This window comes from Pristiophorus japonicus, chromosome 4 (genome assembly GCF_044704955.1).
Source record: "Pristiophorus japonicus isolate sPriJap1 chromosome 4, sPriJap1.hap1, whole genome shotgun sequence".
In the NCBI taxonomy this organism is placed as follows: Eukaryota; Metazoa; Chordata; class Chondrichthyes; family Pristiophoridae; genus Pristiophorus; species Pristiophorus japonicus.
The window spans coordinates 2358270-2430358 of NC_091980.1; the positions used below are offsets into that span (position 1 = coordinate 2358270).

The window sequence follows — 72089 nt, forward strand, 5'->3', positions numbered from 1 at the left end:
ATCCGTACGAATCTGTGGGGATTACAAATCTACCATAAACAGAGTCTCCCTACAGGACCAGTACCCGCTGCCCAGAGCGGAGGACCTGTTTGCCACATTGGCTGGAGGGAAGCTTTTCTCAAAACTAGATCTCACATCTGCGTATATGACGCAAGAACTGACCGAAGAGTCTAAGCTACTCACCACCATCAACACACATCGAGGCCTTTTCATGTACAATCGATGCCCATTCGGCATCAGGTCGGCAGCTGCTATATTCCAGCGCAACATGGAGAGTCTGCTCAAGTCCATCCTGGGGACGGTTGTATTTCAAGACGACATACTTATCATGGGCAGGGACACCGACTCCCATCTCCGTAATTTGGAGGAAGTACTAAAGCGGTTGGATCGGGTAGGCCGAAGAGTTAAGAAATCCAAGTGTCTGTTTCTCGCGCCCGAGGTTGAATTTTTGGGCAGAAGGATTGCCGCTGATGGAATCTGCCCAACAGAGTCCACAACAGAAGCAATTCGCCTGGCACCCAGGCCCCGGAATGTCTCAGAACTACGCGCCTTTCTCGGGCTACTCAATTATTTTGGGAACTTTATGCAGAACTTAAGCACGCTGCTGGAGCCTCTCCACGTGCTACTCAGAAAGGGGTGCGATTGGTTTTGGGGGGACGCCCAGGAACGCGCCTTCAATAAGGCACGCAACCTTCTATGTTCCAACAGTGTTTTGGCTTTCTTTGATCCAGGCAAAAAGCTAGTTCTTACATGTGATGCGTCAGCGTACGGGGTCGGGTGTGTTTTACAACATGTCAATAGTGTGGGTAAATTACAACCCATAGCTTATGCCTCCAGGTCACTTTCGCGGGCAGAGTGCGGGTACGAAATGGTGGAGAAGGAGGCGCTCGCGTGCGTGTACGGTGTCAAAAAGATGCACCAATACCTTTTCGGGGCCAAGTTCGCGTTAGAAACCAACCACAAGCCCCTCACGTCCCTACTATCCAAGAGCAAGACAATAAACGCCAACGCCTCGGCGCGCATTCAACGGTGGGCACTCATGCTGGCCTCTTAAGATTACACAATAAGGCACAGACCAGGCACAGACAACTGTGCCGACGCGCTCAGCAGGCTACCCCTGGCGACCACAGAAGGGTCCGACGAACAGGACTGTGAGATAGTCATGGCAACCAATGCCTTTGAGTCCACAGGTTCGCCCATAACGGCTCGCCAAATCAGAGCCTGGACGACCAGCGATCCCACGTTATCCCTAGTAAAAAGATGTGTTTTAACCGGTGACTGGGCAGAGGCTCGCGATGCCTGCCCCGAGGAGATCAAGCCTTTCCATAGGTGCATGCATGAGCTGTCACTACAAGCAGACTGCCTGATGTGGGGCAGCCGAGTAGTTATGATCTTACGAGGCAGAGAGGCATTTGTCCGGGAGCTCCACCGCGAGCACCCGGGGATCGTTCTTATGAAGGCCATAGCCAGATCCCACGTCTGGTGGCCTGGCATTGACGCGGACTTGGAGCTCTGCGTCCGAAGGTGCACCATTTGTGCCCAACTCAGTAATGCCCCCAGGGAGGCCCCCCTGAGCCCCTGGCCCACCAAACCATGGTCGCGGGTGCACATAGACTACGTGGGCCCATTCATGGGCAAAATGTTCTCGTAGTTGTAGATGCATTTTCAAAGTGGATCAAATGCACCATTTTAAACTCGAGCACCACCTCCACCACTGTGGAGAGCCTTGGAACCATGTTCGCAACGCACGGCATTCCTGACATATTGGTCAGTGATAATGGTCCGTGCTTCACCAGTGCAGAATTCCAAGATTTTATGAGTGACCACGGCATAACTCACGTTAGGACGGCACCGTTCAAGCCGGCCTCCAACTGCCAGGCGGAGCAAGCAGTGCAGATCATTAAACAAGGCATGCTCAGAATCCAAGGTCCCACGCTGCAGGGCCGCCTGTCGCAACTGCTGCTGGCATACAGATCTCATCCGCATTCATTGACTGGAATTCCCCCCGCGGAACTATTGATGAAACGGACCTTAAAGACAAGGTTCTCATTAATCCTCCCAGACATGCATGAAATCGTTGAGGCAAAGCACCGTAAGCTAACCGAGTACCATGACCGAAATTCAAGGGGGAGGTGGAATGAGATAGGGGACAAAGTGTTTGTACTAAACTATGGCAGGGGTCCCAAATGGCTTGCAGGGACAGTAATAGGCAAGGAAGGAAACAGGCTACTGGTTGTACAAATGGACAATGGCCAAACCTGCTGGAGGCATGTAGACCAAGTAAAAAGTACATTTACCAACAACACTGCAGAACCAGAGGCAGACTACAATGTGGAACTCACACCACACCTGGTGGACAGACAGATGGAACAACCTGAGGAAAGGGCAATCCCAACAGACAGCCCAGGCGAGACACCAACAATCATACTCAACGAAACAGACAGTCACACCGAAAGAAAAACAGGCACCAAGGCAAACAACTGAACCACAACTAAGACGCTCCACGCGAGAGCGTAGACCACCTGAGAGACTGAACCTATAAAGACAATAAGACCTTGGGGGAGGGTGATGTCATGTATCTCACACTACTGTACATAACTGTATCTTACCATGCTATACATGACTGTAACTAGAGATGACCTGTAACCACAAGCTTACCTTACCACCAGGGGTGCACTAGCAGGAGACACTGGATACCTGTCACAGACAGGTATATAAAGACAGGTCTCAGGCAAATGTGGCATTCGAGAGCTGTGTAATAAAGGTGGGGCCTGAGTGACCTTGACTTCAGCATGTGCCTTGTGTGAGTCTGTACTGCAGGGTCAGGACTTTACAATAATGAAGAAGAAAGCTGCGGACTGCAGGAAGATATCAATGAACTGGTCAGGTGGGCAGAGCAGTGGCAAATAGAATTCAATCCGGATAAGTGTGAGGTAATGCATTTGGGGACGGCTAACAAACCTTGAATAGTATGACACTGAGAAGTGTAGCGAAACAAAGGGACTGGGAGTGCAGGTCCACAGATCCCTGAAGGTAGCAGGCCAGGTAGATAAGGTGGTTAAGAAGGCATATGGAATACTTGCCTTTATTAGCTGAGGCATAGAATACAAGAGCAGGGAGGTTACACTTGAACTGTATAAAACACTGGTTAGGCCACAGCTGGAGTACTGCGTGCAGTTCTGGTCACCACATTACAGGAAAGATGTGATTGCACTGGAGAGGGTGCAGAGGAGATTTACGAGGATGTTGCCTGGACTGGAGAATTTTGGCTGTGAGGAAAGATTGGATAGGCTGGGGTTGTTTTCTTTGGAACAGAGGAGGCTGAGGGGAGACCTGATTGAGGTGTATAAAATTATGAGGGGCCTGGATAGAGTGGATAGGAAGGACCTGTTTCCCTTGGCAGAGGGGTCAACAACCAGGGGGCATAAATTTAAAGTAATTGGGGGAGGTTTAGAGGAGATTTGAGGGGAAATTTCTTCACACAGAGGGTAGTGGGGGTCTGGAACTCACTGCCTGAAAGGGTGGTAGAGGCAGAAACCCTCATCACATTTAAACAGTACTTGGATGTGCACCTGAAGTGCCGTAACCTACAGGGCTACGGACCAAGAGCGGGAAAGTGGGATTAGGCTGGGTAGCTCTTGGTTGGCCGGCACAGACACGATCGGCCGAATGGCCTCTTCCCGTGCTGTAAATGTTTATGATTCTATAAAGCACCTCAGAGAGCAGACGGGTCCTCAGTTTAACATCTGAATGGAAAGACGGCACCTCCGACAGTGCGGCACTCCCTCAGTACTGCCCCTCCGACAGTGCGGTGCTCCCTCAGTACAGCCCCTCCGAGAGTGCGGCACTCCCTCAGTACTGCCCCTCCGACAGTGCGGTGCTCCCTCAGTACTGCCCCTCCGAGAGTGCGGCACTCCCTCAGTACTGCCCCTCCGACAGTGCAGCGCTCTCTCAGTACTGCCCCTCTGACAGTGCAGCGCTCCCTCAGTACTGCCCCTCCGATAGTGCAGCACTCCCTCAGTACTGCCCCTCCGACAGTGCGGCGCTCCCTCAGTACTGCCCCTCCGACAGTGCAGCACTCCCTCAGTATTGCCCCTCCGACAGTGCGGCGCTCCCTCAGTACTGCCCCTCCGACAGTGCAGCACCCTGGCACTGTGGAAGATGGGGACAAAGATAAGGATTAGGAGTAAGCAAGCAGTAAACAGAGTTTTTTCAGTATTGACAACGTGCAGAAGATGTGAGTAGATCTTCCCTGACCCTGTTTTGTGTGGTGTTTATTTTACAGCTCTGACTTCTGGATTGGGACAGCTCGCTGCACTTCGCATTTCCTGCTTCCTGCTCGTCTTTTTCTTCCTCCTTGCCGGTTACGGTGGATACCAGAGCTGCAAGAGTGAGTGCTCTTCATTATGGACGCTTGTTCTTTGCGATTTTTCGCAATGGCATTGCAGCCTTACTCTCCCACCATTATAAAGCAAATCTGCCAAATGTTCACTTGGGAACTCTCCATAGCTCAGCGAACAGGCTCAGTACCCAGTGTGGTATAAGAACATAAGAAATAGGAGCAGGCATAGGCCATGTTGCTCCTGGAGCCTGCTCCGCCATTCAATAAGATCAGCTGTGGGTCAGTGTGTACACTCTCGCCTCTAAGTCAGAGATCATGGGTTCAAGTCCCATTCCAGACACTGGCGCCCAAAAATCTCAACTAACACTCCAGTACAGTACTGAGGGTGGTGTCGCCTTTAGGATGAGCCATTAAACCGAGGCCCCGTCTGCTCTCTCAGGTGGACGTAAAAGATCCCACGGCCGCTATTTTGAAGATGAGCAGGGGAGTTATTCCCGGTGTCCTGACCAATATTTATCCTTCAACCAACATCACTAAAATCAGATTAATTGGCTGTTTATCCCATTGCTGTGAACGGAATCAGCTCTTTCCAATCTGGCTGCCACGCTTCCTACTTTATAAAAGTGACAACATGGAGTACTTACCAAACAAGCTTAGTTGGAGAAAAGATATTTCAAGTTATAGTTCAAGCTGAATCTTCCTGGGTCGTATCCACATTTGCCTGGGTTTAAATACCTTAACCATTAATCGTTCATCTAAATGCCCTTATAAAGAATTCAACTTTACATCACTAAACTACAAATTATACGTGTGAGCAATGTGTGAAGTTATACTATTGATTGACATGGGTTAAGGTCACCTCACTTTCCTTCAGCGTCTTGGCTCTCCTTCCTGAGATCACCAATCAAATTTACTGAAGACTCAATGGGCTGGGGTCATATCTGTGGCCTCTCCTACGGTCCATGCCATGAAGAAAGACTTGCATTTATATGGCGCCTTTCACAACGTCAGGACATTCCAAAGCGCCTCACAGCCCATGAAGTGGAGTCACTGTTGCAGTGTTGGAAACATGGCTGCCAATTTGCACACAGCAAGCTCCCACAAAAATGCCATGATAAAGATGCAGGTGTTTATCTCAAATGAGTCCCGGCTCTCTCTGAGAACCTTGATGCACTCTGTGCTAACATTAGTGCTCTACATTTAACCCCTCATTCCCATGTCTCCAAGGAGCAATATAATCAGCCTTGCCACCCCTTGGCTTAGGGGGGGTTAGGAAGGGAAATCATCCAATGTGCCCCTCCTGCCCAGGGATGCTGGTGTTTGAACGGTGAGATGATTAAGCTCAGCCTCTCCCACAATCTGATCACCTGTCGACACTCACAGTCTGGCTGAACACTGTTAGTGGACGGTTACTAACAGCCCTGGAACTGGTGCCTCAGCCAGAGGCAGGAGGCAACATTAAAGGGAGCAGGGGTAGATGCATAACCATAGGGCTCTGTAACATCTCTTCTTTTCTTCACTTAGGGTCGAGAGGACAAGCGACTCCGTGTATCCAGTTCGAAGCTTTCGTGAGAAGACACAGTTTGCTAAGAGAGGAGTTAGAATCATAGAATGATACAGCGCATTGGGCCCATTGTGCCTGTACCGGCTCTGTGACAGAGCGATCCAATCAGTCCCACTCCCTGCTCTTTCCCCACAGCCCCGCAAAATTCTCCTTTTTAAATGTTTATCCAATTTCCTTTTGAAAGTTACAATTGAATCTGCTGCCATGAAGATTTCCATTTTCAGGCAGCGCATTCCAGATCACAACAACTCGCTGCATAAAAAATATTCTCACCTTCCCTCTTTGATTCTTTGGCCAATCACCTTAAATCTGTGTCCCTCTGGTTACCAACCTCCTGCCACTGGAAACTGTTTCTTCTTATTTACTCTGTCAAACCCTTCATTATAAGTTACAGCATCACAAAACCCATAAAACATCCACTTTGGATTTGGAGAAGGGCCTTCGTGCCTTTGGGTCTGTACAGTTTTTGAATCTCCCAGGATGTTTCTTGTGTCTTAAGATGATTATTTGTTCCAGTTACTCTGCCTCTCCTGAAGGCTCTCACCAAGGGAACACAGGAACAGGAGACCACCATTCAGCCCCTCGAGCCTGTTCCACATTCAATGAGATCACGGCTGATCTGCGACCTAACTCCATCCACCCATAACCCTTAGTACCTTTGGTTAACAAAAATCTATCAACCTCAGATTTAAAATGAACAACTGACCCAGCATCTATTGCCGTTTGCAGAAGAGAGTTGCAAACGTCTACCACGCTTTGTGTATGGAAGTGTTTCCTAATTTCACTTCTGAAAGGTCGGGCTCTAATTTTTAGTTCCTAGTTCTAGACTCCTCAACCAACGGCAATAGTTTCTCTCTATCCACCCCGTTTCCCTTAATATCTTGAACACTTCGATCAGATCACTCTGTAACCATCTAAATTCTAGGGAATACAACCCTAGATGATCTTGTAACTTAACCCATGAAGTTCGGGTAACATTCTGGTAAACCCACACTGCACTCCGTCCAAGGCCGATATATCCTCCCTAAGGTGTGGTGCCCGGAACTGCTCACAGTGCTCCAGGTGTGGTCTAACCAGGGCTTTGTACAGCTGCAGCATAACTTCCACCCCCTTGTACTAGTCCTCTGGATATAAACACCAGCATTCCATTAATCTTTTTGATTATTTTCTGGGCCTGTTCTTGACATGTTAATGGTCTATGTACCTGGCAATGTCCCCTTTAAGCTCTGCAGTGCTCTGCAGCTCCCTCGCAGCCAGCACACCGACTATTAAATAGGAAAAACCGCGCACGCGCAGTATTTTGAATGGGCCAAGTGGCCCCTTAAAGAGGCTATGTCCCCCCAAAAAATTAAAGGGAACATTGGTACATGGACCGCTAAGTCCCTTTGGACCACTACCTCCAGCTTTTCACCATTTAGAAAGTAGTCACATTTACCTATATTGAAATCCATGTGTCATAGTTTTGCCCATTCGCTTAATCTATCAATATATCTTTGTAATGTTATTCTTCCATCTACACTGCTTACAGTGCTGCCTATCATTGAGTCATTGGCTTACTACCACCTAGGGCAAGGGCAGCAGGTGCATGGGAACACCACCACCTCCACGTTCCCCTCCCAGTCACACACCATCCTGACTGGGAAATATATCGGCCGTTCCTTCATCGTCGCTGGGTCACAATCCTGGAACTCCCTCCCTAACAGCACTGTGGGAGCACCTTCACCACACGGACTGCAGCGGTTCAAGGCGGCGGCTCACCACCACCTTCTCAAGGGGCAATTAGGGATGGGCAATAAATGCTAGCCTTGCCAGCGACGCCCACATCACAGGAATGAATTTTAAAAATCTTAGATGTGCTCTCTATCCCATCATCTCATAGAACGATAGAAATTTACAGCACGGAAGGAGGCCATTTCAGCTCAGCGTGTCCGCGCCGGCCGACCAAGAGCTACCCAGCCTAATTCCACTTTCCAGCTCTTTGTCGGTAGACCAACAGATTACAGCACTTCAAGTGCGCATCCAAATACTGTTTAAATGTGGTGAGGGTTTCTGCCTCTACCACCCTTTCAGGCAGTGAGTTCCAGACCCCCACCACCCTCTGAGTGAAGAAATTCCCCTCAAATTCCCTACCAACTACTTTAAATCTATGCCCCTGGTTGTTGACCCCTCTGCTAAGGGAAATAGGTCCTTCCTATCCACTCTATCCAGGCCCCTCATAATTTTATACACCTCAATCAGGTCTCCCCTCAGCCTCCTCTATTCCAAAAAAAACAGACCCAGCCTATCCAATCTTTCCTCATCACTAAAATTCTCCAGTCCAGGCAACATCCTCATAAATCTCCTCTGTACCCTCTCTAGTCTCTCCCCGACCCAAGGTTCCACAGACATCAGCGGCTCTTTGGTGCCTCACTCAAGTGTCCGTTCTTCACACGAGGCAGGGCAGTGCGTCTGTGGGATATTCGACCATGGACGAGGCACCAGTCGAGATCGATTCCGGCCTTGGCTGATGTCCACATACTTCACTAGCCAGGCAGCAGAAGCAGGAATGTACCACATCTCTTTCTCTTCCTGCCTCGAGAGCAAAGATTAAGTGTTTCCCTGATTGAGATCGGCGATGACAGGAGCAACAACTGCATTTAAATTTGGCTCTTTTTGCAATAGGAATTAAGCGATAAACTCATTTTAATCAGAATCTGAGCAAGAAAAGAATTGGAACAAAGCCACCCCCACCCCCCCACACACAAAGACAATTGTAAATTATTTTCATAAACAGGATGCTCAAAGCAGAAACCCTACAGTGAATCTGTGCAACATTTGCTGTAACACACCTCGCTTTATGCACGGACTGTCCTAGGCCATTGAGCTGCTGCTCGGATGAGACGTAAAGCTGAGGCCCTGTCTGCCCCCTCAGGTGGACATAAAAGATCCCATGGCACTATGTCAAAGAGGAGCAGGGGAATTATCCCCGGTGTCCTGGGGCCAATATTTATCCCTCAACCAAAATCACGAAAACACATTATCTGGTCATTATCACATCACCGTTTGTGGGAGCTTGTTGTTAGTTTCCTACATTACAACAGTGACTACACTTCAAAAAGTACTTCACAGGCTGTAAAGTGTTTGGGTTGCCCTGAGGTGGTGACAGATGCTATAGAAATGCACTCCCTGTGGCAGCGAGTTCCACATTCTCACCACTCTCTGGGTAAAGAAGTTTCTCCTGAATTCCCCATTGGGTTTATTACTGACTGTCTGATATTGGTGGTCCCCAGTTCTGGTCTCCCCCACACTTCCCCAAGTTTACCCTATCAAACTCCTTCATCATTTTAAAGACCTCGATCAAGTTACCTCTTGGTCTTCCCTTTAGAGAAAGAAATCCCCAGCCTAGCATGCCTTTCCTGATCGTTGTACCCGCTCAGTGCTGGTATCATCCTTGTAAATCTTCTTTGCACGCTAATGCTTTTTTTAAAATAAATGTGGACAACAGAACTGTTCACAGCACTCAATGAGGCCTAACCAAGATTCAATACAATGTGAACATAACTTCTCTGCTTTGGAATACAATTCCTTCATCTATTTGAATAATTAAATGAGCTACTTCTCACCAATGTTGCACATTGTCGGTTTGAAAGAAAAAGCAGAGACTGGTCTGTAGAAGTTTTATTAATAAATTCTCTACTTCATGGAATGTGAAAAGTATCATTCCTTCAAGTTGTACATTTGCGAGGTTGCAATTACTTGTTCACAAGTGCAGTTTGCAGACACAGAGGGAGTGAGAGAGAGAGAGACAGAGACAGACAGAGAGACAGACCCCCACAGATGTTTGTTACAACTACAGTGAATGGCTGAGCAGGTTCACAATGTGTAATCACAATGTCTTCACTGCTGAAGTTACAGAGACAGAGACAGAGACACCGGAGCTGAGCCAGTCAAACTGTTCTGTGCTACACACCGACTGCTGCCCTGTGGAACATGGTTTTATTTGATGAATGATGCTCTAGCTCCAGCATTCTCTGCTGTATGCGAGTGTGTGCACGTGGGCGGGAGGACCTTGGCCCGGCGATAAGGATTGGGCTCAGATGTTGATTAGGCTGGCAGCACACGCGAGGAATGAGCACTTAGAAGAGATACCAGAGGTGTGTCTGGACACGGAGAACTGCATCGCGGCGAGTGAACAGTTTCGGGACGGCAGACTGGTTCAGGAATTCAAAATGCCCAACTACAGTGTAGCGTGAAACTAGGATTGCTCAGTGCTTGCGTATTTAGAGCAGAGAATGTTGGGATCGACATCCTTCACATCTATTCTGTACATCTGGGGAGTCGCACACACAGAAAAAGGAAAGCTTTAGGCAGATCCAAAGCCAAGGGTTATGGGGAGCGGGCAGGGAAGTGGAGTTGAGGCCAAGATCAGATCAGCCATGATCTCACTGAGTGGCGGAGCAGGCTCGAGGGGCCGAATGGCCAACGCCTGCTCCCATTTCTTATGTTATGCTGGCTCACCTCCATCCAGACACAAACAGTGACAGTGTCAGCAATGTGCACCGACCGAGCAACACAACAAACCACATCACAATCATTCTCCACAGAACAGCACCCACACCGAGCGGCATCCAGAGAGAACGGTGAGCAAAAGATCCCGAGAAAATCGGAAAATACAAGCGGGGAAAGCTGTCAGTGCAGAGATGTGAGACTCAGTGAGATGTGCGACTATCAATCAGACATTGGGAGTTATCCTGACATTCCCAATCAGCTGCACTAACTGGCAAGGGCTGTAATTCACCTCCCAGTGACACAGACGGCAACTGGGGAGGGGGTTGGGGGCAAAGGGGGCACCTTCCCCATAGGGAGGTCCGCCCTGCCCACTACTAATCACAAGAGGGAATCGGGGGGGGAAATGGGAAATCCTGATGGGCTATCCCACATAGGCTGTGTGGGATTCAATCACTACAGAGCGGCCTGTTTATTTACAAACCAGGCGTTACTGCACCAGAACTCGGAAATTTCTAGCTCAATTTTTCTGCTCCTGAAGATAAAGGATGTTGGTGCTAGGGAAGGGGTCATCATTTCAAGCATTCCATGGCAGAAATGAGTATACAGAGTAAAGCTCCCTCTACACTGTCCCATCAAACACTCCCAGGGCAGGTACAGGGGTTTAGATACAGAGTAAAGCTTCCTCTACACTGTCCCATCAAACAGTCCCAGGGCAGGTACAGCACGGGGTTAGATACAGAGTAAAGCTCCCTCTACACTGTCCCATCAAACACTTCCAGGGCAGGTACAGGGGGTTAGATACAGAGTAAAGCTCCCTCTACACTGTCCCATCAAACACTCCCAGGACAGGTACAGGGGGTTAGATAGAGAGTGAAGCTCCCTCTACACTGTCCCATCAAACACTCCCAGGGCAGGTACAGGGGGTTAGATACAGAGTAAAGCTCCCTCTACACTGTCCCATCAAACACTCCCAGGGCAGGTAAAGCACGGGGTTAGATACAGAGTAAAGTCCTGACAGCACCCAGGACATCATGGAGGGGGGGGGGGGGGGGGGGTGGGGGGAAGAGAGAGGAATTGTGTGTCAGCATGACAGAGAGAACATTAGGTTTTCACCACATGAGCTGTGCAGTCAGCTGTTGCTGCTGGCAATGGATGGGTCTGGAGCGGAATTGGAAGATATTTTAACAGAGATTGTAACTTTTCTCTTCCCATCGCTCTGTTAATATCAGACGGTAAAATCAAGGGCCATCCAGGCACTGTGTCCACGGGACACGTCTTGCATGAGCTACCTTTCCACTGCTAAGCTTCCAAAAGGAACCTTTGTATCGAGGGGAGCACGAGGTATGAACCAAACAAACAGACAGAAAGCAAGGCAGGAGCAGACTCTCCTTTAACCTACGGAAAGTTCGAGATAAGAACCCGTGACCTCATGCAGCAATATTACAGTGTCCGCAAATATTAAACAATTGGAAAGTCCGCAGGGAACCAAGATCTGAAGCCTTGCAACCAGGAACACGGTTTACAAATGAAAACAAACCCGTTTCATCCTGAACAAAAATTGTGCCCAACAGTTTCCTCACCCGAGACTCGAGTTTGAAGGTGCGGCTCCAATATCGCGGTTAGTTTCAAAACTTCGACAAATAATTGGAACAATGAAACCGCAATTCCTCAACTCACATTGGCAACTCGAAGTTCACTGCCGACCTTAAAACAAGCTCTGCTCGCGAAACCCTTTCCTTCCGCCCGCCCCCCCCCCCAATGTGGATTCGTCTCATCCTCAGTCGTCCTGCGGACATCAAGAGTCAACCACGTGGTGTGGGACTGGAGTCACGTGTAGGCCCAGACCGGGTAAGGACGGCAGGATTCTTTCCCTGAAGGGCATCAGTGAACCAATTGGGTTTTTAGAATGGCAATCCGGCAGCTTCAACGTCACTGCCCACCCACAAACCACCAGATTTAGTGAATTTAATTCACAACTTGTCTTGGTGGGGTCTGAACTCATGACCTGCAGGCCATCTGTTCTGTGCTAGAACCACTAGGCTACCCTACCCATTGGACGGTATGAGGATGGGAGCCAAAATTGGCTCCATTGCATCTGCAGGGGGGTGGGGGCAGAGAGGGAAGAAAGAGTTGACAATCAGCCAGGGTCCCTGCTCCTGCTCACTATCCAATGACTGCTGATGGCAGATGCGCCAGCAGGGACAGGATCGGCCTCAGCCATGAGGCCCTCCACAGTCAAACCTCCTGCGTCATCTCACGGCTAGGCCTGCATGTGAGGAGCAGCTACTTGGGTAGTGGCAACGATCTGCACCCCTGCGAGAGACCGACAGGGCCTTGGGAGGGAACGCACCATCACTCTGATTCCTTCTCGGTTTGAGAGAGACCGAGCAAGCGAGAGAGAGAGAGAGAGAGAGAGAGAGAGACCGAGCGAGAGAGAGAGAGAGAGAGACCGAGCAAGAGAGAGAGAGAGAGAGAGAGACCGAGCGAGAGAGAGAGACCGAGCGAGAGAGAGAGAGAGAGAGAGAGACCGAGCGAGAGAGAGAGAGAGACCGAGCGAGAGAGAGAGAGAGAGAGAGACCGAGCGAGCGAGAGAGAGAGAGAGAGAGAGAGAGACCGAGCGAGAGAGAGACCGAGCGAGCGAGCGAGAGAGAGAGAGAGACCGAGCGAGCGAGAGAGAGAGAGAGACCGAGCGAGCGAGAGAGAGAGAGAGCGAGCGAGCGAGACCGAGCGAGCGAGACCGAGCGAGCGAGAGAGACCGAGCGAGCGAGAGAGAGAGACCGAGCGAGCGAGCGAGAGAGAGAGACCGAGCGAGCGAGAGAGAGAGAGAGAGAGAGACCGAGCGAGCGAGAGAGAGAGAGAGAGAGAGACCGAGCGAGCGAGAGAGAGAGAGAGAGAGAGACCGAGCGAGCGAGAGAGAGAGAGAGAGAGAGACCGAGCGAGCGAGAGAGAGAGAGAGAGAGAGACCGAGCGAGCGAGCGAGCGAGAGAGACCGAGCGAGCGAGAGAGAGAGACCGAGCGAGCGAGAGAGAGAGACCGAGCGAGCGAGCGAGAGAGAGAGACCGAGCGAGCGAGAGAGAGAGACCGAGCGAGCGAGAGAGAGAGAGAGACCGAGCGAGAGAGAGAGAGAGACCGAGCGAGAGAGAGAGAGAGAGAGACCGAGCGAGCGAGAGAGACCGAGCGAGCGAGAGAGACCGAGCGAGCGAGAGAGAGACCGAGCGAGCGAGCGAGAGACCGAGAGAGAGAGAGAGATAGACAGAGACAGAGACAGAGAGAGAGAGATAGACAGAGACAGAGACAGAGACAGAGACAGAGACAGAGAGAGAGAGAGACCGAGAGAAGGAGGACAAGCAACGGGACAACTTACAGCGAGCGGTCTTCTACTCAACAGGAAACTGAGTCGACCATTGCTGAAACCATTCAATTCCTGTCTCAGTCGCTGGGTGCACAATGTGAAGTGGGGGCTGGGGAGGATGCGTGAAGCACTGGCAAATTCCAGCATCTCCTGTCACCAGGCTGAATAAGATAGCTAGCAGTCTCGTCTCCTCAATTGGAATGTGTCCAAACAAGTTAAAAGAACACACTCCCGTGCACGAGCAGACGACATTATGAAGCAAAGCAGAAAGGGCACAGTTCAAAGAGTGCATACGTTTTACCCAGACAGATGGGCACGAGGACCGAGTACACCGGTGATGTGCAAGGACGCGCGAAAGCAGAGCGCTTCGATAGACGATCTCCCAATAACCTCCTCGGGGATGGAGAGGAGAGGAGCGGAGCGGTATGTCAAACTCTCTGACCCTCCCCTTGTGCTTTTATTTTGAATCTCAGTTCCTGCCGCTGCCCCTCCCCACACCGACCTCGTGCACTGTGTTCAGGGTCTCAGTGGAACACCGTCTGCCGCCACTGCTTGTCACAGAGGAAGGGCCAGAGGCAGCGCTGCAATCCCAGGCGGAACGGGGTTCTCTGTCCTATCCCCAGCTGCTCGAGACGCGAGCAGTCGAGCTGGGCATCCCGGGGTCGAAGGGCACCGGCAGCAGGACCATCTGTGACCTGGAAGGAGCGGAGAACAAGGAGTGACCATTCAACTCAAACTGCACAAAGGGACTCCACAACCTGTGTTTAGACAGCATGTTTCACCGAGTGTCCCACCTCCTGACTCCCCAAAGCCTTCCCACCATCTACAAGGCACAAGTCAGGAGTGTGATGGAACACTCTCCACTTGCCTGGATGGTGCAGCTCCAACAACACTCGAGAAGCTCGACACCATCCAGGACAAAGCAGCCGCTTGATTGGCCCCCCCATCCACCACCTTCAACACTCACTCCCTCCACCACCGGCGCCCCCTGGCTGCAGTGTGCACCATCTACAAGATGCACTGCAGCAACTCGCCAAGGCTTCTCCGGCAGCACCTCCCAAACCCGCGACCTCTACCCCCTAGAAGGACAAGGGCAGCAGGCGCATGGGAACACCACCACCTCCACGTTCCCCTCCCAGTCACACACCATCCTGACTGGGAAATATATCGGCCGTTCCTTCATCGTCGCTGGGTCACAATCCTGGAACTCCCTCCCTAACAGCACTGTGGGAGCACCTTCACCACACGGACTGCAACGGTTCAAGAAGGCGGCTCACCACCACCTTCTCAAGGGGCAGTTAGGAATGGGCAATAAATGCCGGCCTTGCCAGCGACGCCCACATCCCAGGAACTAATAAATAAAAAGTCACGTTTGTCGTGGAGACGGTTTCACCAAAGTGGAAGGGGAAGGGAGAGCAGAGCATCTTACAGATAAAGAGATGGTTTAGCTCACGTGTTGCTGGGGCCCCTTGGCCCCCGTGGCTAGACCTAGTAGTCCCGGATCTGGAGGGGCTGAGGGATTAGTGATGTGCACTGTAGCCTCCTGACCAAAATGCCTGCCTGTATATTGCGGGGAGAGCACAACCAGAATGTGTATCGCATTACACCATTGCAGAGTGCATCACCCGTAACAGTTCCCCATGCTGGGTGGGATGGAGCTGGTGAAACATCTGCAGGATGAAAGTGAGGGATGCCTGAACGTGTTATCTTGTGCAAGTCATTGCAACCACCACCTGCTGGAGCGTGTGCAAAGATCCACCTTCGCCCAGCAGACTAGCTCGCAGAGTTACCTCTTCACACTTCCTATGTTGTCACTGCCCCCTCGCTGGTTACCCATCGCTGTACCCACCCCTCGCTGGTTACCCATCGCTGTACCCACCCCTCACTCACTGCCCCCTCGCTGGTTACCCATCGCTGTACCCACCCCTCGCTCACTGCCCCCTCGCTGGTTACCCATCCCTGTACCCACCCCTCGCTGTACCCACCCCTCGCTCACTGCCCCCTCGCTAGTTACCCATCGCTGTACCCACCCCTCACTCACTGCCCCCTCGCTGGTTACCCATCCCTGTACCCACCCCTCGCTCACTGCCCCCTCGCTGGTTACCCATCGCTGGTTACCCATCCCGGTACCCACCCCTCGCTCACTGCCCCCTCGCTAGTTACCCATCGCTGTACCCACCCCTCGCTCACTGCCCCCTCGCTGGTTACCCATCCCGGTACCCACCCCTCGCTCACTGCCCCCTCGCTGGTTACCCATCGCTGTACCCACCCCTCGCTCACTGCCCCCTCGCTGGTTACCCATCCCTGTACCCACCCCTCGCTCACTGCCCCCTCGCTGGTTACCCATCCCTGTACCCACCCCTCGCTGGTTACCCATCGCTGTACCCACCCCTCGCTCACTGCCCCCTCGCTGGTTACCCATCCCTGTACCCACCCCTCGCTGGTTACCCATCGCTGTACCCACCCCTCGCTCACTGCCCCCTCGCTGGTTACCCATCGCTGTACCCACCCCTCGCTCACTGCCCCCTCGCTGGTTATCCATCGCTGTACCCACTCCTCGCTCCCTCACTGCCCCCTCGCTGGTTACCCATCCCTGTACCCACCCCTCGCTCACTGCCCCCTCGCTGGTTACCCATCGCTGTACCCACCCCTTGCTGGTTACCCATCCCTGTACCCACCCCTCGCTCACTGCCCCCTCGCTGGTTACCCATCCCTGTACCCACCCCTCGCTCACTGCCCCATCCCTCTACCCACCGCCCCCTCCCTCTCTCACTGCACCCTCGCTGTACCCACCCCTCGCTCCCTCACTGCCCCCTCGCTGGTTACCCATCGCTGTACCCCACCCCTCGCTGGTTACCCATCGCTGTACCCACCCCTCGCTCACTGCCCCTTCGCTGGTTACCCATCGCTGTACCCACCCCTCGCTCACTGCCCCCTCGCTGGTTATCCATCGCTGTACCCACTCCTCGCTCCCTCACTGCCCCCTTGCTGGTTACCCATCCCTATACCCACCCCTCGCTCACTGCCCCCTCGCTGGTTACCCATCGCTGTACCCACCCCTTGCTGGTTACTCATCCCTGTACCCACCCCTCGCTCACTGCCCCCTCGCTGGTTACCCATCCCTGTACCCACCCCTCGCTCACTGCCCCATCCCTCTACCCACCGCCCCCTCCCTCTCTCACTGCCCCCTCGCTGTACCCACCCCTCGCTCCCTCACTGCCCCCTCGCTGGTTACCCATCGCTGTACCCCACCCCTCGCTGGTTACCCATCGCTGTACCCACCCCTCGCTCCCTCACTGCCCCCTTGCTGGTTACCCATCGCTGTACCCACCCCTCGCTCACTGCCCTATCCCTCTACCCACCGCCCCCTCCCTCTCTCACTGCCCCCCTCGCTGGTTACCCACCCCTTGCTCACTGCCCCCTCGATGGCTACCCCTCACTGCCCCCTCCCTAGTTACCCACCCCTCCCTCACTGCGCCAATGGTTACCCATCCCTCTACCCACCCCCCTCTTGCTGCCTCTGCACAAATTGGGATGCTGCTTTCCCTAGGGCCCCTGGAACAGAGGCAGCAAGAGACAGGACTAGAATGATTTATTGCAACATTTTAAATCAGGAACCTAGACAAGAGAGAGAGAGAGAGAGAGAGAGAGAGAGAGAGAGCCTGGGGAAACTGGAGTTATTTTCCTTCGAGCAGGGAAGGTGAAGGGGAAATTTTATTCGGGTGCTCAAAACCATGAAGGACTTTGGTAAAATAAGGGAAAATATTCCCAGGGGAAGGAGGGTTGGTAACCAGAGGGACACAGATTGAAGGTGATTGACAAAAGGACCAGAGGGGAGGTGAAGAGAATTTATTTTTTTATAAACGCAGCGCGTTGTGGTGATCGGGAACGCGCTGCTTGAAAGGGCGATGGGAGCAGATTCAATGGCAACTTTCAAACCGGGAATTGGATAAATAGTGAGACAGGAAAAAGTGTGCGGGGCTGTGCGGAAAGAGTTAGGGGAGTGGGACTGATTGGATCGCTCTGTCACAGAGCCGGCACAGGCTCGATGGGCCCAATGGTCTCGTTCTGTGTGGTGTGATTGCATCAAAAGGACAGCGAGGGACGGGGGGGCAGCCGGATGTCAGCAGACTGATGAAAGTGTTTTAATATAAACACATTTTCCACTGTGAATACTGAGACAGCCAAATCATGCAGTGAAGTAACGCTGATTGTGTAGCTATGGTCTAACATTGGCGAGCACCCTGTAATATTAAGTACTCTTGTGGCAGATATTAGAAATGATGTAAAGGTAGTTTAATGCACTCGGGCCCCAAGGTCCCGCTCAGGTCTATCGGGAAGCATGTAGCAGGTATGTGCTTAACCTGATCTTTCACCCAGCCCACTGTGTGTGGTAAACCAGCAGGCTTCCTGTTTAAAAGGCACATAAGTTACAACATGGCTTCTCCTCCAGTTTAAAAGTACAACCTTATATCTCTTAATTACATTTAAATTGGCAATGATCTCAGCACTTCCTGTTGACAGACACAGTAACCAGGTGGCCCTTCACGCTCCTCACACACCAGGAAACGACGACTGCTGTCGTGTTACGTTAATTGGCTCCCAGTTAAGCAGCGCCTCGATTTCACCCCTCCCTATCTCTGTAATCTCCTCCAGCCCCACAACACCCCCAACCCGAGAGGTGTGCGCTCCTCTAATTCTGCCCCCCTGACCATCCCTGATTATAATCGCTCCACCATCGGTGGCCGTGCCTTCTGTTGCCTGGGCCCTAAGTTCTGGAACTCCCCGCCTAAACCCCTCTGCCTCTCTTTCCTCCTTCAAGACGCTCCTTTAAAAACTACCTCTTTGACCAAGCTTCTGGTCACCTGTCCTAATTTCTACTTATGCGGCTCAGTGTCAAATTTTTTTAAATCTCAATACTCCTGTGAAGCACCTTGGGACGTTTCACTACGTTAAAGGCGCTATATAAATACAAGTTGTTGTTGTGTTAAACATCGAACAGCCCGTAGCAGAAGACTCAATCTGCAAACACCAGCACTTTAAGGCTGGGTTCCGAGCAGCTGCCGATTCAGGAGTGGCAATCACATTGCTGGGTACTTAATGTTGTGTAGACATATCCGAATATTCACGCCACAGGTCAGCGACACTGGAGGTGGGAAGGTTCTGTATTTACACCTTGCTGAGTAAAGTTCCAACATGTGATCTCGAAACAAGATTTTTTTTAAAACCAGTTAAACTAGAAACACACTGGCACTGTCTGGATTACTGACACCACTTTGTTCATTGTCTGAAAAATCATTTGGCAAGCAGTTGGGTGAATATAGCGGGCACGCATGGAGCATGATCAGATACCAACTTGTTTCGCTCCATGCACTGTCCGGGCGTGGGCTGACCAAGCTCAAGGACTGTGTCCACTGCTAAAATGAGGGAGACATTGAGCACTGCAGACATAGCAGGGAAGAGCCACATGTCTGATGTTAAGACAGGCAGGGGAATAGAAACATAGAAAATAGGTGCAGGAGTAGGCCATTCGGCCCTTCGAGCCTGCACCATCATTCAATAATATCATGGCTGATCATTCACCTCAGTACCCCTTTCCTACTTTCTCTCCATACCCCTTGATCCCTTTAGCCATGAGGGCCATATCTAACTCCCTCTTGAATATATCTAACGAACTGGCCTCAACAACTCTCTGCAGTAGAGAATTCCACAGGTTAACAACTCTGAGTGAAGAAGTTTCTCCTCCTGACTGGAGAAACACGGGTTCACCAGCCTGGAGAGAGCGCCTGTGCGGAGAGCTACTGGAGTGTGCAAGATAGCAAAAGGTATATCCAGAAAACAACTTTAAACTAACCAGTGGGAGGAAGACCAGGGAGACAGGGCGAGGTCACACATCGAGTTACATCTAATGTACAGCAGCGAAACAGCCCATTGGGCCCCCGCTCCGTGCCGGGGTTTATGCTCCACACCAGCCCCCTCCCACCCCTCTCCATCGCCCCCCGTCACCATATCCTTCTATTCCTTTCTCCCCCATGTGTTTATCCAGCTTCCCCTTAAAGTCATCGATACTATTCATCTCAACCTCTCCCTGTGGCAGCGAGTTCCACATTCTCACCGCTCTCTGGGTAAAGAAGTTTCTCCTGAATGCCCCATTGGATTTATTACTGACTGTCTGATATTGATGGCCCCTAGTTCTGGTCTCCCCCACAGGGGGGAAACATCTTCTCTACGTCTACCCTATCGAACCCTTTCATAATTTTAAAGACCTCGATAAGGTTTTCCCTTTTCTAAACAAAAGAGCCCGGCCTGTTCAGACTTACCCAATGGGTATAACCTCTCAGTACTGGTATCGTCCTTGTGAATCTTTTTTGTGTCTTCTCCAGTGCCTCTATATCCTTTTTACAATATGGAGTCCAGAACTGTGCACGGTGCTCAAAGTGTGGTCTAACCAAGGTTCTATACAACTTTAACATAACATCGCGACTTTTAAAATTCTATCCCACTATAAATTAACCCCCAAGTGCTTGGTTTGTTTTTTTTATGGCCTTGTTAATCTGCGTCGTTACTTCAAGTAATGTGTGTATCTGTACCCCCAGATCCCTCTGCCCCTCTTCCCCATTTAGACTCTTATTATCCAAGGGGTCTGTGGCTGCCTTATTCCTCCTACCAAAACACATCCCCCCCCCCATCGGCCCAGACCGGGTGAGGATGGCAGGTTCCCTTCCCGAGAGGACATCAGTGACCCAGATGGCTTTTTACACCAATCACTCAGCTTCATGCTCACTTTTACTGATTCCGGGTTTTTATTTCCAGATGATGATTTTTTAATAAACTGAACTCAACTTCGCAAGCTGCCATTTAAAAAAAATACATATATATTCTTGGGATGTGGGCGTCGCTGGCAAGGCCGGCATTTATTGCCCATCTCTAATCGCCCCTTGAGAAGGTGGTGGTGAGCCGCCTTCTTGAACCGCTGCAGTCCGTGTGGTGAAGGTGCTCCCACAGTGCTGTTAGGGAGGGAGTTCCAGGATTGTGACCCAGCGACGATGAAGGAACGGCCAGTGTAACGGCAGATTCTGACCTCGCATTCTCTGGATTACTAATCCAGTTACATAACCACAACTGTGATCAAACAACTTTTATTTTACCATAAACGAGCAGAGCCCCAGTGACAGGTGCACATTTTTCACCAATTCCCCAGTCCTTTATGGGCAGACTGACACCTCCCACAGTTCATAAGAACATAAGAAATAGGAGCAGGAGTCGGCCATTTAGCCCCTCGAGCCTGCTCCGCCATTCAATAAGGTCATGGCTGATCTGATCATGGACTCAGTTCCACTTCCCCGCCCGCTCCCCATAACCCTCGATTCCCTTATCGCTCAAAAATCTGTCTATCTCCACCTTAAATATATTCAATGACCCAGCATCCACAGCTCTCTGGGGCAGAGAATGCCACAGATTTACAACCCTCAGAGAAGAAATTCCTCCTCATTTCTGTTTTAAATGGACGACCCTTTATTCTGAAACTATGCCCCCTAGTTCTAGATTCCCCCATGAGGGGGAACATCATCTCTGCATCTACCCTGTCCAGCCCCCTCAGAATCTTATATGTTTCAATAATATCACCTCTCATTCTTCTAAACTCCAATGAGTAGAGGCCCAACCTGCTCATAAGACAACCCCTTCGTCTCTGGAATCAACCTCGTGAACCTTCTCTGAACTGCCTCCAATGCAAGTATATCCCTCCTTAAATACGGAGCACGCAGTACTTCAGGTGTGGCCTCACCAATACTCTGTACAGTTGGAGCAGGACTTCTCTGCTTTTATACTCCAATCCCCCTTGCAATAAAGGCCAACATTCTATTTGCCTTCCTGATTACTTGCTGTACCTGCATATAACTTTTTGTGTTTCATGCACAAGGACCCTCTGTACCACCGCATTTTGTAATCTCTCCCCATTTAAATAATAATTTGCTTTTTTTATTTTTCCTACCAATATGGATAACCTCACATTTTCCCACATTATACTCCATCTGCCAAATTTTTGCCCAGTCACTGAGCCTGTCTGTATCCCTTTGCAGATTCTTTGCGTCATCCCCACAATTTGCTTTCCCACCCACCTTTGTATCACGATCACGGGTTCCACAAATAGCGGATACCCTCACCTCGAGACTCCCGAGGGACGGTGGTCAGGGAGGGGAAACCCTGTTCTCAGCTCAGACAAAGGGTTACAACCTCCTTGCCTTCATTGCAGATACTGACGGGCCTTCCGCTTATCTCCAGCAACGCCTGTTCGTGTCTCAGGGCTGCAGGATTTACAGTATAAAACAGAAAATGCTGGAACTGCACTGGTGATCAGGCAGCATCAGGAAAGAGGGAAGGACAGATCTCTCTAATCCAGCAGTTTATTTTTAATCAGAGAGAAATCACAACTTAGCCTGTTTCAAACACCACCCTGCATTAAATGGGAGGACACTGAGAAGTGTAGAGGAACAGAGGGACCTGGGAGTGCAGGTCCACAGATCCCTGAAGGTAGCAGGCCAGGTAGATAAGGTGGTTAAGAAGGCATACGGAATACTTGCCTTTATTAGTCAAGGCACAGAATACAAGAGCAGGGAGGTTATGCTTGAACTGCATAAAACACTGGTTAGGCCACAGCTGAATTACTGCGTGCAGTTCTGGTCACCACATTACAGGAAGGATGTGATTGCACTGGAGAGGGTACAGAGGAAGTTTACGAGGATGTTGCCAGGACTGGAGAATTTTAGCTATGAGGAAAGATTGGATAGGCTGGGGTTGTTTTCTTTGGAACAGAGGAGGCTGAGGGGAGTCCTTATTGAGGTGTATAAAATTATGAAGGGCCTGGATAGAGTGGATAGGAAGGACCTGTTTCCCTTAGCCGAGGGGTCAACAACCAGGGAGCCTAGATTTAAAGTAATTGGGGAGAGGTTTAGAGGGGATTTGAGGGGAAATGACTTCACCCAGAGGGTGGTGGGGGTCTGGAACTCACGGCCTGAAAGGGTGGTAGAGGCAGAAACCCTCGCCACATTTAAAAAGTACTTGGATGTGCACTTAAAGTGCTGTAACCTACAGGGCTACGGACCCAGAGCGGGAAAGTGGGATTAGGCTGGGTAGCTCTTGGTCGGCCGGCAGGGACACGACGGGTTGAATGGCCTCCTTCTGTGCTGTAAATTTCTATGATTTTATGATGTCCACAGACACTCAATTCCTGGACAGCAATCGCTGGCTGGCATCTCACTGCCCTGAGAGCGCGACACGGGCCATTTGAAGCTGCCCCGGTCACCACTACAGCCGTGGTCAGCGCACTGAGCTGAGATCTATCAGATCGGACCCGGAAACATTCCTCGGCTGCAAGAGCCGGAATCGCACTGGGTGACCAGGCACTGGGTGACCAGGCACTGGGTGACCAGGCACTGGGTGACCAGGCACTGGGTGACCAGGCACTGGCCCATCGAGCAGCCTCTCGGTACACACGCACTGCGACAGCACACGGGTGTGAAGCATCGAGATTCACAACCAGACTACAAGCACACGATAAAGCGCTGGACAGAAACCGCGCGCACTCACCGCACGCAGGTGACTGCTTGGGAGATTGAAGACGTCCGCCATTGTGCAAGCGATCTCGAACTTGGTCATTCGCTCGTTCCCAGACCAATGGAAAATGCCACTGATTGACGGGTCCTGTTAAGAGGCAGATATTGGGGGGAAAAATTCTGAATGAGGAGCAAGATTAAATCAAGAATCATTCAAACCATTTGGAACTGCTTCATTGAAGATAAGAGTTCAGTGTCTACCTCAACACTAGTTAGGCCACAGCTGGAGTACTGCGTGCAGTTCTGGTCACCACATTACAGGAAAGATGTGATTGCACTGGAGAGGGTGCAGAGGAGATTTACGAGGATGTTGCCTGGACTGGAGAATTTTAGCTATGAGGACAGATTGGATAGGCTGGGGTTGTTTTCCGTGGAACAGAGGAGGCTGAGGGGAGACCTGATTGAGGTGTATAAAATTATGAGGGGCCGAGATAGAGTGGATAGGAAGATCTATTTCCCTTAGCAGAGGGGTCAACAACCAGGGGGCATAAATTTAAAGTAACTGGTAGATGGTTTAGAGGGGAGTTAAGGAGAACCTTTTTCATCCAGAGGGAGGTGGGGGTCTGGAACTCACTACCTGAAAGGATGGTAGAGGCAGAAACCCTCATTGCATCTAAAAAGTACTTGGAAGTGCACTCGAAGTGCTGTAAACTACAGGGCTACGGACTGAGAGCTGGAAAGTGGGATTAGATTGGATAGATCTCTGTCAGCCATCACAGACATGATGGGTCAAATGGCCTCCTTCTGTGCCGTTAAATTTTCATGATTCTATAATTCAACTTTATATCGAACTGTATTACAAACGCTGGAACTGTAAGAGGGATGGAGTGATGCATCGCTGCTCTGGTTAAGCGTAGAAAAAAAACATGTTCTGGGTTTTCTGAATTTTAAAATCACTTGGAAATAGGAATGAGCAAAAAACACTTTGCAAGATAACAGCACAAAATGAAAGGTGGTTACTGAGTGTGAATGAAGCAGTCCGAGCGCTTTAATCTGGGCAGCAGGTGGAAGAGGTTGCTGCCAATGGACTGTGTGCACGATGCGTACCTGAATTCTGCGCTCGGACATCTGCCTGCACACTCGGGCCACATCAGCGACGTGTGTGGGAAATCGCTGCTGCCAGTGATCCATGCAGGCCACTGTACTCGAGCACTGCACCTTCCCGAATATTACCGTCACTGAGCATTCATCCAGCTCCTCTACCCGGCCATACAGGATGGGGACTCGGAGAACCGCAGCCCCTGGAACACGGAGACAGAGAGTCAATACTTCCCGCATCCAGTACCCCCCCCCCCCCCCACCCACAACTGTTCAGTGCCTCCGCGTCCCCCCACCCCACACAATGCCACCCCCCCCCCCCCCGTACTCAGACAAGGAACACCTCACAGCACTGAAATAGCGAGTTAAGAATAAAGACAAGGGGATTGAGAGTAATGTGGTACAACAAAAGACAGCATGGATGTGGAAGAAGTTACACGCACAGCAACTGGCAGGTATCAAGTACCTTACATCACAGGAGGCCATTCGGGCCTTCGCGCCTGTGCTGGCTCTGTGCAAGAGCTATTCGATTCATACCACTCTCCCAATTCTAAATCGTCCCTCACATACAATATCTCAGTGTATTCCCCAATGGGGAGACGGAGCGGATGGGAAAAACTGGAGTCAAAAATACTGTAAAAAGGTGGATTTTGAAGGAAGGGATGGAGATTGCGAAGGCAAAGTAAGGGTGCAATCACTGAAGGATCAGCCTGTGATGGTGGAAATGGGGAGGGGGGGCAACTATTCTGAGCCGAAGGTGTGGGGTGAATGTCAGGGCTCACATCTTGGGAAGTTCACAGAGGTCAAGGCACAGACCAGCATTTGAATGTCAGATCAAGCTCGAGGGGCTGAATGGCCTCCTCCTGTTCCTGTGCAACAGGCTCGAGGGGCTGAATGGCCTCCTCCTGTTCCTGTGTAATAGGCTTGAGGGGCTGAATGGCCTCCTCCTGTTCCTGTGTAACATGGAGATTTGGGAAATGTTGGTGTTCAGAGGGACCTGGGTGTCCTTGTACACCAATCACTGAACGCTAACATGCAGGTACAGTAAGTGATTAAGAAAGCAAATGGAATGCTGGCCTTTATTACAAGAGGATTTGAGTATAAGAGTAAAGATGTCTTACTGCAATTATATCGGGCCCTACTGAGACCACACCTGGAGTATTGTGTACAGTTCTGGTCTCCTTACCCAAGGAAGGATATACTTGCCATAGAGGGAGTGCAACGAAGGTTCACCAGACTGATTCCTGGGATGGCGGGATTGTTCTATGAGGAGAGATTGAGTAGACTAGGCCGATATTCTCCAGAGTTTAGAAGAATGAGAGGTGATCTCATTGAAACTTACACAATTCTTCCAGGGATTGACAGGGTAGATGCAGGGAGGTTGTTTCCCCCGGGCTGGGGAGTCTAGAACCAGGGGTCACAGTCTTAGGATAAGGGGTCGGCCATTTAGGACTGAGATGAGGAGAAATTTCTTCGCTCAGAGGGTGGTGAATCTTTGGAATTCTCTGCCCAGCGGGATGTGGAGGCTCAGTCTCTGAGTATATTCAAGGCTGAGATCGATAGATTTTTGGATATTAAGGGAATCGAGGGATATGGGGATCGGGCGGGAAAGTGGAGTTGAGGTCGAAGATCAGCCATGATCTTATTGAATGGCCGACTCCTGCTCCTATTTCTTATGTTCTTATGTGAAGGTGATGGCCAGGTTGACGCACGAGGGGACAGGAAGCCAGTGGGACTTGGCAAGGACCAGGAGAGGGGTGGTGGTGGGGGAGGGGGAAGAATGGGGGTTCTGTGCGTGAGTAGTGAGCCAAGTACTGCATAGTGTTAGGTTTGTGAATGGTGGTTGGAGGGGGGGGGCAGGGAGGAACACGGAGGAAATGAACCGCTACAGTGACGCTGTGGACTGCAGCTTGTGCAGCAGAGCGCGAGGGGTGGACATGTTTCAGAGATGGATACGTGCATGTTTGGTCAGCTCAGAGCCAAGTGCGCAGGGAGGATGGAGTGACGAGGGGAAAAAATTCCAGAGATAATTAGACGCGTTTCTGGAGAGAGACCGGGTTGAGGGACTTGATGAGAGGGCAGTCTGTGGCGTTTCTCTGTAATCTCCTTCAGCCCCACGACCTCCCCAGAGATATCTGCGCTCCTCAAATTCTGTCCTCTTGAGCATCCCTGATTATAATCGCTCCATCATGTCTTCTGTGGCCTGAGCCCCAAGCATTCGTAACAGATGTGTTGATGGCACAGGTAGATACAAATGGGTATATTCTGATAGCCATTACAGCGACGTGGTTGCAAGGTGACCAAGGCCGGGAACTAAATATTCAGGGGTAGTTAACAATTCGGAAAGACAGACAGAAAGGAAAAGGAGGTGGGGTAGCTCTGTTAATAAAGGATGAGATCAGTGCGTTGGTGAGAAACAATATTGGCTCAGAAGATCAAGATGTTGATTCAGTTTGGGTGGAGATAAGGAATAATAAGGGAAAAAGTCACTGGTGAGCGTAGTCTACAGGCCCCCGAACAGTAGCTACACTGTTGGACGGAGTGTAAATCAAGAAATAATGGAGGCTTGTAAAAAAAAAAAAAGGAACGGCAATAATCATGGGTGATTTTAACCTTCATATTGACTGGACAAAGCAAATTGGCCAGGGTAGCCTTGAGGAAGAGTTCATCGAGTATATCCGGGATAGTTTCCTTGAACAGTACGTTGCAGAATCAACCAGGGAGCAGGCTATCTTAGATCTGATACTGTGTAATGAGACAGGATTAATAAATGATCTCCTAGTAAAGGATTCTCTAGGAAAGAGTGACCATAACATGGTTGAATTTCAAATTCAGTTGGAGGGTGAGAAAATTGGATCTCAAACCAGGGCCCTAAGCTTAAATAAAGGAGACTACAAAGGTATGAAGGCAGAGTTGGCTAAAGTGGACTGAAAAATAGATTAAAGTGTAGGACGGTTGATGAGCAGTGGCAGACATTTAAAGAGATATTTCATAACTCGCAACAAAAATATATCCCAATGAGAAGGAAAGATTGTAAGAGAAGGGAGAACCATCCGTGACTAACTAAGGAAATAAGGGATGGTATCAAATTGAAAACAAGGCATACAATGTGGCCAAGACCAGTGGGAGGCCAGAGGATTGGGAAACTTTAAAAAACCAACAAAGAACGACTAAAAGAAAATGAGGGGAAAGATAGATTATGAAAGTAAACTAGCACGAAATATAAAAACAGATAGTAAGAGTTTCTACCGGTACATAAAAAGGAAAAGAGTGGCTAAAGTAAATGTTGGTCCCTTAGAGGATGAGACTGGGGAATTAATAATGGGGAACAGGGAAAGGTAGAGACTTGGAACAAATATTTTGTATCAGTCTTCACAGTAGAAGACACTAAAAACATCCCAATAGTGGATAATCCAGGGGCTATAGGGAGGGAGGAACTTAATACAATCACTAAAGTAGTAGTACTCGGTAAAATAATGGGACTAAAGGCAGACGTCCCCTGGACCTGATGGCTTACATCCAAGGGTCTTAAAAGAAGTGGCTGCAGAGATAGTGGATGCATTGGTTGTAATCGACCAAAATTCCCTGGATTCTGGGGAGGTCCCAGATTGGAAAACCGCAAATGTAACGCCCCCATTTAAGAAAGGAGGCATCGAGAAAGCAGGAAACTATAGACCAGTTAGTCTAACATCTGTCGTTGGGAAAATGCTGGAGTCCATTATTAAGGAAGCAGTAGCGAGACATTTGGAAAAGCATAATTCAATCAAGCAGAGTCAGCATGGATTTATGAAAGGGAAATCATGTTTGACAAATTTGCTGGAGTTCTTTGAGGATGTAGCGAGCAGGGTGGATAAAGGGGTAACCAGTGGATGTGGTGTATTTGGATTTCCAGGAGTCATTCGATAAAGTGCCACATAAAAGGTTACTGCACAAGATAAGAGCTCACAGGGTTGGGGGTAATATATTAGCATGGATAGAGGATTGGCTAACTAACAGAAAGCAGAGAGTCAGGATTAATGGGTCATTTTCCGGTTGGCAAACAGTGACTAGTGGGGTACCGCAGGGATCGGTGCTGGGACCTCAACTATTTACAATCTATATTAATGACTTGGATGAAAGGACCGAGTGCAATGCAGCTAAGTTTGCTGATGATACAAAGATGGATGGGAAAGCAAACTGTGCGGAGGACACAAAAAATCTGCAAAGGGATATAGACAGGCTATGTGAGTGGGCAAACATTTGGCAGATGTCGAGTACAATGTGGGAAAATGTGAGGTTATCCACTTTGGCAGAAATAATAGAAAAGCAAATTATAATTTAAATGGAGAAAGATTGCAAAGTGCTGCAGTACAGAGAGATCTGGGGGTCCTTGTGCATGAAACACAAAAAGTTAGTATGCAGGTACAGCAAGTGATCAGGAAGGCCAATGGAATGTTGGCCTTTTTTGCAAGGGGGATAGAGTATAAAAGCAGAGAAGTCCTGCTACAACTGTACAGGGTATTGGTGAGGCTACACCTGGAGTACTGTGTGCAGTTTTGGTCTCCGTATTTAAGGAAGGATATACTTGCATTGGAGGCTGTTCAGAGAAGGTTCACTTGGTTGATTCCGGAGATGAGGGGGTTGACTTATGAAGATAGGTTGAGTAGGTTGGGTCTATACTCATTGGAGTTCAGAAGAATGAGAGGTGATCTTATCGAAACATTTAAGATTCTGAGGGGGCTCGACAAGGTGGATGCAGAGAGGATGTTTCCACTCATGGGGGAAACTAAAACTAGGGGACATAGTCTCAGAATAAGGGGCCGCTCATTTAAAACAGAGATGAGGAGGAATTTCTTCTCTGAGGGTTGTAAATCTGTGGAATTCTCTGCCCCAGAGAGCTGTGGAGGCTGGGTCATTGAATATATTTAAGGCGGATATAGACAGATGTTTGAAGGATAAGGGAACAAAAGATTATGGGGAGCGGGCAGGAAAGTGGATGATCAGATCAGCCATGATCTTATTAAATGGCAGAGCAAGCTCGAGGGGCCGAATGGTCGATTCCTGCTCCTATTATGTTATGTTCACGCTCTGGAATTCCCTCCCTAAACCTCTCTGCCTCTCTTTCCTCCTTTAAGGAGCTCCTCAAAACCTACCTCTTTGACCAAGCTTTTGGTCACCTGCCGTAATTTCTTCTCATGTGGCTCAATGTCGTTCATTTGTTTTGTCTTGAACACTCCTGTGAAGCACCTTGGGACATTTTACTATGTTAAAGGTGCTAAAAAAATACAAGTTGTTCACACCTATTGAGACTTGTTTGTCCTGCTCCTGTTACTTACTTTGATCCCCCCCACCACCCCGTCCGTGTTTTTTCAACGCTTTATCCCAGTAATCCCTAGTCTCAGGATCCTGGAGCAAACCACAAACAGTGCATGCGGGAGCTGGATTCCTGCCTCACCCGGGTGATTTTTCAAAACCAGCCTCTCGCCTTCCAGCTTGGTTTTCCCGTACAGACTGAGGGGGTTCGGGGCGTCATTTTCTCGATAAGGAGGGTGTGATCCGTCGAAGATGTAATCTGTGCTCATGTAGATCAGGAAGGCTCCAATTTCAGCTGCAAGGAATGGACACAGCAGCTTTTTATAAAAACGGAATTGCAAATAGTTTCAAACTGGTCAAATTCTGCTCATTTCACATTTGCTTGTGTGTGTTTTTTCAGGCACCATTTCTTCCTCTCTTCCCATCCCACTCCTGAAGGCGGAGATACAATTCCACGCCCCCTCAGCACCATCCCCAACTCTTTTCTTTTAATGATTCGTTCTCGGGATGTCTCTGGCAACGCTGGCACTAATTGCCCGTTCCTAGCTGTGCTGAGAAGGTGGCGATACAACGGAGTGACCGGGTAGGCCACTTCAGAGGGACATTAAGAGTCACACGCAGGTCACGCGGGGGAAGGATGGCAGAGATCGAGAGTTCAAATCCCACCACAACAGTTTGAGAATCAGAGTTCAGTTTAAAAAATGTGGAATATAAAGCCGGAATCAGTAACAGTGACCATGAAGCTGTCATATTGTGTTAAAAACCCAACTGGTTCACTGATGTCCCTTCAGGGAGAGAAAGGTGCCAACCTGGGGGTCCTTGTGCACGAATCCCAAAAAGTTAGTCTGCAGGTGCAGCAGGTAATCAGGAAGGCGAATGGAATGTTGGCCTTCATTGCGAGAGGGATGGAGTACAAAAGCAGGGAGGTCCTGCTGCAACTGTACAGGGTATTGGTGAGGCCGCACCTGGAGTACTGCGTGCAGTTTTGGTCACCTTACTTAAGGAAGGATATACTGGCTTTGGAGGGGGTACAGAGACGATTCACTAGGCTGATTCTGGAGATGAGGGGGTTACCTTACGATGATAGATTGAGCAGACTGGGTCTTTACTCGTTGGAGTTCAGAAGGATGAGGGGTGATCTTATAGAAACATTTAAAATAATGAAAGGGATAGACAAGATAGAGGCAGAGAGGTTGTTTCCACTGGTCGGGGAGACTAGAACTAGGGGGCACAGCCTCAAAATACGGGGGAGCCAATTTAAAACCGGGTTGAGAAGGAATTTCTTCCTCCAGAGGGTTGTGAATCTGTGGAATTCTCTGCCCAAGGAAGCAGTTGAGGCTAGCTCATTGAATGTATTCAAATCACAGATAGATAGATTTTTAACCAATAAGGGAATTAAGGGTTACGGGGAGCGGGCGGGTAAGTGGAGCTGAGTCCACGGCCAGATCAGCCATGATCTTGTTGAATGGCGGAGCAGGCTCGAGGGGCTAGATGGCCTACTCCTGTTCCTAATCCTTATGTTCTTGTGTTACCCGGGCTGGGCCTTTATGTGACTCTTAATTGCCCTCTGAAGTGACCGAGTAAGCCACTCCGTTGTGTCACCATCGTCTCAGGGCAACTCGGGACGGGCAACAATTGCCTGCCTTGCCAGTGACACCCACATCCCTAGAATGAAAGAAAACTGGCTGAGGACTTCGAACAAGTCGTACAGCTGTCCGACAGACACTGCGTCAAGGACTATTTCTTAAGCATACGAGCCCGCAAAGAGTTTTAATACCTGACTCCTTGGCTATGCATCCTGAGGTGCTTACATTCAACTGCCTGGCGTATTCGGGCTGACTCTCCACTACATCAGGTCTCCGCTCTGCAGCACAGTGTATAACAGCTTGCGGCTGGAATGGGATTAACACAAGACCCGCAGTCAGTTTCCAACGCCGTTCCTGAAGGTATCCCGACAGGTTTTAACAGCACAGCTTGATTTTACTCTGCAGGGAAGGTAGGGAGAGGAACTGGATGTTTGTTAAAGTAGACCAACAGGTTGGGGAGGGCAGTGGGGAATCGATGACAGAATGACCACAGAGGGACACTGGGAGAAGCAGGCGTGGCCAGCCAAATGGCCGTTCAAGGAAGAAGACAAGTTCTTTTCAATTCAAGGACAAGAATGATTCGAAAATCTGCAATCTGTGTCAATCGAGACGGTGCAGAATGCGAACAGACACGTAACTGGTCTTCTTCCTTCAATACATTTTACTTACACTCCCAGGGCAGGTACAGGGGGTTAGATACAGAGTAAAGCTTCCTCTACACTGTCCCATCAAACACTCCCAGGGCAGGTACAGCACGGGGTTAGATACAGAGTAAAGCTCCCCCTACACTGTCCCATCAAACACTCCCAGGGCAGGTACAGCACGGGGTTAGATACAGAGTAAAGCTCCCTCTACACTGTCCCATCAAACACTCCCAGGGCAGGTACAGGGGGTTAGATACAGAGTAAAGCTTCCTCTACACTGTCCCATCAAACACTCCCAGGGCAGGTACAGCACACGGGTTAGATACAGAGTAAAGCTCCCTCTACACTGTCCCATCAAACACTCCCAGGGCAGGTACAGCACGGGTTAGTGATGTAAAATATCCCATGGCACTATTTTGAAGAGCAGGGGAGTTATCCAAGGTGTCCTGGCCAATATATATTCTTAAATCAACATTTTAAAAAACAGATTTTCTGGGTGATCACATTGCTGTTTGTGGGAACTTGCTGTGAGCAAATTGGCTGCCACATTTCCCACATTACAACAGTGAGTACACTCAAAAATTACTTCATTGGCAGTAAAGCGTTTTGAGAAGTCCAGTATTCGTGCATGGCGCTATGTAAATGCAAGTCTTTCTTTAATTTCCAGGTAATTAGGTGTCACCCTTGGCTCAGTGGGTAATACTCTCTCGCCATTCAGTCAGAACGTCGAGGTTCAAGTCCCACTCCAGAGACTTGAGCATAAAATCTAGGCCGACACCGACACTGCCATACTGAGGGGGGGCAGCGTGCTGTCGGGGGGGCAGCGTGCTGTCGGGGGGGCAGCCCCGAGGGGGGGCGCTGCGCTGTCGGGGGGGCAGCGTGCTGTCAGGGGGGGCAGCCTGCTGTCGAGGGGGGGGAGTGCGCTGTCGGGGGGGCAGCCCCGAGGGGGGGCAGCGCGCTGTCGGGGGGGCAGCCCCGAGGGGGGGCAGCGTGCTGTCGGGGGGGGGGGGCAGCGTGCTGTCGGGGGGGGGGGGCAGCGTGCTGTCGGGGGGGGGGCAGCCCCGAGGGGGGGCAGCGTGCTGTCGGGGGGGGGGGGAGCGCGCTGTCGGGGGGGCAGCCCCGAGGGGGGGCAGCGCGCTGTCGGGGGGGGGGGGCAGCGTGCTGTCGAGGGGGGGGAGCGCGCTGTCGGGGGGGCAGCCCCGAGGGGGGGGAGCGCGCTGTCGGGGGGGCAGCCCCGAGGGGGGGCAGCGTGCTGTCGGGGGGGGGGGGGGGGGGCAGCGTGCTGTCGGGGGGGGGGGGGGGAGCGCGCTGTCGGGGGGGGGGGGGGGGGGGGGGAGCCCCGAGGGGGGGCAGCGCGCTGTCGGGGGGGCAGCCCCGAGGGGGGGCAGCCTGCTGTCGGGGGGGGCACCGCGCTGTCGGGGGGGGCACCGCGCTGTCGGGGGGGCAGTCCGAGGGGGGGCGCCGCGCTGTCGGGGGGGGCAGCCCCGAGGGGGGGCAGCGTGCTGTCGGGGGGGGGGGAGCGCGCTGTCGGGGGGGCAGCCCCGAGGGGGGGCAGCGCGCTGTCGGGGGGGGCAGCCCCGAGGGGGGGCAGCGTGCTGTCGGGGGGGGGGAGCGCGCTGTCGGGGGGGCAGCCCCGAGGGGGGGCAGCGCGCTGTCGGGGGGGGGGGCAGCGTGCTGTCGAGGGGGGGAGCGCGCTGTCGGGGGGGCAGCCCCGAGGGGGGGGAGCGCGCTGTCGGGGGGGCAGCCCCGAGGGGGGGCAGCGTGCTGTCGGGGGGGGGGGGGGGGGCAGCGTGCTGTCGGGGGGGGGGGGGAGCGCGCTGTCGGGGGGGGGGGGGGGGGGGGAGCCCCGAGGGGGGGCAGCCCCGAGGGGGGGGAGCGCGCTGTCGGGGGGGCAGCCCCGAGGGGGGGCAGCGTGCTGTCGGGGGGGGGGGGGGCAGCGTGCTGTCGGGGGGGGGGGGAGCGCGCTGTCGGGGGGGGGGGGGGGGGAGCCCCGAGGGGGGGCAGCGCGCTGTCGGGGGGGCAGCCTGCTGTCGGGGAGGGCAGCCCCGAGGGGGGGCAGCGTGCTGTCGGGGGGGGCACCGCGCTGTCGGGGGGGGCACCGCGCTGTCGGGGGGGGCACCGCGCTGTCGGGGGGGCAGTCCGAGGGGGGGGCGCCGCGCTGTCGGAGGGGCAGCCCCGAGGGGGGGGGGGGCGCCGTGCTGTCGGGGGGGCAGCCCCGAGGGGCTGCAAATTGTGCCCAAGTTGGTTGTCGAGTTTCCTTCATTACAACAGGGACTACACTTCAAAAACACTTCATTGGCCGTGAAGCAATCTGGGACATTTGGAGGCTGTGAAAGGAGCTATAGAAATGCAAGTTCTTTCTTTAAATCCATGCAGCTTCTTTTGTTGTTCATTTTGTGCAGACTCCGGCTGTGATCACTAGTACTTGCTTACAGCCCCTGATCATCAGCCAATAGTCCGGCTGGATCCATGGTCAGGAGCAGCCATGTGTGCGAGAAAGTGAGCCCCTCAACCCGAGACCCTCGACACACGAGAGAGAGAGAGAGAGAGAGAGAGAGAGGAGTGGGAGAGTGGGAGAGACCCCTGACTCCTGTCCCCGAGTCACCCCCCAACCCTGAGCCAACCCCGACCCCCTGTCCCCGAGTCACCCCTGACCCCGTCCGAGTCACCTCGACCCCCTGACCTCCGTCCCAGAGTCACCCCTGACCCCCATCCCCGAGAGTCACCCCCGACCCCGAGAGTCACCCCTGATCCCCATCCCAGTGAGAGTCAACCCGACCCCCTGTATTTATATAGCGCCTTTAACGTAGTAAATGTCCCAAGGTGCTTCACAGGAGTGTTTTAAGACGAAACAAATAAATTTGACACCGAGCCACATAAGAAATTTGGAGAAGATACCAAAATCTTGGTCAAAGAGGGAGGTTTTAAGGAGCATCTTAAAGGAGGAAAGGTAGAGAGGCGGAGAGGTTTAGGGAGAGAGTTCCAGAGCTTGGGGCCCAGGCAACAGAATGCACGGCCACCGATGGTGGAGTGATTATTATCAGGGATTCTCAAGAGGGCAGAATTAGAGGGGCGCAGATATCTCGGGGGGTTGTGGGTCTGGAGGAGATTACAGAGATAGGGAGGGGCGAGGGCCATGGAGGGATTTGTAAACAAGGATGAGAATTTTGAAATCGAGGCGTTGCTTAACCGGGAGCCAATGTAGGTCAGCGAGCACAGGGGGTGATGGGTGAGCGGGACACGGGACAGCGAGCACAGGGGGTGATGGGTGAGCGGGACTTGGTGCGAGTTAGGACACAGGCAGCCGAGTTTTGGATCACCTCTAGTTTACGTAGGGTAGAATGTGGGAGGCCATCCAGGAGTGTGTTGGAATTAGTCAAGTCTAAAGGTAACAAAGGCATGGATGAGGGTTTCAGCAGCAGATCAGCTGAGGCAGGGGCGGAGACGGGCGATGTTACGGAGGTGGAAACAGGCGGGTTTAGTTATGCTGCGGGTATGTGGTCGGAAGCTTATTTCAGGGTCACCAAGGTTGTGAACAGTCTGGTTCAGCCTCAGACAGGAGTTGGGGAGAGGGATGGAGTCAGTGGCTGGGACCGAAAACAATGGCTTCAGTCTTCCCAATATTTAATTGGAGAAAATTTCAGCTCATCCAGCAAAAGATCACCCCCTGACCCCCGTCCCAGATAGATTTGTCCCCCCATTCTCCACCAACCCCCCAAAAAAAACCCCATCAGAGAGCCACCCCCAAAACCAATGTTGATTTTCTAGGGGGCTGCGGAGCTCTTTAAACGGTCCGTTCATAATTCCTCTCGTGCACGGTCTCTTCCATTTACAAGCCAGTGAGCGGGCTGGGCTGGACCGACAGAGCACTGCACGGCCACGCAGCTGAAGGGGAGTATTGCCCTGAACCACACCCTGGGCAACAACCATCTCACAGGACTGCTTAACCTCCCGCCACAACATCCTGACCTTCAGTACCTTAAATTCCTGGATGATTTTGCGCACGGCCCCTGGATCCAGCAGGTTCACTTTTTCGAACTTGGGCCGAGCTCTTCTGTAGCCACAGCCCACGGCATTCCAGTTGTTGTCCAGAAACTCCTTGTACACGGCTCGGCCCAGCAGGCCGGTCGCTCCCGTGACCAGGACACGTCTATCTGGCACACTGACATCCTCCTGCAACACAGGACACCACAAGCACTCAGTCTCCAACCATCCTCCCATTGGGGTCCCCGCTCTCCCCCGAACATGTCCTGAACGTGAAAGGCCCTACAGAAATGCAACTTCTTTCTTTCTTGACAAGGGGTCACTGAGAACAGTATCTGTACGGAGTTCAAGTCCCACTCCAGTGCAGTGCTGAGGGATTGCCACACAGTCAGAGGCGCCATCTTTCGAATGTGGACATAAACGATCCCACTACTTAGAAGAGCAGGGGAGTTATCCCCGGTGTCCTGGCCAATATTTATGCCTCAACCAACATCACTAAAACAGATTATCTGATCATTATTACATCGCTATTTGTGGGAGCTTGCTATGCGAAAATTGGCTGCCATGTTTCCCACATTACAGTGACTACACTCCAAAAGTACATCATTGGCTGCAAAACGCTTTGGGACATCTAGTGGTCGTAAAAGGTGCTATATAAATGCAAGTCTTTCTTTTTCTTTGCGTTATTCTGTACTGGATCCCAACCTCACAACTTACCCTACAATATCCCAGTTCAATATTCTAAGTCAGGAGTGTGATGGAACACTCTCCACTTGCCTGGATGAGTGCAGCTCCAACAACACTCGAGAAGCTCAACACCATCCAGGACAAAGCAGCCACTTGATTGGCCCCCATCCACCACCTTCAACACTCACTCCCTCCACCACCGGCGCACCGTGGCTGCAGTGTGTACCATCTACAAGATGCACTGCAGCAACTCGCCAAGGCTTCTTCGGCAGCACCTCCCAAACCCGCGACCTCTACCGCCTAAAAGGACAAGGGCAGCAGGCGCATGGGAACACCACCACCTTCACGTTCCCCTCCCAGTCACACACCATCCTGACTGGGAAATATATCGGCCGTTCCTTCATCGTCGCTGGGTCACAATCCTGGAACTCCCTCCCTAACAGCACTGTGGGAGCACCTTCACCACACGGACTGCAGCGGTTCAAGGCGGCGGCTCACCACCACCTTCTCAAGGGGCAATTAGGGATGGGCAATAAAGTTGCCGAGCGGTGGGGAAACGTTTAGAGATGTATTTGAGAAGTCGGTATTACACAGACACGGTAATAGCGTCAAACAAAAAGTGAATCACCAGAAAGCTAACGGAAGCACTGTGCACTCTTACACAGGCATCGCTTCCATTCTAGCAACTGCGACCTAGTGTTAAAATGGAGACTTTGCAAATAGTGCTTCGAGTTCAGGTTGCTGACAATTCACAATGTTTAAAGGGTGAAGTAAATAATCAAAAACCTCACAAAATCCCCACGGACATTTTATATTGAGGTGAACAAAGTGACTGGTGAGCAACATTAAAAAAATGCAAAGTGCCTGCTGTTTAGCGGGGTTGTGAGTCAGTGTTTCAGTTTCCAGCTCAGGAACTGAGAATCTAACCAAAGCAAGCACCCACAATGATGACCAGATCATAAGGAATAGGAGCAGTCATTTGGCCCCTGCTCCGCCATTCAATAAGATCGTACCTGATCTGATCTTGGCCTCAACTCCCTTTCCTGCCTGTTCCCCATAACCCTGGATTCCCCTCTAGTTCAAGAATCTGTCTATCTCAGCCTTGATTATATTTAATAACTCAACCTCCACAGCTCTCTGCAGTGGAGAATTCCAGAGATTTACAACCCTCAGAGAAGAAATTCCTCCTCACCTCAGTCTTAAATGGGCGACCCCTTATTCTGAAACTATGCCCCCTAGTTTTAGATTCCCCCATGAGGGGAAACATCCTCTCTGCATCTACCCTCTTAAGCCCCCTCAGAGCCTTACATGTTTCAATAAGATCACCTCTCATTCTTCTAAACTCCAATGAGTGGAGGCCCAACTTACTCAACCTTCCTTCATAAGACAACCCCCTCATCTCCGGAATCAACCTCGTGAATCTTCTCTGAACAACCTCCAATGCAAGTATATCCTTCCTTAAATACGGAGACCAGTACTCCAGGTGTGGCCTCACCAATACCCTGTACAGTTGTAGCAGGACTTTTCTGCTTTTATACTCTATCCCCCTTGCAATAAAGCCCAACATTCCATTTGCCTTCCTGATCACTTGCTGTACCTGCATACTCACTTTTTGTGTTTCATGCACAAGGACCCCCAGATCTCTCTGTACTGCAGCACTTTGTGATCTCTCCCCATTTAAATAATAATTTGCTTTTTTATTTTTCCTGCCAAACTGGATAACCTCACACTTTCCTACATTATACTCCATCTGCCAAATTTTTGCCCACTCACTTAGCCTGTCTATATCCCTTTGTAGATTTTTTGTGTCCTCCTCACGACTTGCTTTCCCACCCATCTTTGTATCATCAGCAAACTTGGCTACATTACACTCGGTCCCTTCATTAATATAGATTGTAAATAGTTGAGGCCCCAGCACCGATCCCTGTGGCACCCCACTAGTTACTGTTTGCCAACCGGAAAATGACCCATTTATCACAACTCTCTGTTTTCTGTTAGTTAGCCAATCCTCTATCCATGCTAATATATTACCCCCAACCCCGTGAACTTTTATCTTGTGCAGTAACCTTTTATGTGGCACCTTGTCAAATACTTTCGGGAAATCCAAATACACCACATCCACTGGTTCCCCCTTATCCACCCTACTCGTTACATCCTCAAAGAACTCCAGCAAATGTATGAAACATGATTTCCCTTTCATAAAACCATGCTGACTCTGCTTGACAGCATTATGATTTTCGAAATGTTCTGCTACTCTTCCTTAATGATGGACTCCAGCCAGTCCCACTCCAGAGACTTGAGCACATAAATCTAGGCTGACACACCCAATGCAGTGCTGAGGGAGCACTGCATTATCGGAGGTGCCGTCTTTCGGATGAGACGTTCAACTGAGCCCTCATCTGACCTCTCAGGTGGACGTAAAAGAGCCCGTGGCCACTATTTCGAAGAGAAGCAGGGGAGTTATCCCCGGTGTCCTGGCCAATATTTATCCCTCAATCAACATAACAAAAAAAAACTTATCTGGTCATTATCACATTGCTGTTTGTGGGAGCTTGCTGTGCATAAATTGGCTGCCACGTTTCCCATATTACAACAGTGACTATACTCCAAAAGTATTTCATTGGCTGTAAAGCGCTTTGAAACATCCGGTGGTCATGAAAGGTGTCCTCAACCAAGCCAACATCCCCAGCATTGAAGCACTGACCACACTCGACCAGCTCCGTTGGGCAGGCCACAGCGTTCGCATGCCAGACACGAGTCTCCGAAAGTGCTCTACTCGGAACTCCTTCACGGCAAACGAGCCAAAGGTGAGTAGAGGAAACGTTACAAGGACACCCCCTAAGTGGAGGAAGTGCATCCGGGAAGGCGCTGAGCTCCTCGAGTCTCGCCGCCAAGAGCATGCAGAAACCAAGCACAGGCAGCGGAAGGAGCGTGCGGCAAACCAGTCTCACCCTCCCCTTCCCTGAACGTCTATCTGTCCCACCTGTGACAGGGACTGTGGTTCTCATATTGGACTGTTCAGCTATCTAAGGACTCATGTTTGGAGTGGAAGCAAGTCTTCCTCAATTCCGAGGGACTGCCTATGATGGTGATGATGGTCGTGAAAGGCGTTATGTAATGAAAGTCAGTCTTTCTTCTTCCTAAACTCCAATGAGCATAGGCTCAAACTTTCCTCATAAGATAACCCCTTCATCCCAAAAATCAACCGAGTGAACCTTCTCTGAACTGCCTCCAATGTTAGTATATCGTTCCTTAAACAATCTGTTTCAGTGATGTTGGTTGAGGATAAATGTTGGCCCAGGATGTCAGGGGGAACTCCCTTTCGGCCTGGACGGAGTGCAGAGGGCAACTGATCGTCGGCCTTGATACGGCAGGAAAGGAACATTAGTTGGGATGTGTAACGGGCGCCAATCCGCTCCTGCGTATTCTGAGGCTGGATTCTACCCCCAATGAGTCCGTACAAGTTCAGGTGCAGTATCCTAACTCGCACCAAGTTCCCCCATCTCCTGTGTCCTCGTCGCTCCCACCTATCTCTAACCTCCTCCATCTCTACCACCCTCTGATTGCTCTGTGCTCTTCCAATTCTGGCCTCTTGCCCATCTTCATCTCCCCACCATTGGTGACCGTGCCTTCAGCTGCCTGGGCCCCAAGCTCTGGAATTCCCTCCCTCAACCTCTCCGTTTCTCCCTCCTCCTTCAAGATGCTCCTCTCTTGACCAAGCTTTTAGTCATCTGTCCTAATATTTTAAGTGCCTTGGTGTTGAATTTTGTTTGACAATAGCTCCCATGAAGAGGCTTGGGCCGTTTTACCACGATAAAGGCGGTGTGTAAATACAAGTTTATGTTGTGCAATTCTGGGTTCGATTCGGATCCTGGCATTAAAGGGAGATTTACACTGATCTCAAGCCATCTCGAGGAGGGGTGATGAGTCTGGGACTGGTTGCTACAGAGAACAGAAGGCTCACGGATGAGATGATGTCAGAATTCCACATCTTTGAAAGGGAATCGGTCAATGACACCTGGATAACATGTTGCACATTACCACAAACTGTCGAGCAAGCGGACAGAGGCTCAGGATTAAATGGGGAAAAGCTGCTCAGTCAGATTAGATTTAAATACCGTGCGCAGGCGGTGGGGTGAAGGTGCGGCACGGAGCTTCCAGGCAGGGAGTGGGAGAAGACACAGATATCGGAGGAGGTGGGCCGGAGCCCTCCATCGCACTCCCGATGAAAGAATCTCCACAGCAACTTTCACCACCGCGAGTCATTCCAAAGCTCCTCGCAGCCAATGAAGTACTTTGGAGTGTGGTCACTGGGAAACGCAGCAGCCTATTTGCGCACAGCAAGCTCCCACAAACAGCAATGTGATAGTGATCAGATAATCTGTTTGAGTGATATTGGTTGAGGGATAAATATTGGCCCCAGGACACCGGGGATAACTCCACTGCTCTTCTTCAAAATAGTGTCATGGGATCTTTTACATCCACCTGAGGGGAGACGGGGCCTCGGTTTAACGTCTCATCCGAAAGACATCCCCTCCGACAGTGCAGCACTCCCTCAGTACTGCCCCTCCGACAGTGCGGCACTCCCTCAGTACTGCCCCTCCGACAGTGCAGCACTCCCTCAGTACTGCCTCTCAGACAGTGCAGCACTCCCTCAGTACTGCCCCTCCGACAGTGCGGCCCTCCCTCAGTACTGCCCCTCCGACAGTGCAGCACTCCCTCAGTACTGCCCCTCCGGCAGTGCAGCACTCCCTCAGTACTGCCCCTCCGACAGTGCGGCCCTCCCTCAGTACTGCCCCTCCGACAGTGCAGCACTCCCTCAGTACTGCCCCTCCGACACTCCCTCAGTACTGCCCCTCCGACAGTGTGGCCCTCCCTCAGTACTGCCCCTCCGACAGTGCGGCGCTCCCTCAGTACTGCCCCTCCGACAGTGCAGCACTCCCTCAGTACCGCCCCTCCGACAGTGCGGCACTCCCTCAGTACTGCCCCTCCGACAGTGCAGCGCTCCCTCAGTACTGCCCCTCCGACAGTGCGGCGCTCCCTCAGTACTGCCCCCGGTCAGGCCCCAGGCCCCGGGCCCCGGGCTCTGTCCCCGCGGGGCGGCCGCTGACCGGGGGCCGGGGTCCCCGCGGGGTGTGTGAGGAGACCCCCCGGCCCCGGGCTCACCTCCAGCAGCCGCACGCAGCCCGGCCTGAAGTGGATCTTCAGCTCCTTCTCCGCGCCCACCATGGCCCAGCTGCTCTGGCGCACGGCGCAGCCCGCCCCGCCGCCCGATGGCAACCGCGCTGACTGACAGCCGCGTCCGCCAATCAGGGCCGTCCGTAACTCAATCCCGCCCCTTCCCCATGGCAATCGCGTTGACTGACAGCGCACTCCGCCAATTACGGCCGTCCATAACTCAATCCCGCCCCTTCCCCTCGGGACCAGCGCTGACTGGCAGCTGCGTGCACCAATCACGGCCGTCCGTAACTCAACCCCGCCCCTTCCCCTCGGGACCAGCGCTGACTGACAGCTGCGTGCACCAATCAGAGCCGTCCGTAACACAGCCTCGCCCCTTCCCCACGGGAACCGCGCTGACTGACAGCGCACTCCGCCAATCAGCGCCGCGAATATTGTGCGCCAGCCGCCTCACGATAAACGTTCCGCAAATCAGATGCGCCGACTCTGTGACGCCCCTGAATGGATTGACGGCCGGATTCACCAATCAGCCGCCTAGCCTCTGCCCCGCCCCAAAGCTCCACCCTCTCCCTGTGAGGGACAAAGCGATTGGCCAATCATCTCCTCGTCAGCAGCAGAGCTCCGCCCCTCGGTCCGGGAGTGCGTTCACCCAATCAGGTCCGCGATAGAGAAGGTCCCGCCTCCCTCGGTGATTGCCATTTGCTTTAACCAATCAGAATCTGGGGTGCGAGATAGGCTCCACCCTTCAGTACAAACAATCCAATCAGCTGCTGTTGCCACGGGAGCTTGAATAACTCAATAAGCCAATCACCTGAGAGTGGCCATAAGGTAACTCCGCCCCCTTTATTCTTTGTTTTCCCCCGGCCTGCCAATCCTGGCCTGGGGCAGCTGGGGGTCAACAGGTCGTGGGGTCAACGGTCCACTCCAGGGCTTGACCCCCCCATCGCTGGGCCGGACCGAGGGGGCCGCACGGTCCTGAGGACATACTGGCAGCAAGGGGTCGGCCATTCGGCCCCTCGAGCCCGCTCCGCCATTCCACGTGATCGCGGCTGACCTTCGACCTTCGACCTCACTCCACTTTCCCGCCCGATCCCCATCTCCCTCGAGTCGCTTAACATCCAAAAACCTCAATACCCTCAACGTCTGAGCCTCCGGGGCAGGGAATTCCAAAGATTCACCTCCATCTGAGTGAAGATATTTACAGCACGGGAGGAGGCCATTCGGCCCATCGTGTCCCGCGCCGGCCGACCAAGAGCCACCCGGCCTAATCCCACTTTCCCGCTCTGGGTCCGTAGCCCTGTGGGTTACGGCACTTCAGGTGTGTTATATATGTGGACTTGTATTTACTCTGTACAGCCACCAGAGGGCCCATCCCCCGGAGTCCCAAGGGTTCCCACGATCCCTTGGGGGCATCTGTACTTAAGGGGGCCTCACAGGTTGGAGAGGCACTCCGGAGACCTGCAATAAAAGACCAAGGTCACACTTTCCTTTCAGCTGACAGTGTTCAGTCTGACTCTTTCTCCTTACACAACAAAGTGCACATCCAAGTACTTTTTAAATGTGGTGAGGGTTTCTGCCTCCACCACCCTTTCAGGCCGTGAGTTCCAGACCCCCACAGCCCTCGGGGTGAAAACATTTCCCCTTAAATCCCCTCTAAACCATCTCCCAATTACTTTAAATCTATGCCCCCTGGTTGCTGACCCCTCTGCCAAGGGAAATCGGTCCTTTCTATCCACTCAATCTGGACCCCTCATAATTTTATACATATTTTCTATGTTTTTATAAAGGGGTACTGAGGGAATGATCAGCCATCTTATTGAATGGTGGTGCAGGCTCGAAGGGCCGGATGGCCTACTCCTGCACCTATTTTCTATGTTTATCTGTGTGAGGAGGACACAAAAAATCTGCTAAAGGACATAGACAGGCTAAGTGAGTGGGCAAAAATTTGGCAAATGCAGTACAATACCAAAGGGCAGAAAACACTGGTGGGAGTTGTGTACAGACCACCAAACAGTAGTAGTGAGGTTGGGGACAGCATCAAACAAGAAATTAGGGATTTGTGCAATAAAAGGTACAGCAGTTATCATGGGTGATTTTAATCTACATATTGATTGGGCTAACCAAACTGGTAGCAATGCGGTGGAGGAGGATTTCCTGGAGTGTATTGGGGATGGTTTTCTAGACCAATATGTCGAGGAACCAACTAGGGAGCTGGCCATCCTAGACTGGGTGATGTGTAATGAGAAGGGACTAATCAGCAATCTTGTTGGGCGAGACCCCTTGGAGAAGAGTGACCATAACATGGTAGAATTCTTTATTAAGATGGAGTGATACAGTTAATTCAGAAACTAGGGTCCTGAACTTAAGGAAAAGTAGCTTCGATGGTTCGAGGTGTGAATTGGCTAGAATAGACTGGCAAAGGATACTTAAAGGGTTGATGGTGGATAGGCAATGGCAAACATTTAAAGATCACATGGATGAACTTCAGCAATTGTACATCCCTGTCTGGAGTAAAAATAAAACGGGGAAGGTGACTCAACCGTGGCTAACAAGGGAAATTAAGGATAGTGTTAAATCCAAGGAAGAGGCATATAAATTGGCCAGAAAAAGCAGCAAACCTGAGGACTGGGAGAAATTTGTAATACAGCAGAGGAGGACACAGGGTTTAATTAAGAGGGGGAAAATAGAGTATGAGAGGAGGCTTGCCAGGAAAAGCTAACTGCAAAAGCTTCTATAGATATGTGAAGAGAAAGAGATTAGTGAAGACCAACGTAGGTCCCTTGCAGTCAGATTCAGGTGAATTTATAATGGGGAACAAAGAAATGGCAGACCAATTGAACAAATGCTTTGGTTCTGTCTTCACGATGGAAGACACAAATAACCTTCCGGAAATACTAGGGGACTGAGGGTCTAGTGAGAAGGAGGAAAAGAAGGAATTCCTTATTAGACGGGAAATGGTGTTAGGGAAATTGATGGAATTGAAGGCCGATAAATCCCCGGGGCCTAATAGTCTGCATCCCAGAGTACTTAAGGAAGTGGCCCTAGAAATAGTGGATGCATTGGTGATCATTTTCCAACAGTCTATCGACTTTGGATTAGTTCCTATGGACTGGAGGGTAGCTAATGTAACACCACTTTTTAAAAAGGGAGGGAGAGAGAAAACGGATAATTATAGACCGGTTAGCCTGACATTGGTGGTGGGGAAAATGCTGGAATCAATTATTAAAGATGAAATATCAGCACATTTGGAAAGCAGTGACAGGATCGGTCCAAGTCAGCATGGATTTATGAAAGGGAAATCATGCTTGACAAATCTTCTAGAATTTTTTGAGGATGTAACTAGTAGAGTGGACAAGGGAGAACCAGTGGATGTGGTGTATTTGGACTTTCAAAAGGCTTTTGACAAGGTCCCACACAAGAGATTGGTGTGCAAAATTAAAGCGCATGGTATTGGGGGTAATATACTGACGTGGATAGAGAACTGGTTGGCAGACATGAAGCAGAGAGTCGGGATAAACGGGTCCTTTTCATAATGGCAGGCAGTGACTAGTGGGGTGCCGCAGGGCTCAGTGCTGGGACCCCAGCTATTTACAATATACATCAATGATTTAGATGAAGGAATTGAGTGTAATATCTCCAAGTTTGCAGATGACACTAAACTGGGTGGCGGTGTGAGCTGTGAGGGGTCGCTAAGAGGCTGCAGGGTGACTTGGACAGGTTAGGTGATGGGCAAATGCATGGCAGATGCAGTATAATGTGGATAAATGTGAGGTTAACCACTTTGGTGGCAAAATCGCGAAGACAGAATATTATCTGAATGGTGGCAAATTAGGAAAAGGGGAGGTGCAACGAGACCTGGGTGTCATGGTTCATCAGCTTTTGAAAGTTGACATACAGGTACAGCAGGCAGTGAAGATGGCAAATGGTATGTTGGCCTTCATAGCTAGGGGATTTGAGTATAGGAGCAGGGAGGTCTTACTGCAGTTGTACAGGACCTTGGTGAGGCCTCACCTGGAATATTGTGTTCAGTTTTGGTCTCCTAATCTGAGGAAGGACATTCTTGCTATTGAGGGAGTGCAGCGAAGGTTCACCAGACTGATTCCCGGGATGGCGGGACTGACATATGAGGAGAGACTGGATCGACTGGGCCTTTATACACTGGAGTTTAGAAGGATGAGAGGGGATCTCAAAGAAACATACAAGATTCCGACGGGATGGGACAGGTTAGATGAGGGAATAATGTTCCCGATGTTGGGGAAGTCCAGAACCAGGGGACACAGTCTAAAGATAAGAGGTAGGCCATTTCGGACTGAGATGAGGAGAAACTTCTTCACTCAGAGAGTGGTTAACCTGTGGAATTCCCTGTCGCAGAGAGTTGTTGATGCCAGTTCATTGGATATATTCAAGAGGGAGTTAGATATGGCCCTTACGGCTAAAGGGCTCAAGGGGTATGGAGAGAAAGCAGGAAAGGGGTACTGAGGTGAATGATCAGCCATGATCTTATTGAATGGTGGTGCAGGCTCGAAGGGCCGAATGGCCTACTCCTGCACCTATTTTCTATGTTTTTATGTTTCCTGTAATGTGGTGACCAGAACTGCACGCAGTACTCCAGCTGTGGCCTAACCAGTGTTTTATACAGTTCAAGCATAACCCCCCTGCTCTTGTACTCTATGCCTCGGGTAATAAAGACAAGTATTCCGTATGCCTTCTTAACCACCTTATCTACCTGTCCTGCTACCTTCAGGGATCTGTGGACCTGCACTCCAAGATCCCTCTGTTCCTCTACACTTCTCAGTGTCCTACCATTTATTGTGTTAAAGTGTATGGGCCCAATCTACACAATCTCTCATCATAGGACAACCCTCTCATCCCAGGAATCAGTCTGGTGAACCATTGCACCGCCTCCAAGGCAAGTATATCCTTCCTTAGACTCCACTGTAGGGGGGCCGCACTGTCAGAGTGTCGCACTGTAGGGGGGCCGCACTATAAGAGTGTCGCACTGTCAGGGGGGCCACTGTCAGAGTGTCGCACTGTCAGGGGGGTCGCACTGTCAGAGTGTCGCACTGTCAGGGGGGCCGCACTGTCAGAGTGCCGCACTGTCAGGGGGGCCGCACTGTCAGAGTGTCGCACTGTCAGGGGGGCCGCACTGTCAGAGTGTCGCACTGTCAGGGGGGCCGCACTGTCAGAGTGTCGCACTGTCAGGGGGGCCGCACTGTCAGAGTGTCGCACTGTCAGGGGGGCCGCACTGTCAGAGTGTCGCACTGTCAGGGGGGCCGCACTGTCAGAGTGTCGCACTGTCAGGGGGGCCGCACTGTCAGAGTGTCGCACTGTCAGGGGGGCCGCACTGTCAGGGGGGCCGCACTGTCAGGGGGGCCGCACTGTCAGAGTGTCGCACTGTCAGAGTGTCGCACTGTCAGAGTGTCGCACTGTCAGGGGGGCCGCACTGTCAGGGGGGCCGCACTGTCAGAGTGTCGCACTGTCAGGGGGGCCGCACTGTCAGAGTGTCGCACTGTCAGGGGGGCCGCACTGTCAGAGTGTCGCACTGTCAGGGGGGCCGCACTGTCAGAGTGTCGCACTGTCAGGGGGGCCGCACTGTCAGAGTGTCGCACTGTCAGGGGGGCCGCACTGTCAGAGTGTCGCACTGTCAGGGGGGCCGCACTGTCAGGGGGGCCGCACTGTCAGGGGGGCCGCACTGTCAGAGTGTCGCACTGTCAGAGTGTCGCACTGTCAGGGGGGCCGCACTGTCAGAGTGTCGCACTGTCAGAGTGTCGCACTGTCAGAGTGTCGCACTGTCAGGGGGGCCGCACTGTCAGAGTGTCGCACTGTCAGGGGGGCCGCACTGTCAGAGTGTCGCACTGTCAGGGGGGCCGCACTGTCAGAGTGTCGCACTGTCAGGGGGGCCGCACTGTCAGAGTGTCGCACTGTCAGGGGGGCTGCACTGTCAGAGTGTCGCACTGTCAGAGTGTCGCACTGTCAGGGGGGCTGCACTGTCAGAGTGCCCCACTGTCAGGGGGGCCGCACTGTCAGAGTGCCGCACTGTCAGAGTGTCGCACTGTCAGAGTGTCGCACTGTCAGAGTGCCGCACTGTCAGAGTGTCGCACTGTCAGAGTGCCGCACTGTCAGAGTGTCGCACTGTCAGGGGGGTCGCACTGTCAGAGTGACCCACTGTCGAGGGTGCCTCCTTTGGGTGAGGCGTTCGACCTGCTCAGGTTCCACGGCACGAGGAGCATAGGAACATGGGTAAGCCACTCAGCCCTGAACCCCTCATCCCTTAACCTCTTCGGGCTCTCGATATTTGACCCCCTCAGCCCCTCGACCCCTCTTGAGCCTAACCGAAGAGCTGGGAGTCCTAGGTCCAACATCACCCCCTCAACCAACATCACCAAAACATAAGTAAAATCTGGAGACACAGAGGCAGTATCTGTGGAGAGAGGAAGAGGGTTTATGCTTCAGGTCAATGACCCTTCATTAGAACCAAAGATACAGCCCAGGGAACAGTATCAACAGCCCATAAACTGCAAACAGTGCGACACACACAAAACCACATGATCATTATTTATCTCTAACTCTGTCCCACCATTGTCTTCTGCCCCAGACCTGGACACAACTCAAGGCTCCCACGTCAGCTTCTTGAGCAACTTTCTAGCGAGGAGATGCAGTTGGAGCTGGGGCTTTTCTCTCTCGTAAAGCGAGAAGGCTATTCATCCGTGGAGAGAAACAGAGTTAACGTCTCGGGTTCGTGACACTTCCGTCAGAACGGGAAAAGTTCCAGGTGTAACAGATTATTACAGAAGTGCAGGGGGCAGGGAAAGGGGGGGGCAGAGGGCAGAACAAAAGGGAAGGTCTGTGATAGGGTGGAAGGCAGGAGAGATGAGAGAGACAAAAGGGATGATGGGCTAAATTCAAATGGTAATGGGACAAGTTAGGAAACAGAAGATGAGTCTAGAGAGGGTGTGAATGGTGGAATCATCACCAGCTGCTGCGGGAAAGAAATAAAATAGGGCCAGAGGTTATGGTGTGAAATTGTTGAAATCGATGTTGAGTCCAGAAGACTGTAAAGGGCCGAAACGAAAGGTGAGGTGTTGTTCCTCGAGCTTGCGTTGAGCTGCGTTGGAACAGTGTAGGAGGCTGAGCACGGAGAGGTCAGAGTGGGAGTGGAGCGGGGAATTAAAGTGACAGGCGACCGGAAGCTCAGGGTCACACTCACGGACTGAACAGAGGTGTTCCACAAAGCGGTCACCCAATCCATGCTTGGTCTCCCCAGTGTAGAGGAGACCCCATCGTGAGCAGCGAATACAGAATACTAAACTGAGAGAAGTACAAGTAAATCGCTGTTTCACCTGGAAGGAGTATTTGAGGCCCAGGAGAGAGGAGGTCAAAGGGCAGGTGTTGCATCTCCTGCGCTTCCATGGGAAGGTGCCGTGGGGAGGGGAGGGGGTGCTGGGGGTGACTGCGGAATGGATCAGGGGGTCGCGGAGGGAGCATTCCGAAGGGACCGCTCCCTCTGCATCAGAGAATGCGGAGTCAGGCAACAAGTCGCAGAATGGATCGCTAGCTGGCTTCAAGACAGAAAGCAGAGAGTAGGGGTAAAGGGTAACTATTCACAGGGGCAGAAGGTGGGTGGTGGCGTTCCACAAGGATCAGTGCTGGGACCACTGTTGTTCACAATTTCTATCAACGATTTAGACTTTGGAATAAAAAACACAATTTCTAAATTTGCAGATGACACCAAATTGGGGGACAGTCAATACTGAAGAGGACTTCAACAAACAAACCTGCAGAATGGGCATATAATTGGCAAATGATGTTCAACACAGATAAATGTGAGGTATTACATTTGGGTAGGAAGAATAGTGAGGTCACTTATTACTGGGAGGGTGCGAGTCTGGGTGGGGTAGAGGAACAAAGGGATAAGAACATAAGAAATAGGAGCAGGAGTAGGCCATACGGCCCCTCGAGTCTGCTCCACCATTTAATACAATCATGACTGATCTGATCATGGACTCAGCTCCACTTCCCTGCCCGCTCCCCTTATCCCCTTATCGGTTAAGAAACTGTCTATCTCTGTCTTTAATTTATTCAATGTCCCAGCCTCCACAGCTCTCTGAGGCAGCGAATTCCACAGATTTACAACCCTCTGAGAGAAGAAATTTCTCCTCATCTCAGTTTTAAATGGGCGGCCCCTTATTCTAAGATCATGTCCCCTAGTTCTAGTCTCCCCCATCAGTGGAAACATCCTCTCTGCATCCACCTTGTCAAGCCCCCTCATAATCTTATACGTTTCAATAAGATCACCTCTCAGTCTTCTGAATTCCAATGAGTAGAGGCCCAACCTTCTCAACCTTTCTTCATAAGTCAACTCCCTCATCCCCGGAAGCAACCGAGTAAATCTTCTCTGAACCGCCTCCAAAGCAAGTATATCCTTTCTTAAATATGGAATCCAAAACTGCACGCAGTATTCCAGGTGTGGCCTCACCAATACCCTGTATAACTGTAGCAAGACTTCCCTGCTTTTATACTCCATCCCCTTTGCAATAAAGGCCAAGATTCCATTGGCCATCCCGATCACTTGCTGCACCTGTATACTAACCCTTTGTGTTTCATGCACAAGTACCTCCAGGTCCCGCTGTACTGCGGCACTTTGCAATCTTTCTCCATTTAAATAATAACTTGCTCTTCGATTTTTTTTCTGAAAAGTGCATGACCTCACACTTTCCAATATTCTACTCTGTTATATATGTAAACCTGTAAATACCTTGTTTATCCACCAGAGGGCTCATCCCCTGGAGTCCTAAGGAAGCCCACAATCCCTTGGGAGCACCTGTACTTAAGGAGGTCTCATGGGTTGGAGAGGCACTCCGGAGACCTGCAATAAAAGACTACGGTCACACTTTACTTTCAGCTCACAGTATCCAGTCAGACTCTTTATTCATACATAACATACTCCATCTGCCAAATTTTTGCCCACTCACTTAGCCTGTCGATGTCCTTTTGCAGATTTTTTGTGTCCTCCTCACACATTGCTTTTCCTCCCATCTTTGTATCGTCAGCAAACTTGGCTACGTTACACTCGGTCCCTTCATCCAAGTCGTTAATATAGATTGTAAATAGTTGGAGTCCCAGCACTGATCCCTGCGGCACCCCACTAGTTACTGGGTGCCAACCCGAGAATGAACCATTTATCTCGACTCTCTGTTCTCTGTTAGTAAGCCAATCCTCTATCCAGGCTAATATATTACCCCCAAACCTGTGAACTTTTATCTTGTGCAGTAACCTTTTATGTGACACCTTGTCAAATGCCTTCTGGAAGTCCAAATACACCACATCCACTGGTTCCCCTTTATCCACCCTGTTCGTTACATCCTCAAAGAATTCCAGCAAATTTGTCAAACATGATTTCCCCTTCATAAATCCATGCTGACTCTGCCTGACCGAATTTTGCTTTTCCAAATGTCCTGCTACTGCTTCTTTAATAATGGACTCCAACATTTTCCCAACCACAGATGTTGGGCTAACCGGTCTATAGTTTCCTGCTTTTTGTCTGCCTCCTTTTTTAAATAGGGGCGTTAGATTTGCAGTTTTCCAATCTGCTGGGACCTCCTCAGAATCCAGGGAATTTTGGTAAATTGCAACCAATGCATCCACTATCCCTGCCGCTATTTCTCTTAAGACCCTAGGATGCAAGCCATCAGGTCCAGGGGCTTTATCTGCCTTTAGTCCCATTATCTTACTGAGTACCACCTCCTTAGTGATTGTGATTGTGTTAAGTTCCTCCCCCCTATAGCCCTTTGACTATCCACTGTTGGGATATTGTTCGTGTCCTCTACCGTAAAGTGATACAAAATATTTGTTCAGAGTTTCTGCCATCTCCATGTTCCCCATTACTAATTCCCCGGTCTCGTCCTCTAAGGGACCAACATTTACTTTAGCCTCTCTTTTCCTTTTTATGTACCGATAGAAACTCTTGCTATCTGTTTTTATATTTTGTGCTAGTTTACTTTCATAATCTATCTTCCCTTTCTTAATCATTTTTTTAGTCGTTCTTTGCTGGCTTTTAAAAACTTCCCAATCTTCTGTCCTCCCGCTAGTTTTGGCCTCTTTGTATGCCCTTGTTTTTAATTGGATACCGTCCTTTATTTCTTCAGTTAGCCACGGATGGCTATCTTTTCCCTTGCACCCTTTCCTCCTCACTGGAATATATTTTACTTGAGAGTTGTGAAATATCTCCTTAAATGTACACCACTGTTCATCAACTGTCCAACACTTTAATCTATTTTCCCAGTCCAATTTAGCCAACTCTGCCCTCATACCTTTGTAGTCTCCTTTATTTAAGCTTAGTACATAAGAACATAAGAATTAGGAACAGGAGTAGGCCATCTAGCCCCTCGAGCCTGCTCCGCCATTCAACAAGATCATGGCTGATCTGGCCGTGGACTCAGCTCCACTTACCCTCCCGCTCCCCGTAACCCTTAATTCCCTTATTGGTTAAAAATCTATCTATCTGTGATTTGAATACATTCAATGAGCTAGCCTCAACTGCTTCCTTGGGCAGAGAATTCCACAGATTCACAAACCTCTGGGAGAAGAAATTCCTTCTCAACTCGGTTTTAAATTGGCTCCCCCGTATGTTGAGATTGTGCCCCCTAGTTCTAGTCTCCCCGACCAGTGGAAACTGATACGTCCTTACTACACAGTATAAATGCACACGAGGCCCATGCTTGAGAGGAGGTCAGTCTGTGACCTGTCCTTTATTCCTTAGCACTCAAGTGATGAAGGTGGGTGGAGCTTCCCCTTTTATACCTGAAGGTCCAGGTTAGGAGTGTCTCCCACCTAGTGGTCAGTGTTCTCACGGTGTACAACTTAGGTCAGTTTATACATGGGTTACAATGCTGGTTGAATACATAACATCACCTCCCCCGCCAAAGTCTTATTGGGATCACAGGTTAAGTCTCTCTGGTGGTTTACGCTCCCTTGTAGAGCGCCTGAGTTGGGGCTCTGGTTGTTGGGCGCTGGCCTGAGTGTCTGCTGTTTGTGGTGCCTCAGGCCTGTCCCACACTGCCCACAGTGACTGGGCTCTCCTCCCTTTGGTTCCGGTGTTCGGTCACCTGTGGTGGAGTGAACTCTATATCGTGTTCTTCCTCTGCTTCTTCTATGGGGTTGCTGAACCTCCTTTTAGTTTGATCCACATGTTTGCAGCATATTTGTCCATTGATAAGTTTAACTACCAGAATCCTATTTCCCTCTTTGGCAACCACAGTGCTTGTGAGCCATTTGGGCCCTGCAGCATAGTTGAGGACAAAAACAGGATCATTTACATCAATACATCGCGCCCTCGCATTCCTGTCATGGTAGTGATATTGTGGCTGGTGCCTGCTCTCGACAATTTCTTTCATGGTGGGGTGTATAAGGGATAATCGGGTTTTGAGCGTCCTTTTCATTAGTAGCTCTGCGGGTGGAACCCCTGTGAGCGAGTGTGGTCGGGATCTATAGGCCAACAGGAGGCGTGATAAGCGGGTTTGTAGGGAACCCCCTTGGATTCTGAGCATCCCCTGTTTGATTATCTGCACTGCTCGTTCTGCCTGGCCGTTTGAGGCCGGCTTGAACGGTGCCGTTCTGACATGGTTAATTCCATTGCCTGCCATGAAGTCCTGGAATTCAGTGCTTGTGAAGCACGGGCCATTGTCGCTGACCAAGATGTCCGGTAGACCGTGGGCGGCGAACATTGCCCGTAGACTTTCTACCGTGGCAGAGGATGTGCTTGAATTTAAAATGTCACACTCGATCCATTTGGAGTAGGCGTCTACTACAACCAAAAACATTTTTCCCATGAAAGGACCTGTGTAGTCCACATGGATGCGTGACCAAGGCTTGGCGGGCCATGGCCAGGGGCTAAGGGGGGCTTCCCTGGGCACATGGCCCAGCTGGGCACCTGCGAACACAAAGTTCTAGATCTGCGTCTATCCCTGGCCACCAAATGTGTGACCTGGCAATTGCCTTCATCATGACAATGCCCGGGTGCCCATTGTGGAGTTCTCTGATGAACACCTCTCTGCCCATCTGGGGCATGACTACGCGGTTTCCCCACAGTAGGCAATCGGCCTGAATCGAGAGTTCATCCTTGCGCCTGTGAAATGGTTTAAATTTCTCAGGGCATGCCCTGTACGTGGCTGCCCAGTCCCCACTCAGGACACATTTCTTGACTAAAGACAATAGCAGGTCTCTATTTGTCCAGACTTTAATCTGACGAGCTGTCACGGGTGAGCCTTCGCTTCCGAAAGCTTCAACAGCCATGACCATCTCAGCACCATGCTCGGTAGCCCCCTCAGTGGTGGCTAGTGGGAGCCTGCTGAGTACATCGGCGCAGTTTTCGGTGCCCGGTCTGTGCCGAATTGTGTAGTCATAGGCGGCTAATGTGAGTGCCCACCTCTGTATGCGGGCCGATGCGTTTGCATTTATGGCCTTGTTGTCGGCCAAAAGGGACGTTAGGGATTTGTGATCTGTCTCCAGCTCAAATTTCCTGCCAAAAAGGTACTGGTGCATTTTCTTTACCGCATATACACATGCGAGCGCCTCCTTTTCTACCATCCCGTAGCCCCTTTCTGCCTGGGACAGACTCCTGGAGGCATAAGCTACCGACTGTAACTGACCCTTGGCATTGACATGCTGCAACACACACCCGACACCATAGGACGACGCATCGCACGTTAACACAAGTTTCTTACATGGATCATATAGCGTTAACAGATTGTTGGAACATAACAAATTGCGTGCTCTATTAAAAGCCCTTTCCTGGCTGTCCCCCCAGACCCATTCGCGACCTTTGCGTAGGAGCACATGTAGCGGCTCTAGCAGCATGCTCAATTTGGGAAGAAAGTTACCAAAATAGTTCAGGAGCCCCAGGAACGAACGCAGCTCCGTTGTGTTACAGGGTCTGGGTGCTCTCTGGATCGCTTCCGTCTTGGATGCAGTCGGGCTGATCCCGTCTGCTGCTACCCTCATCCCCAGGAATTCTACCTCTGGAGCTAGGAAGACGCACTTCGCCTTTTTCAGTCGCAGACCTACCCGGTCCAGTCTGCGTAGCACCTCCTCCAGGTTGTGGAGATGTTCTTCTGTATCGTAACCCGTAATGAGTATGTCGTCCTGAAAAACCACCGTCCCTGGAATCGACTTGAGAAGGCTTTCCATATTTCGTTGGAAGATCGCGGCGGCCGAGCGAATCCCGAACAGACATCTGTTGTACTCAAACAACCCCTTGTGTGTCGTGATGGTGGTCAGCTTCTTCGACTCACTCGCCAGCTCCTGGGTCATGTAAGCTGAGGTCAGGTCCAATTTTGAAAAAAGTTTGCCACCGGATAACGTCGCAAAGAGGTCCTCCGCTCTCGGTAGCGGGTACTGGTCTTGGAGTGACACCCGATTGATGGTGGCCTTGTAATCACCACATATCCTGACCGACCCATCCGCCTTGAGCACCTGCACAATCGGGCTCGCCCAGTCACTGAATTCGACTGGCGAGATGATGCCTTCCCTCAACAGGCGGTCCAATTCGCCTTCTATCTTTTCCCGCATCACGTAGGCCCCCCCCTGGCCTTGTGGTGTACTGGCCTGGTGTCCGGGTTTATGTGAATCACAACCTTGGTCCCCATGAAAGTGCCAATGCCGGGTTGAAATAATGAGTCAAATTTGTCCAGGACCTGTGAGCATGATACTCGCTCCACAGAGGAAATTGCATTGACATCGCCCCATTTCCAGTTCATGACAGCAAGCCAACTCCTCCCCAGTAGTGCGGGACCGTCCCCCGGGACAATCCAGAGTGGCAACCTGTTCTCCGAATCTTTGTGGGTCACGACTACCGTGGCGCTACCTAGCAACGGAATGATCTGCTTTGTGTAAGTCCGTAGCTGTGCGTCAATCGGCAATAATTTTGGCCTCCTGGCCTTGGACACCCACAACTTTTTGAACTGTTTGATACCCATCAGGGACTGGCTGGTACCCGTGTCTAACTCCATTGATACTGGGATGCCATTGAGGAGCACTTTCATCATTATTGGTGGCGTCCTGGTGTATGAACTGTATATGTGCTCCACATGAACTCGCTGAACTTCAGCTTCCAGCGATTTCCCCCAGTGTCCATTTCTGCAATTTCTGCAGGTATTTTGCTCATCTCTGCAAACTCCGGCTGAATGTATGCCTCCACGCCTCCAGCATGAGTTGCGGTTTGAAACAAAAGGTCCCTTGCCAGTCGATCGTCCCTGACTGCCCCTGTTATTGTCCTTGAGTGCACCATTAACAGGTGTTGATGGCCCCATTACTGGCCGCATTGTCCCTTGCAATGGCGTGAATCGCTGTTCAGCTTGCCATTGTCTCTGTCGAACTCCCCCTCTGGGTTCGACTACATGTTGGGGCATGCCTGACTGCCCTTGTCTGCCTGGAGAACTGCGTGCTGCTTTAACAATGTTGAATCTCTGTCCCAACCATTCCTTAACACAGTACCTCTCGTCTGTTCTGCTAGTGGCCATGCTCGCGTGGTTTAAATCCCAGTTTCTTGTCGCCATTGATACGTCCTGACTACACAGTATAAATGCACACGAGGCCCATGCTTGAGAGAAGGTCAGTCTGTGACCTATCCTTTATTGCTTAGCACTCAAGTGATGAAGGTGGGTGGAGCTTCCCCTTTTATTCCTGAAGGTCCAGGTTAGGAGTGTCTCCCACGTAGTGGTCAGTGTTCTCACGGTGTACAACTTAGGGCAGTTTATACATGGATTACAATGCTGGTTGAATACATGACAGAAACAACCTCTCTGCCTCTATCTTGTCTATCCCTTTCATTATTTTGAATGTTTCTATAAAATCACCCCTCATCCTTCTGAACTCCAACGAGTAAAGACCCAGTCTACTCAATCTATCATCATAAGATAACCCCCTCATCTCCGGAATCAGCCAAATGAATCGTCTCTGTACTCCCTCCAATGCTAGTATATCGTTCCTTAAGTAAGGTAACTAAAACTGCACGCAGTACTCCAGGTGCGGCCTCACCAATACCCTATACAGTTGCAGAAGGACCTCCCTGCTTTTGGACTCCATCCCTCTCGCAATGAAGGCCAACATTCCATTCGCCTTCCTGATTACCTGCTGCACCTGCAAACTAACTTTTTGGGATTCATGCACAAGGACCCCCAGGTCCCTCTGCACCGCAGCATGTTGTAATTTCTCCCCATTCAAATAATATTCCCTTTTACTGTTTTTTTTCCAAGCTGGATGACCTCACACTTTCCGACATTGTATTCCATCTGCCAAACCTTAGCCCATTCGCTTAACCTATCTAAATCTCTTTGCAGCCTCTCTGTGTCCTCTACACAATACGCTTTCCCACTAATCTTTGTGTCATCTGCAAATTTTGTTACACTACACTCTGTCCCCTCTTCCAGGTCATCTATGTATATTGTAAACAGTTGTGGTCCCAGCACCGATCCCTGTGGCACACCACTAACCACCGATTTCCAACCCGAAAAGGACCCATTTATCCCGACTCTCTGCTTTCTGTTAGCCAGCCAATTCTCTATCCATGCTAATACATTTCCTCTGACTCCGCGTACCTTTATCTTCTGCAGTAACCTTTTGTGTGGCACCTTATCGAATGCCTTTTGGAAATATAAATACACCACATCCATCGGTACACCTCTATCCACCATGCTCGTTATATCCTCAAAGAATTCCAGTAAATTAGTTAAACATGATTTCCCCTTCATGAATCCATGCTGTGTCTGCTTGATTGCACTATTCCTATCTAGATGTCCCGCTATTTCTTCCTTAATGATAGTTTCAAGCATTTTCCCCACTGCAGATGTTAAACTAACCGGCCGATAGTTACCTGCTTTTTGTCTGCCCCCTTTTTTAAACAGAGGCGTTACATTAGCTGTTTTCCAATCCGCTGGTACCTCCCCAGAGTCCACAGACTTTTGGTAGATTATAACGAATGCATCTGCTATAACTTCCGCCATCTCTTTTAATACCCTGGGATGCATTTCATCAGGGCCAGGGGACTTGTCTACCTTGAGTCCCATTAGCCTGTCCAGCTCTACCACCCTAGTGATAGTGATTGTCTCAAGGTCCTCCCTTCCCACATTCCTGTGACCAGCAATATTTGGCATGGTTTTTGTGTCTTCCTGTGTGAAGACCGAAGCAAAATAATTGTTTAAGGTCTCAGCCATTTCCACATTTCCCATTATTAAATCCCCCTTCTCATCTTCTAAGGGACCAACATTTACTTTAGTCACTCTTTTCCGTTTTATATATCTGTAAAAGCTTTTACTATCCGTTTTTATGTTTTGCGCAAGTTTACCTTCGTAATCTATCTTTCCTTTCTTTATTGCTTTCTTAGTCATTCTTTGCTGTCGTTTAAAATTTTCCCAATCTTCTAGTTTCCCACTAACCTTGGCCACCTTATACGCATTGGTTTTTAATTTGATACTCTCCTTTATTTCCTTGGTTATCCACGGCTGGTTATCCCTTCTCTTACCGCCCTTCTTTTTCACTGGAATATATTTTTGTTGAGCACTATGAAAGAGCTCCTTAAAAGTCCTCCACTGTTCCTCAATTGTGCCAACGTTTAGTCTGTGTTTCCAGTCTTAGCCAACTCTGCCCTCCGCTGTAGTCTACTTTGTTTAAGCATAGTACGCTCGTTTGAGACACTACTTCCTCACCCTCAATCTGTATTACAAATTCAACCATGCTGTGATCACTCATTCCGAGAGGATCTTTTACTCGGAGATCGTTTATTATTCCTGTCTCATTACACAGGACCAGATCTAAGATAGCTTGCTCCCTTGTAGGTTCTGTAACATACTGTTCTAAGAAACAATCCCGTATGCATTCTATGAATTCCTCCTCCAGGCTACCCCGTGCGATTTGATTTGACCAATCGATATGTAGGTTAAAATCCCCCATGATTACTGCCGTTCCTTTTTCACATGCCTCCATTATTCCCTTGATTATTGCCTGCCCCACCGTGGTTATTATTTGGGGGCCTATAAACTACACCCACCAGTGACTTTTTCCCCTTACTATCTCTAATCTCCACCCACAATGATTCAACATTTTGTTCATTAGAGCCAATATCGTCTCTCACAATTGCCCTGATATCATCCTTTATTCACAGAGCTACCCCACCTCCTTTCCCTTCTTGTCTACGTTTCCGAATCGTCAGATACCGCTGTATGTTTAATTCCCAGTCTTGGCCTGCAACCACGTTTCTGTAATGGCCACCAAATCATACCCATTTGCAATGATTTGTGCCGTCAACTCATTTACTTTATTTCGAATGCTGCGTGCGTTTAGGTAGAGTGTTTTAATACTAGTTTTTAAACCATGATTTTTAGTTTTGACCCCTCCTACAGCCCCTTTATATTCAGTGGCCCCTTTTTTTTTGCCTTGGGTTTCTCTGCCCTCCACTTTTACTCATCTCCTTTCTGTCTTTTGCTTTTGCCTCCTTTTTGTTTCCCTCTGTCTCCCTGCATTGGTTCCCATCCCCCTGCCATATTAGTTTAACTCCTCCCCAACAACACTAGCAAACACTCCCCCGAGGACATTGGTTCCGGTCCTGCCCAGGTGCAGACCGTCCGGTTTGTACTGGTCCCACCTCCCCCAGAACCGGTTCCAATGCCCCAGGAATTTGAATCCCTCCCTGCTGCACCACTGCTCAAGCCACGTATTCATCTGTGCTATCCTGCGATTCCTACTCTGACTAGCACGTGGCACTGGTAGCAATCCTGAGATTACTACTTTTGAGGTCCTACGTTTTAATTTAGCTGCTAGCTCCTTAAATTCGGCTTGTAGGACCTCATCCCTTTTTTTACCTATATCGTTGGTACCTATATGCACCACGACAACTGGCTGTTCACCCTCCCTTTTCAGAATGTCCTGCACCTGCTCCGAGACATCCTTGACCCTTGCACCAGGGAGGCAACATACCATCCTGGAGTCTCGGTTGCGGCCGCAGAAATGCCTATCTATTCCCCTTACAATCGAATCCCCTATCACTATCGCTCTCCCACTCTTTTTCCTGCCCTCCTGTGCAGCAGAGCCAGCCACGGTGCCATGAACTTGGCTGCTGCTGCCCTCCCCTGATGAGTCATCCCCCTCAACAGTACTCAAAACAGTGTATCTGTTTTGCAGGTGGATGACCGCAGGGGACCCCTGCACTACCTTCCTTGCACTGCTCTTTCTGCTGGTCTTCCATTCCCTAGCTGGCTGTGGACCCTTCACCTGTGGTAAGACCAGCTCGCTACACGTGCTACTCACGTCATTCTCAGCATCGTGGATGCTCCAGAGTGAATCCACCCTCAGCTCCAATTCCGCAACGCGGTCTGTCAGGAGCTGGAGGCGGACACACTTCCCGCACACGTAGTCGTCAGGGACACCGGAAGTGTCTCTGAGTTCCCACATGGTACAGGAGGAGCATATCACGTGACCGAGCTCTCCTGTCATGACTTAACCCTTAGATACACTTAAATTGGCAACAACAATGTTAAAGTTTACTCACTGTTATAGAAGAAAAAAGAAAAACTACTCACCAATCACCAGCCAATCCCTTACCCCCTTGGCTGTGACGTCACCTTTCTGTTGTTTTCTACTTCTTTTTTGCCTCCTCCCTGTAGCTGCACAAGCCTCGCCTCTCCACACACCTCCTCGACGCTGGGCCCGACTGCCGCCGACGCTGGTTAGAGATCCAACTTTCTCACCCTCCAACTGAATTTGAAATTCAACCATGCTATGATCACTCATTCCTCGAGGATCCTTTACTAGGAGATTGTTTATTAATCCTGTCTCATTACACAGGACCAGATCTAAGATAGCCTGTCCCCTGGTTGGTTCCGTTACATACTGCTCAAGGAACCCATCCCTTACGCACTCTATGAACTCTGCCTCAAGGCTACCCTGACCAATTTAATTTGTCCAATCAATATGGAGGTTAAAATTACCCATGATTATTGCTGTTCCCGTTTTACAAGCCCCCATTATTTCTTGGTTTATGTTCCGACCAACAGAGTTGCTACTGTTAGGGGGCCTATAGAATACACCCACCAGTGACTTTTTTCCTTATTGTTCCTTATCTCCATCCAAACTGTTTCAACACCCTGATTATTTGAGCCAATATTGTTTCTCACTATTACAGTGATTCCATCCTTTATCAACAGAGCTACCCCACCTCCTTTTCCTTTCTGTCTGTCCTTCCGGATTGTCAAATACCCTGAATATTTAGTTCCCAGCCTTGGTCACCTTGCAACCACGTCTCTGTAATGGCGATCAGATCAGACCCATTTGTATCTATTTGTGCCGACAGCTCATCTATTTTGTTCCGAATGCTGCGTTTATTCAGATAAAGAGCTTTTAAGTGTGTTTTCTTCCCGGTTTCTCCTGCTATGGCCCCAGTTTCTGAAACACTCTTGTGTTTATAGATCCTGTCCCTTCCTGTCACGCTCTGGTTTTGTTTCCCCGAGTGCTACCCGGCTCTATTGCCTTCACTTTGTTCTTTGAGCTTTTAGGTTTCTGCTCACCTGAACCCTCGCCCCGCCCCCACTAATTAGTTTAACACTCTCTGCAGCTCTAGGATCTCAGGGTACAAATACACAAATCACTAAACGTTGCGACACAGGTTAGCAAGACTATAAAAAGCAAACCAAGCTCTAGGGTTTATTTCTAGAGGGATAGAATTGTAAAGTAGGGAAGTTATACTAACCCTGTATCGATCCTTAGTTAGACCACACTTGGAGCACTGCGTACAGTTCTGGTCACCATATTATAAAGAGGATATAGAGGCACTGGAGAGGGTGCAGAGAAGGTTTAAAAGGATGATACCAGAAATGCGAGGGTATACATATCAGGAAAGGATGAACAGGCTGGGTTTCTTTTCTCTTGAGAAGAGAAGGCTGAGGGGTGACCTAGTAGAGGTCTTTAAAATGATGAAAGGTTTTGATAGAGTGGATCCAGAGAGAATGTTTCCACTTGTGGGGAAGAGCATAACTAGAGGCCATCAATATAAGATAGTCACCCAGAAATCAAATGGGGAATTTAGAAGAAACTTCTTTACCCAGAGAGCGGTGAGAATGTGGAACTCGCTGCCACAGGGAGGGGTTGAGGCGAATAGTATCGATGTGTTAAAGGGGAGGCTGCACAAACATATGGGGGAGGAGGGAATAGAGGGTTATGCTGATAGATTTAGATGAGGAAAGACGAGAGGAGGCTCGAGTGGAGCATAAACGCCGGCATGGACTGGTTGGGCCGAATGGCCTGTTTCTGTGCCGTATATCCTATGTAATCTGATGTCCCATCGAGGCATCACTGGACTGGGAGCCAATGTAAGTCAGTGAGCACAGGGGGTGATGGGTGAGCGGGACTTGGTGCGAGTTAGGACACGGGGCAGTGAGCACATGGGGTGATGGGTGAGCGGGACTTGGTGCGAGTTAGGACACGGGTCAGTGAGCACAGCGGGTGATGGGTGAGCGGGATTCGGTGCGAGTTAGGACACGGGGGCAGAGTTTTGGACGATCTGAGGTGCACAGAGGGTGGCAGGCAGGAGAGTGCTGGAATAGAATGAGCAGGCTGATGGCGGGGAGCTTGAGGGGAACCTGCACTAAGTTGTTTATTCAGAAGCGGAGAGCCAGAGGTCAGCACCGACCTGTAGACCCAATTCAGACTGGTATCTCCAGCAACTCTCGGCGTATGTGTTAACCCTGTACCCCAGACCCCCCTCCCCCTGGGCCCTGGGCCCCGGTCCCCCTGGACCCCAATCCCCTCTGCCCCAGTCCCTCTCCTCTTGGACCCCGGTCTCCCCCCTGAACCCCAGTCTCTCTCCCCCTGGACCCCGCTCTCCCCCCTGAACCCCAGTCTCTCTCCCCCTGGACCCCGGTCTCCCCCCTGAACCGCAGTCTCTCTCCCCCTGGACCCCAGTCTCTCTCCCCCTGGACCCCAGTCTCTCTCCCCCTGGACCCCAGTCTCTCTCCCCCTGGACCCCAGTCTCTCTCCCCCTGGACCCCAGTCTCTCTCCCTCTGGACCCCAGTCTCTCTCCCCCTGGACCCCAAACCCCACTCCCCCTCTCCCCCAGTCCCTCTCCCCCTGGACCCATCTCCTCCCCGAACCCCAGTCTCTCTCCCCCTAGACCCCAGTCTCTCTCCCGCTGGAAGCCCAGCTCTCCATTGCCTTTAATGGGAGTCTAAGAAGATATTTTAGTGAAACTGGGTAGGTGTTTTGGCTTCAAATGATCCTGAAAGATGATACAAAGCTGATTGTGCTCACGGCACTGACCAACATTTCATTGGCCTGCTGGTGGAAGTGCCAGAACTTCGTGCAATAAACGTTATTGATTAAATAGACAAATATCTTTGCACCATCAATGCTAGCCTACCTGCTCCTTGCTGGGCTGACTCAGGAGACGCGGGGCTGGGAATCCGATGGCAATGTTGGTCCTGGGACCAGGGTTGGACAGGATTCCCTGGGAGCGCCCGGGAGTGTGAGGCACACAGGTGAAGGGAAGGGCTTTAAATCCACGGCCCTTCCCCCGGACAGAGCCAGTGCTTCACCCCGACTCATCCCTGAACCAGCGAACTGTCCCCCCAAAACCAAACATCGCCAGCAGAGAGTGAATGGGACCGTAGGCTCTACCCACCCATTCAATCCCCTCCCACAGCCCATGGACAGAGTGACCATAATATGGTAGAATTCTTTATTAAGATGGAGAGTGACACAGTTAATTCAGAGACTAGTTCTTGAACTTAAGGAAAGGTAACTTCGATGGTATGAGATGTGAATTGGCTAGAATAGACTGGTGAATGATACTTAAAGGGTTGACGATGGCAATGGCAAACATTTAAAGATCACATAAGAACATAAGAATTAGGAATAGGAGTAGGCCATCTAGCCCCTCGAGCCTGCTCCGCCATTCAACAAGATCATGGCTGATCTGGTCGTGGACTCAGCTCCACTGACCCGCCCGCTCCCCGTAACCCTTAATTCCCTTATTGGTTAAAAATCTATCTATCTGTGATTTGAATACATTCAATGAGCTAGCCTCAACTGCTTCCTTGGGCAGAGAATTCCACAAATTCACAAACCTCTGGGAGAAGAAATTCCTTCTCAACTCGGTTTTAAATTGGCTCCTCCGTATTTTGAGGCTGTGCCCCCTAGTTCTAGTCTCCCCGACCAGTGGAAACAACCTCTCTGCCTCTATCTTGTCTATCCCTTTCATGATTTTAAATGTTTCTATAAGATCACCCCTCATCCTTCTGAACTCCAACGAGTAAAGACCCAGTCTCCTCAATCTATCATCATAAGGTAACCCCCTCATCTCCGGAATCAGCCTAGTGATTGTCTCTGTACCCCTTCCAAAGCTAGTATATCCTTCCTTAAGTAAGGTGACCAAAACTGCACGCAGTACTCCAGGTGTGGCCTCACCAATACCCTGTACAGTTGCAGAAGGACCTCCCTGCTTTTGTACTCCATCCCTCTCGCAATGAAGGCCAACATTCCATTCGCCTTCCTGATTACCTGCTGCACCTGCAAACTAACTTTTTGGGATTCATGCACAAGGACCCCCAGGTCCCTCTGTACCTCAGCATGTTGTAATTTCTCCCCATTCAAATAATATTCCCTTTTACTGTTTTTTTTCCCAAGGTGGATGACCTCACACTTTCCGACATTGTATTCCATCTGCCAAACCTTAGCCCATTCGCTTAACCTATCTAAATCTCTTTGCAGCCTCTCTGTGTCCTCTACACAACCCATTTTCCCACTAATCTTTGTGTCATCTGCAAATTTTGTTACACTACACTCTGTCCCCTCTTCCAGGTCATCTATGTATATTGTAAACAGTTGTGGTCCCAGCACCAATCCCTGTGGCACACCACTAACCACCAATTTCCAACCCGAAAAGGACCCATTTATCCCGACTCTCTGCTTTCTGTTCGCCAGCCAATTCTCGATCCATGCTAATACATTTCCTCTGACTCTGCGTACCTTTATCTTCTGCAGTAAGCTTTAGTGTGGCACCTTATCGAATGCCTTTTGGAAATCTAAATACACCACATCCATCGGTACACCTCTATCCACCATGCTCGTTATATCCTCAAAGAATTCCAGTAAATTAGTTAAACATGATTTCCCCTTCATGAATCCATGTTGCGTCTGCTTGATTGCACTATTCCTATCTAGATGTCCCGCTATTTCTTCCTTAATGATAGTTTCAAGCATTTTCCCCACTACAGATGTTAAACTAACCGGCCGATAGTTACCTGCCTTTTGTCTGCCCCCTTTTTTAAACAGAGGCGTTACATTAGCTGCTTTCCAATCCGCTGGTACCTCCCCAGAGTCCAGAGAATTTTGGTAGATTATAACGAATGCATCTGCTATAACTTCCGCCATCACTTTTAATACTCTGGGATGCATTACCATCAGGACCAGGGGACTTGTCTACCTTGAGTCCCATTAGCCTGTCCAGCACTACCCCCCTAGTGATAATGATTGTCTCAAGGTCCTCCCTTCCCACATTCCTGTAGCCTGTAAATTTTGGCATGGTTTTTGTGTCTTCCACTGTGAAGACCAAAGCAAAATAATTGTTTAAGGTCTCAGCCATTTCCACATTTCCCATTATTAAATCCCCCTTCTCATCTTCTAAGCGACCAACATTTACTTTAGTCACTCTTTTCCGTTTTATATATCTGTAAAAGCTTTTACTATCTGTTTTTATGTTTTGCGCAAGTTTACCTTCGTAATCTATCTTCCCTTTCTTTATTGCTTTTTTAGTCATTCTTTGCTGTTGCTTAAAATTTTCCCAATCCTCTAGTTTCCCACTAACCTTGGCCACCTTATACGCATTGGTCTTTGATTTGATACTTTCCTTTATTTCCTTGGTTATCCATGGCTGGTTATCCCTTCATCAGTTGTACATCCCTGTCTGGAGTAAAAATAAAACGGGGAAGGTGGCTCAACCGTGGCTAACAAGGGAAATTAAGAATAATGTTAAATCCAAGGAAGAGGCATATAAATTGGCCAGAAAAAGCAGCAAACCTGAGGACTGGGAGAATTTTGTAATACAGCAGAAGAGGACAAAGGGTTTAATTAGGAGGCGGAAAATAGAGTATAAGAGGAAGCTTGCTGGGAACATAAAAACTGACTGCAAAAACTTCTATAGATATGTGAAGAGAAAAAGATTAGTGAAAACAAACGTAGGTCCCTTGCAGTCGGATTCAGGTGAATTTATAATAGGGAACAAAGAAATGGCAGACCAGTTAAACAAATACTTTGGTTCTGTCTTCACGAAGGAAGACACAAATAACCTTCCGGAAATACTAGGGGACCGAGGATCTAGTGAGAAGGAGGAACTGAAGGAAATCCTTATTAGGCTTGAAATTGTATTAGGGAAATTGATGGGATTGAAGGCCGATAAATCCCCGGGGCCTGATAGTCTGCATCCCAAAGTACTTAAGGAAGTAGCTCTAGAAATAGTGGATACATTGGTGATCATTTTACCAACGGTCTATCGACTCTGGATCAGTTCCTATGGACAGGAGGGTAGCTAATGTAACAACACTTTTTAAGAAAGGAGGGAGAGAGAAAACGGGTAATTATATACCAGTTAACCTGACATCAGTAGTGGGGAAAATGTCGGAATCAATTATTAAAGATGAAATAGCAGCACATTTGGAAAGCAGTGACAGGATCGGTCCAAGTCAGCATGGATTTATGAAAGGGAAATCCTACTTGACAAATCTTCTAGAATTTTTTAAGGATGTAACTGGTAGAGTGGACAGGGGAGAACCAGTGGATGTGGTGTATTTGGACTTTCAAAAGGCTTTTGACAAGGTCCCTCACAAGAGATTGGTGTGCAAAATTAAAGCACATGCTATTGGGGTAATGTACTGACGTGGATAGAGAACTGGTTGGCAGACAGGAAGCAGAAAGTCGGGATAAACGGGTCCTTTTCAGAATGGCAGGCAGTGACTAGTGGAGTGCCGCAGGGTTCAGTGCTGGGACCCCAGCTCTTTACAATATACATCAATGATTTAGATGAATGAATTGAGTGTAATATCTCCAAGTTTGCAGATGACACTAAGCTGGGTGGCGGTGTGAGCTGTGAGGAGGACGCTAAAAGGCTGCAGGGTGACTTGGACAGGTTAGGTGAGTGGGCAAATGCATGGCAGATGCAGTATAATGTGGATAAATGTGAGGTTATCCACTTTGGTGGCAAAAACACGAAGGCAAAATATTATCTGAATGGCGGCAGATTAGGAAAATGGGAGGTGCAATGAGACCTGAGTGTCATGGTTCATCAGTCATTGAAAGTTGACATACAGGTACAGCAGGCAGTGAAGGCGGCAAATGGTATGTTGGCCTTCATAGCGAGGGGATTTGAGTATAGGAGCAGGGAGGTCTTACTGCAGTTGTACAGGGCCTTGGTGAGGCCTCACCTGGAATAATGTGTTCCGTTTTGGTCTCCTAATCTGAGGAAGGACATTCTTGCTATTGAGGGAGTGCAGCGAAGGTTCACCAGACTGATTCCTGGGATGGCAGGCCTGACATATGAGGAGAGACTGGATCGACTGGGCCTGTATTCACTGGAGTTTAGAAGGATGAGAGGGAATCTCATAGAAACATATAAAATTCTGACGGTGTTAGACAGGTTAGATGCAGGAAGAATGTTCCCGATGTTGGGGAAGTCCAGAACCAGGGGACATAGTCTAAGGATAAGGGGTAAGCCTTTTAGGACTGAGATGAGGAGAAACTTCTTCACCCAGAGAGTTGTTAACCTGTGGAATTCTCTACCGCAGAGAGTTGTTGATGCCAGTTCATTGGATATATTCAAGAGGGAGTTAGATATGGTTCTTACGGCTAAAGGGGTCAAGGGGTATGTAGAGAAAGCAGGAAAGGGGTACTGAGGTGAATAATCAGCCATGATCGTATTGAATGGTGGTGCAGGCTTGAAGGGCGAATGGCCTACTCCTGCATCTATTTTCTATGACACTCTCCACGGACCCTACCCACCCATTGAATCTCCTCCCACAGCCCATGGACACTTTCCCTTAAAGTTACTGCACTCAGAGGGGAATGGACAGATCAGATGGAACTACTTTTTAAAATTCATTGCGATGTGTCCGTCTCTGGCAAGGCCGGCATTTATTGCCCATCCCCAATTGCCCCTTGAGAAGGCGGTGGTGAGCCGCCTTCTTGAACCGCTGCAGTCCGTGTGGTGAAGGTGCTCTCACAGTGCTGTTAGGGAGGGAGTTCCAGGATTGTGACCCAGCGACGTTGAAGGAACGGCCGATATATTTCCAAGTCGGGATGGTGTGTGACTGGGAGGGGAACGTGGAGGTGGTGGTGTTTCCATGCACCTGCTGCCCTTGTCCTTCTAGGTGGTAGAGGTCGCGGGTTTGGGAGGTGCTGCCGAAGAAGCCTTAGCGAGTTGCTGCAGTGCATCTTGTAGATGGTACACACTGCAGCCAGGGGGCGCCGGTGGTGGAGGGAGTGAGTGTTGAAGGTGGTGGATGGGGGGCCAATCAAACGGCTGCTTTGTCCTGGATGGTGTCGAGCTTCTCGAGTGTTGTTGGAGCTGCAACTCATCCAGGCAAGTGGGGAGTGTTCCATCACACTCCTGACTTTGGGGAAACATAGAAACATAGAAAATAGGTGCAGGAGTAGGCCATTCGGCCCTTCTAGCCTGCACCGCCATTCAATGAGTTCATGGCTGAACATTCAACTTCAGTACCCCATTCCTGTTTTCTCGCCATACCCCTTGATCCCCCTAGTAGTAAGGAGCTCATCTAACTCCTTTTTGAATATATTTAGTGAATTGGCCTCAACAACTTTCTGTGGTAGAGAATTCCACAGGTTCACCACTCTCTGGGTGAAGAAGTTCCGCCGCATCTCGGTCCTAAATGGCTTACCCCTTATCCTTAGACTGTGACCTCTGGTTCTGGACTTCCCCAACATTGGGAACATTCTTCCTGCATCTAACCTGTCTAACCCCGTCAGAATTTTAAATGTTTCTATGAGGTCCCCTCTCATTCTTCTGAACTCCAGTGAATACAAGCCCAGTTGATCCAGTCTTTGGTGGTGAGTCAGGAGGTGAGACACTCGCCGCAGAATACCCAACCTCTGACCTGCTCTTGTCGCCAGTATTTATGTGGCTGGTCCATTTCAGTTTCCTGTCAAGTGACCCCCAGGATGTTGATGGTGGGAGATTCGGCGATGGTAATGCCGTTGTCAAAAGAAAAATCCAGTGCAAGATATATGCTCCTGGGAGTGGAGGTGTAGATTGTAGTTCAGACACACTTCTGCGAGTGCTAATTCCAAACGTCCACCTCCATTTCGTCCTTCCCACAATAGATTATTGTTGGGTAAGGGTATCAAGGAATAGGGAGCAAAGCCGGGTAAATGGAGTTGAGGTATAAGTTAATAGACCCAAGGGATTCAATGGCCTATTGCTACAATTTGTTATTCAATTTACACGTAGGAGAGTAGGGAGCTGTTGCTTGGAGTTCTTGGCTTCTATACCGTGTTATGTTATGTTCCCTTGGGTGGTAAGCATGTGAGGCCACGTCATTCAAAGCTCATACTGCCAGCACAATAACACTCCCATCATCGCATCAAATTGTATTTCAAATGTCCAGTGTTTTTACCTTGGTTCCTGTACCTGCCTGATTCCAGCCGTTTCACATTTTGAAAGGAAAAGCTACATTCATATAATGCCTCATCACACCTTTTCAGAAACCACATTACTCTGGAGTAGTGATTGGGGCACTAACCAGGCACTGAACATCTTCGACTTAACCTAAATTAATTTTGAGTATACTTTGGTCAGAAAAATAGAAAATCAGAGTATTATTTAAATGATGAGAGATTGGGAAATGTTGGTGATCAGAGGGACCTGGGTGTCCTTGTACACCAATCACTGAACGTTAACAGGCAGGTTCAGCAAGTGATTAAAGCAAATGGTATGTTAGCTTTTGTTACAAAGGGATTTGAGTATAAGAGTAAAGACGTCTTATTACAATTGCACAGGGCCCTGGTGAGACCACACCTGGAGTATTGTGTACAGTGTCGGTCTCCTTACCTAAGGAAGGATATACTTGCCATAGAGGGAGTGCAACGAAGGTTCACCAGACTGATTCCTGGGATGGGGTATTGTCCTATGAGGAGAGATTGAGTCGACTAGAGCCAACATTCCCTAAAATTTGAGGGGTGATCTCATTGAAACTTACAAAATTCTTGACCGGGTAGATGCAGGGCGGATGTTTTCCTCCGGGCTGGGGAGTCTAGAACCAGGGGTCAGTCTCAGGATAAGGGGTCGGCTATTTAGGACTGAGATGAGGAGAAAGCTCTTCACTTGGTTGATTTTGAATTCTCTACCCAGAGGGCTATGGAGGCTCAGTCTTCACCACACGGACTGCAACGGTTCAAGAAGGCGGCTCACCACCACCTTCTCAAGGGGCAATTAGGGATGGGCAATAAATGCTGGCCTTGCCAGCGATGCTCACATCCCAGGAACAAATTAAACAAATTGTGTGGGTCTGGTAAGTGCTATTCTTAGCATCATTTCACCATAATTAAAACCTACATCACAACACCAAGCTGCTAATTATGCAGGGGATACCAACAGGAATCACATTGCGCCCATGAAGTCCCATGTTATGCAATTCAGTTTGGACATGTGTGTGATCAGCTCTTCTCTGGTGAATCAGATTAATAAGCCATCGTATAAAAGGACACATTTGTCCCTTTAATACCACTAAATAGAATTGTTAAATAAGCAGAGAGATGAGGTTAGAATGGAATTGTTGCGCAGTCGAAGGGTATAGCAGTCGTGTTCTCTAAGTGAGATTAGTAGTTGCTCAGCATTGGAGTGCGACTTGTGTGTGACACAAACTACAGAATAGAAAGGAGAAATGCGACAGACAAGAAATACACAGATGTTCCATTTTTGTTATAGATAGGAAGGGAAGGCCATTCAGTTTATCAAAGCTCGCGTTGCAGTTTCTGTCCAACTATGAATGGAAAGGCTTCCATTTATTCCGTGCATTTCATGGCTGCGGGATTTCCCAAAGTGCTTACAGCCAACTAATTATTTGAGGTACAGTCACAGTTTTGCACACCGGAAGTTGCCTTAAACAGCAAAGGGATAAATAATAAATGATTTGTTCTGTTGGTTGTTGGCTAAACGTTAGCCAGGACACGGGGAAAACTCCCTCTTTGGGCAGAATATCCACCCAGGCAGGCAGACCTGAACAGTACTGACTAACTGCTGGCGGCAGGATTCAACCCACAACACAGTCTGACGCAGAGCCGAGAGATTCATCAACTGAGCCAAGCGGACACGCTTACCCATGCTCAAGAGTAAAACAATCTTCTGGGCTCCTGTCTCCACTTCAAATAGAACAGGTGGTCAGTTCCTAGACCTGGTCATCTGTCCGTTTGATAAGAACACAGCATTCCATTCCAGAAATTTTGAAAGAAAGCGAGAGGGGTCACAATCTCTCTACCACTTTCTTTTCACTAATGTCAGAGTACAATGGTTGCTCATCCAACTATCCTGTGTGCACCAAGGCCGAGAATTGCCAGCTCTACAGCCAGCGACAAGAAACTGCGAGATGTGAAATGATCAATCACCTTTAACACTTGTTAACTGTAAAAAGCTTAGTTTCAGCCACCACCATCAAGTTACTGGTTAGTACTGCTAGTTCATTAGCATTACTAGGAGACATTAAAAGAAAATGTCACAGCCAAGGGGGTAAGTGATTGGTAAGTAGTTTTTCTTTTCGGTAAGTAACCTTTTAGCATTATTGTTGCCAAATTAAGTTAATCTATTCAGACACGTGTTATGCTCCTCCTGTACTATGTGGGAATTCGGGGACGCTTCCAGTGTGCGGGAAGTGTATCCGCCTGCAGCTCCTGACAGACCGCATTGCAGCACTGGAGCTGCGGGTGGATTTACTCTGCAGCATCCACGATGCTGAGAATGACATGAATAGCACGTTTAGCGAGTTGGTCTTACCGCAGGTAAAGAGTACACAGCCAGATAGGGAACGGATGACCAACAGGAAGAGTAGTGCAAGGAAGGTAGTGCAGGGGTCCCCTGCGGTCATCCCCCTGCAAAATAGATACACCGCTTTGGGTACTGTTTGGGGGGGGGGGGGGGATGACTCATCAGGGGAGGGCAGCAGCAGCCAAGTTCATGGCACCGTGGCTGACTCTGTTGCACAGGAGGGCAGGAAAAAGAGTGGGAGAGCTAGTGATTGTAAGGGGAATAGATAGGCGTTTCTGCGGCCGCAACCGA

The 72089-nt window shown here is 50.1% G+C and overlaps 1 protein-coding gene across 1 annotated transcript; it reads right to left on the reverse strand.

Annotated features, from left to right (window-relative positions):
* Positions 1-9548: 9548 nt before the first annotated feature.
* On the reverse strand, positions 9549-41858 carry mat2b (methionine adenosyltransferase 2 non-catalytic beta subunit methionine). Its single transcript, XM_070877965.1, has 7 exons — positions 41758-41858; positions 35899-36093; positions 31468-31582; positions 29833-29985; positions 24408-24601; positions 23335-23448; positions 9549-14441 (listed from the first exon to the last, which is right to left on the reverse strand). The coding sequence occupies exons 1-7, from the start codon at positions 41818-41820 to the stop codon at positions 14271-14273; spliced, it is 1005 nt and encodes a 334-aa protein (XP_070734066.1). The 5' UTR covers positions 41821-41858; the 3' UTR covers positions 9549-14270.
* Between the last annotated feature and the right edge of the window lie 30231 nt (positions 41859-72089).

Coding starts and splice junctions, on each gene's coding strand:
- mat2b (XM_070877965.1), bottom strand. CDS start 41,820: ATGGTGGGCGCGGAGAAGGAGCTGAAGATCCACTTCAGGCCGGGCTGC. Junction 31,583..35,898: donor AAATCATCCAGGAATTTAAG/GTACTGAAGGTC, acceptor ATCCCATTCCAG/CCGCAAGCTGTTATACACTG. Junction 24,602..29,832: donor GGTTTTGAAAAATCACCCGG/GTGAGGCAGGAA, acceptor TCCGTGTTCCAG/GGGCTGCGGTTCTCCGAGTC.